This window comes from Chiroxiphia lanceolata, chromosome 3 (genome assembly GCF_009829145.1).
Source record: "Chiroxiphia lanceolata isolate bChiLan1 chromosome 3, bChiLan1.pri, whole genome shotgun sequence".
NCBI lineage: Eukaryota > Metazoa > Chordata > Aves > Passeriformes > Pipridae > Chiroxiphia > Chiroxiphia lanceolata.
In genome coordinates, this window is record NC_045639.1 from 53,644,675 (window position 1) to 53,716,763 (window position 72,089).

General features: G+C 39.5%; 1 long non-coding RNA gene across 1 annotated transcript; it reads right to left on the minus strand.

Annotated features, from left to right (window-relative positions):
- Positions 1 to 14,257: 14,257 nt before the first annotated feature.
- LOC116784976 lies at positions 14,258 to 54,869 on the minus strand. The gene is made up of 3 exons (XR_004356330.1): positions 54,836 to 54,869; positions 47,542 to 47,701; positions 14,258 to 14,421 (listed from the first exon to the last, which is right to left on the minus strand). It is a non-coding gene; the product is annotated as an uncharacterized LOC116784976 (long non-coding RNA).
- Between the last annotated feature and the right edge of the window lie 17,220 nt (positions 54,870 to 72,089).

Sequence of the window (72,089 nt, forward strand, 5' to 3'; positions counted from 1 at the left end):
GGATAGCACACGCCTCCAAAACAGTATTTCTGACTCAGTCTCAACTCTGTTGCAAACACTTCAGGAGTATTACTCTTTTATTTACATGCTCCTAATCTCAGAAGGTTCATGCTTCCTAAGGTTTAAACTTCTTCATCAGGTTGCTATTCCTAAATCAGCTGTGGGCTTTTAAAGAAATCTCAGCTCTCCTACTTTGCTGTATTGAACACCTTTTGCTCACCGTTCTCTTCCACCTGCTATCATGAATTAGATTTATCTTTTTTTTATCATTTCATTTTTGAGAGCATAAGCTGTTTTGGAGTTCTTAGTTTCATATTAGCCTTTTGCTACTTTGTCTCCTCTTACTTCTTCTGCTTTTCCTTCTCCTTCTGCTCCTCTTTTTCCTCCTTCCATTTTTTTCTTCCAAATTCTCTTCTGAGATGATGATAAATAAGGGACTCCAGGAGAGAACTTATACCAGCCATTCATATGGTAGGTGAACAGCCATTATACAGAAGGGCCTGAAAATGAAAAAGAGAGAGCTCTGCATTTTTCTTTGGCTGCTAATCAATGAACAACAGATGTGACATTTCAGCCTTTCATGCAGAAGCAACTTCAGTGTTTACTCTTTTAACGAAATAGTTGCCTGGAGATTCTTTTGCACTGCTCTGAATTTCTGAGAAGACACGGCTAGCTGCAGCATATTTTATCTTCTGCTTATGAGTTTGCATTGTCTGAGTTTTGGAGAGGAACTGGCAAAAAAAAGTTTCTCTCCTTTATTCCAAGACAATGATACATGTACGTAATAACCTAATGAAAAATAATTTTAATATTGAAATAGATAATGAAGCTTTTAACTGCAATATAACTCCAGGAGATAAAAAATAATTATTTGTTGAGTCAAGGAACATCCCTATAAATAAATGGTGCTCTTTTTCTGGGTTATGACCTTTTTTGATTGCCGCTCTATAGTGAAACATGACCTTATTGATCTGAATTTGTAAAACACCTCTGTAACTACCATGACTCACTGGAGACCATGAAATCACTCTGTGACCTTCCAAGTCTCTCACAAGTATGAGGAACAATAATTTCAAAATAGGCAGTGCAATAATTTTAAAGTACCATTTTGCAGCATTCAGAATGAAAAACTGTGGGTGAAAACAGATACAAAAGGCTTCGGAAGATACAAAACTACGCAGCAAATCTGTCAGCTTTTGTTGCTGGATGATGAATTATTCTTCAACCTGTATCTGTCAGTTCCTTCTGGGTTTTGTTCCATGCCTCTACTCTACCTGCTGCAGGTTGCTTTTACTTTTCATTTGAAGTATATGTTACTGGGCAGTAAACAATGAACTGTAAGTCCATATATTTAGCTTTTTATTTTGAAACTTCAGCTGGTCAAAAATGTTGGCTGAAAAATAATTTTCTCTAAAGAATGAGGTTTTGTCAGAAAATGCTTTTTCATGGGAAAATAGAACTTAATCACCTTTTTCTTTCATTTTTCAGTGGCAAGGTCTGTGAGGAAAGTAAGTAAAGTTCCAATTTCTGTTTCTTGTTTTGCTTCAAATTCAAACTGTGTTTGTTTACTTTTAAATGTCATGCAAAATAGTTCGTATAAAATTTCTCAACCAGTTTTATCTAAAAGGTAGGAGGTGCTGTGAGGATGACAGTGGCCCAGCATTTTTAATTCCGTTCAAACTCTCTCCAGTTGGATGATTTCTTTAGCTCCATTGAATGGTGGCTTTAAATGAGAACCCCTGAGATAGGGTAGGGGACTGCTGTATGCCCAGGAGAAGGCATTGGCTCTTAGAGAAAGGCAGACAGCAACCCTCAGGTACACAAAATCTCTGTGACAATAGCAGTTCTGTAAGCTGTGTTCATGGTACAGAGCTGCCATGGGTGCTCTCCAGCACAGACAGGCCAGCACCAAAGGCAGCACTGCTGGTACCATGGGACCACAGAAGGTCTGCTGAGACATCATGTGGCTGAAGTTGCTCTGGTTGGCTAAGTTGGTATACTTAATGCAGACAAAAGAACAAATACTGTGAAACTGGATAATAGTCACTATTAAAAATTTACATTCATCCCTGCTTCTTCAAAGTAAAGCTGACATTCAAGTCTCCTTGTCTGTCCTGTTCCTACAACATGAGGTGACTAATTTACCAATACACAGCATCCTTCCTCTGATCAGAGTGCCTTTCCTTCTTTCTCCCATCTTACTAGAATCCTCAAGCCCAGTCAATCTTATGTATTTTACTGCTCAAGTGTCTTAAAAGCAGTGAGAAGGTTCTTCTACTGCTGGACACACATTTACAGTCTCCATTTGGCCACCACCTTCTCCTCTCCCCCTAAAAGGCATAGCTCTCATTCGTGTTAATGTGAGACACACTTCAATGCTAATTAAAGAGAGCATTAACCAGTGTCTATATTTGACAGTACTAATCACATCCATCATGTACAGACGTGACAGTGCTATCAGTATCAGGAATCAGATCCTCTCTTTAGTATATCTTTTATATCTTTTTAGTAAAATAAGGGTTCTTTTCACTGACAGCTTCCAGCTCTGATAGCGTACTCTCTTAGGTCCTAGAAGAGGAGTAATCTCTTCTATTCCAACTTTTAGAACTCACAATTTTGGCTTTAATAAGCATGTTGTATTTCTAACTATAGAAACTCAACTGCAATGCAATGAAGTCATTGCTCTGCTTGTTCTACAACTTGCTAGCCCTTTAAACAACTTTTTTTTATTTAGCAGAGACCAACAACAGTTACTGGATAGATATATTTGGGCCAATGTTTAATCTCAGTTAAAATACAAACAGGCATTCACCAAGCAGAGAAAACAAGACTCTATTTGGTGGCCTTATAATTTATTTTATTTTATAAATTTTCCACAGATTTTTGCCATATGGAAACACATGATTTGGCCATTTCAGCACAAAATATCAGAAAGAATGATTAGGAGGAAAAACACAAATTTTTGGACACCTCAGGTATATAGCACTAAGTCCTCTGTGACTTCATCAGGATTTCTGGATCCTGGCAAAACACCAGTAAGACCTACTAAATACCAATAGGAGAAATAAGTAATGCTCTTATGCAGCCCAAAGTCTTAGGCAACCCAGAGCAACAGAGGTTTAAACCCTCAGGCTGTCTGGCTGCCTATCTGTCCACCTTTCTGTGAGAAACAGAAACAGGACCTGTGTGATTCCAGCCAAAACCGACAAAAAGGCTACAACAAATGCCTTGGGGAAACAGGCATTTTTCCCCAAAACAACTTGGGGAAATTCAGAAGCTGGGGAAAGATAAAAGGTCTTTTCCACCCTTCTGCTGATGGAGAGTGAGCAGAGCTTCTCTATTATTTGTCTTGTTTGGCAGCCAGTTTGTCCACTTGTGCCCTGCAGGCAATCCCTGTGCATCCCGCTGTAGCCCAACTAGAGGACCTGTCAAATCCTGCACTGTCCTGAGGGGGTGGGAGTAAATATGGGATAGAAGTGCGACAATGTGGAAAGACTGGGTGGGAGAGATTGCTTAAGTCCATGGGTGGGAGGAAAGAGGACAAAGGACATTTAGAATATTCTGGGAGGACCTAAAGCACTGATTGCAGTTAATAGTGGCAGAAGGGGCATGGGAAGGACAACCATGGTTGTTGAAAAGAGAAAGTGAGCATGAGTTGTTGAGAACAAATCCACAAGGACCCTCATCTTGATTAGCACCACAATCACAGAGTCACTTGTTTTAATGTGATAAGGAAAGGAGGTGAGATAGGCAGCTACATGCTCTGAAAGGATGGCTCAGTGAGAGTCCCTTTATTAAGCAAATGTTCAGAAGAGTACAACTATCTTCATTCGGCCTCAGTCAAAGGGAAATCATAAACCTGTCCTGCTAGAACCAAGAGTATTAGGACTCAAAGTCCTCCTCCATGCTACAGGCAGGTATTCAAACTTGTAAGCAAGAATATGTGAAGGAATTCAGAAAACCTTCCATGGCAAGGAAAAGGCAGTAGGTTAGCCAGATGTGAAATACAAGTACAAGAAAACTCTGGAACTTCAGCATCCTCCAAATCCATGCCATACCAGTGCTCTCTGAAGTACTGGTACCCAGTACCTATGAGATGGGTTTTCATTAAAGATTTGACTTTGTGTAGGAATAAAAGTCACCTTCAAAAATCTGTACTCGTAGGATGATCATTTCGATTTTCTTCCAGAGGCACAAGAAGTTCCTAGGAAAATCAGAATATACAGTGCACCAAGTGGCATTTCCTCTGTGCAGCAGGCTGACACAGACAATAAGACAACAAATAAACTACTACCAGAACTGAATTTAGAGCTCAAGGCTGCCCCATTGGCCTGACAACTCTGATTCACCTGTGAGGATACCTAATCCTGCTACTGCACTGTATCTTCTGCCTTCACCCATCTGCCCTGCCTCTGTCTTCAGTATTTTTGCTGCCATAGCATAGGTGACTCCTGTGCTCATGAAGCAGTATCTGAAGAGGAGCAGCACAGCTGGCGTCTGATTTGGTTTTTCTCTAAATACTGTGTTTTAATGTTCAGCTGATCCTGCTGGAGCACCTGAGACATCCTTGCAAGAAGAATGGGGTAGAATGAAAGCAGCTATGTTGCACTGGGGTGAATAATTTCACGCATCTTTTGTGACAGTTTTAAATCAAACTGTCATAACTTATATGACACTTTACCAAACTTGATCAACCTTTATTTACATCATCTCCAAATTTTCTCTCTGATACAGAGGCCTGAATTCCCATTAAGAAGTAGTTGCTTTAACATTGTTTTCCAGTGGTTTCGTAAAATGGAAGGGAAGCACCAGAGATCAGCACAGCAGAATTTCTGCAGGCAAAGTCCATCATATTTATTTACACTGCAACCTTCTAGGCATTTATCCAGAAAGAAACTCTACAGAAGAAGGCATGACTTAAAGACTCAGTAAAGATGTTTCCTTCCATATTGACTCATCAGCTGACATATTCCATATGCTCTGTTTTGCTTATTATTAATGTAACTAACAATAGAAAGTGTATTTAATGAATTATGATCCTGTGAAAACAAATTAGCTAGACTAGTATGTAGAAAGGTCTCTCTTTAAACTTTAATTAGTTTAACAATGATGTGCCTGCTGCCTGTGTTTGTGTTTCAAGAAAACATGCAGCAGCTTAGAAGCGTGATGCTTTGTATTTAACATTGAAAGTGTCTCTCAGTCCAGGCTTATTTATAAAGCAATTTTCTAATAATGATCTAGATTCAGTGGAGTTCAATCAGGGATGGAGTTACCCTGGCATACATAAAATGAATATATTAAACCACCTATCAAGCACCTGACTGCACATATAAACATAAAGAAAGGGGGGGGGGGGGAAGGGAGAAGAAGAGAGGTGACTCTTGAATTAGATCTCTTTTTCCTGAAAACCCTCTCCTCTCCCTGCCCCTTACCCAAAGCTGGAGAAGATGTTAGGCTGCACCACTACAACACATGCTCATACGGCCTTCCCTTGAGCACCCTGTGGGTTGTATGCTTTGCTGCTTCCACAGGTCTGAGTGCAAGAGGTACTGCTCATCATGCATCATGCAACAAGTTCTCTGATGGTCTCCCAGCCCTCCCTCCGCCTCAGGGATTCCCAACACCTCCTCCTCCTGCCTCCTCTCTCAGCCCTGTATCTCTGTGTAGTACCCCATCCTGTAGCACATGCATGCCTTCCCCTCATAGCATACTCCCTCCCTTGAGGACAAGGGGAGAAGGATGCACCACTCCCCTGTCCTACTCTCCCTTTCCACATGGCAGTTTCCCCCTATTTGACATTGGCTCTTGAGACCCTTTTTCTCTCATTTTCCCATGCCATTCATCTCTGTTTCCCAGCTCACGTCCTTGTACCCCTCATGCTTCCTCTCTCCATCTTCCACCCTTGTCCCAGGAGGACATGACCCAGGTCTGTCCCTAGGAAAACAGGGCATTGTTGTGAGAGTCCAGGACAAGCCAAAGCACCCTCCCTTTCTGGGCAAGTCCCTCTGCCACAAGCAGGAGGTACCTGGGCACTACTGCGGAACAGCTGCTGTTTCTGGTGATACAAACTATGGCCTCTCTCCCCACCGTGCCCTTTTATACAGCTTTCAAACATGCATCTCTTTCTCCTACTAATGCATGAGAAAACTTGTGCCGAATAATTTTTGCAGAAGTTCAGCAGCTCTGGTTTGTCCATGGCCTAAGAAGAGCTTTGTTGTCCCAACAAACACAGGCTGGACATTCAGTGCTTGCAGTGACCTAAATCCAAGGCATTAAATGTTTTATATGTTTTTATGTTTAAATGTTTTTATATGTTTAAATGGTTTATATGGCTGAAAAGGTGATTGGAAGGAAACTCTGAAAGTCAAGTCCAACCTCCTCTGAAATCAGGACCATTGCCAACATTAGATGAAGGATCTTCAGATTTCTACTGCTATTTCAAAAGAAGAGGTTTGAAAAATTTATGAAAGACGCACACGAGGTAAAAGGTGAATCTGTTATCTGTTGAAAGACCAGCCTGTGTTCTCTGTAGCTGGTGGCCACTGCTTACGCTTCACGTGACCTCATAACAAAGACAGAAGTTTAGTTCTTGTTCACTGTAAAATATCATAAGCAATTTTTCTTTAGTTTAAGTTCTCTGATTACAGCCTAACATTTCAGAGTCATCAAAGCTTCCTTTTTATTAATCCTCCAAAACAGCAAAGAGTACCAGCTGCTGTTTAATTAACCACACACCAAATTAATAATTTTCTTACCATGATTTAAAAAGTCTCACACATTTTTCAGGTCTTGTTCAAGGGTGTGATTCATCTGACTGAAATAGCTGCACAGTACTGTTTCAGAAGTTTTATCTACTCCTTTCTTGTCTCACAGAACTTCAAAAGCTTGAGAGGCATCTTTGCTCAGCAGGCAACTGCACTTGAATGACCAGATCCAGAAAGACATCTATATTGTCCCTCATGTTACTGTATGGGAAAGACTAGTTATCTAGGTACTTTTGTGATTTCTTTCTTGTCATTATTTCCATTTTCACCATCTCCATGGCAGGATCATGACTGCAGTAGCTGGGCACCTTCAGGAAAGAAAACACTACCCCCAGCACACTTTTCCAATGTCTAACTGCTAGGTAACAGCAGAAGGAAGGAGGGATAGCTTCAAGTCAAATCAGTTTAGTGTGGCAATGGAATAAATTAGATGAGCACTGCAGGGAGATAGAGGTAGGGCTCAGGAGGTATAATTAGGGACAGTGTGCACAATGGGTACTTGAGATCAATAGAATAGACTATTTCAATTGGAAGTGACCTATAACAATCACCTAGTCCAACTGCCAGACCGCTTCAAGGCTGATCAAAAATGAAAGCATGTTATTAAGGGCATTGTCCAAACCCCTCTTAAACACTGAGAAAGCCTTGGGGCATCGGCCATCTCTCTAAGAAGCCTGTTCCAGTGTTTGACCACCCTCTCGGTAAAAAAATGCTTTCTAAGGTTCAGTCTAAACCTCCCCTGGCACAGCTTTGAACCAGTCCCACTCATCACTGAATCCCAGAAAGGAATGCTCAGCACCTCCCTCTCCATTTCCCCTTCTCAGGAACCTGAAGAGAGCAATACTCATACTCCTCTCCAAACCAGACAAGCCCAAAGTCCTCAGCTGCTCCTCATCAGACATTCCTTCCAGGCCTTTCACCAGTTTCATTGCCCTCTTCTAGATGCATTCAAGGACCTTCACATTCTTCTAAATTGTGGGGTCCAGAACTGCACACAGTGCTCAAGGTGAGATTGCACCAGTGCTGAATACAGTGGGATAATCACCAGCTGATTGATACTGAGTTTGCAGCACCCCAGAAGAGTTAACACATAGTACAGGCATGGGAACAGGAAAGTACAGTGAAGAAATGGAATGAAAGAAGATAAATGCAGGTTAGGAAAATTTGGGAACAGAAACATTCATCTCTATATTTGCTGTCTCCATACTTTGGAGAAAGGAGTAGGAAGGCACTACCTAGACACCACACCACATTCCAAGACTAGCAGTCCACAGTTCAGGTCTCTCCCTCACCAGTGAAGCAATCAGGGCAAAATTTAGCCCCCATGTCAAAACTTGGGATAGCGTCTAGGACAGGAACATCCTTCCACATGCTACCACTGTCACCATGATCTAGGTATGTGTGAGGATCTTGACACCTGGGAAGAACCAGTATAGTGCTTACCCTGAAGAAGTTCATCAGAATCACTGGAAAATAAAAAGAACAATTCATACACTTTACCTTTGGCCTGGGGTCCAGAATTGAACTATGCATAGTTTCTGCTTGAAAGCTCATTTCCCCAAATTAATAACACCTTCTTTAATACTAGTCTTAAAGCTGTGCAAAAACAACAAAGCAAAACATGGCCCATGAATGTCACAGGTAAAGGCTCCAATTTGTGGACCACAGTCCCATTTTGTGGACATAAAATCTAGAAAAAGTCCTATGCTCCAAGTGCGGCAGAGAGCACGAGCAAATTAAAAAGGAGCTTACTGCTTAACACAGCAGATAGAGGAGAGGCACCTCAGAAAGGTGAATGAGAGGCCAGACTCTGGCATTTTTGGGCCATTTTAGGTGCACTGTATCTCACCTAACCACTTGCCCAACCACTTGCAGTAGCAGGTTTCTCCCAGGGAAGGCACCAGGGACCCTGAGAGAGAAGTGGAAGTGCAGGCACCTGCTCGAGGATAGTAACTAATCTAATTTTGTCCTGAATGAATCTCACCCAAAATAACTAGATGAATTCCCTAAGCCCTGGCAACCTAAAAATGCTACAGTAAGATATTGTATAAGTGCTTAGTGGCCCCTAAAAGCATGAGAAAGGACTGTTTTGCTTGGTTTAGGTGGCTGGGAGTTTATATGAAGGCTGGGAGCTCAGTTTAAATGCTAATTGGCTCATAAACAAGCCTGAGTTAAATAAAAGAATCAACTAGCATCAGCTAAGCTAGATCAATTTAAAAATGCAGGCTTTTGTTAATCAGAGGGAATTTGTACTGGGATAGGCTAGGCATTGCTCCAAAAGCAGCATCAGATTAAACCTCCTACTCGAAAAACACTCATTAAAAAGCAACTTCCATTGAAAAAGATCCCACTTGTCGCTACCAACCATTGTTAGGCAGTGAAACAGTGACAGATATTTTTGAAGACTATTATGGGGAAATAAATATTTATTTAGCTGTCTAAAGTAATTAATCCCCGCTGTTTCCTTTTTATGTAAGCACATAGAAGGCAAGACTGTCTTTGTACTTGAATTTTAGGAGACAAGTCTGTGTAGAGGCTCCCATGGTTTTTGAAGGCAGTAACAAATTCATGCCTAATACTTTCTATGCAACTCGAGAATGCCAGCCATCAAGCAGCAATAATAGACTTTTCCTATCCTCATTTAGTGGCAGCAGGAAGGAGATATACTAAAGGGGAAGAACAGAGAGAAGAAAGGTGAGAAAATAGAGTGACATGGAAGGCTGCAAGAAGCTGGCACACTGCTGGTGTGGGATCTGATAAAGGAAATCACTTTCACAGAGTATCAATTTGAGAATCAGGAAAAAAAAAGGAGGGGAAATGAAGGAAGATTAAGCTGTAAAAGCACAAGAAAAAGGATCAATAACCATCTTGGATGTATTTTCTGGGAAGCTGGAGTGGATAGCACAAAGACGTTTCTTAGAGAATATGTTGGCACCCCTCCCATTTACAAGTTATACAGCCAAAGTGCAATTAGCACATTCAGAGGAACAATAATTGAACAATACCAAACAGGCAGTCCATAGGCTGATTAAAGCATACAGTAAAAATAGAGGTATAGACCCCAGTTCAGTTCTTGTACAAGGGCCTCTCTGTCCTAAGAATCACTTGAACAAAGTATACCTACACTGTGGCATATGAGCTACAGATGATAACTACATATGAGCTTGATAACATGCAGATTGTTTTTGCTTTTTAAATTTAAGCAGGTAAATGTCATTGCTACACATTTAAAATCAGAAGCAATTTTTTAAAAAGTAGCTCAAGTGCTAAGTTCCATATTTCTTTTTCCCCAGAAGTATTTTATTGCAGAGTAAAATGACAGATGCAATTAGATAATGAGCAGATTATAGTTTGAGAATGTTATGCTGTGTTACATATTCAGGAGTGAACAATAGCAAGGGGAAAAAAAGAAAGATGGATATCTTAGTACCTATTTTTAAAGTTGGACTAATAAATGTGTCTTTTCTAGGTAGGAAAATATTACTGGGTTCTATGAATTCAGTTGTGTTATCTCTTCTCAGCTACGTGAGGAAGCTCTTCTGATGCAGTTTATCTTTAGAAATCACTCTGGTATTACTAGAAAAATTTCAAAATGACCAAGAGCTGGATTTGTGGCCACGTGACCATTGGGTTCAGACTCACTGAGCATGTTTTCTATTGAAACAAAGTTTGCCTGCAAGCCTATGCACTTTACTTTGTTGACCTCTGTCTCAACTTACCTATCAATAGGAAAGATATATTCCTTAGACTGTGGACCTGTCAACAAAAAGTACAGGATATAAAAGATTATTCCATTAAACTGAGCCCTTCTGGATATCTCTACCTTCCATAATAATGAAACAGGGCAAGAACTGATCCTTATTCCTGGTCTATAATTCATCTAACTTTTATTTTTAGAAAATAGTTATCTAAATATGAGTCACTCTAATCTATATACCAATGGCAAGAAGGACTCAGCTTCACAGGGTGATTGGTTTTGCCCATTTTAGGCAACCTGTAAAGATAATATGCTTCATCTAAAAGAGAAAAGCAGCCTCTAATTTCTTTCCATTGACTATAAAAGGAGCTCAGGATAACTTTCAGATCTGAGTAGACCACTTTGAGATACCTAAGAGAGGTGTAATAAGTCTGATTCTGTGGGAAGAGCACAGAGAAAGCACATTATGCCTTTGCTTCTCGCTTGTACCCACACAAGAGCCAGGCACAATCAGACTCCTTTAAAAATTATTTTAGCCGGACGTGCAGTTTTACCCATTTTTAGCCTGTAGTCTGAAGGATCATACAAAGATAAAGGATCCCTCTCCATCCTTTACAAAGGAGAGTGTGGGCTCCCCTGAAGCTCATCTTTTCCAGGCTCACACAGACACCCTGCGTGATTAGGCAGAATGAGCAGCCCGTTGCTTTCACCACCCCTAAGAAAACTATAATTTCCCTTGCAAAGCATCCACTGTGACATCACTTTGTGCTAGAACTGCCCTGGCAAGTTGGAGTGAGATATTTGTGTTGATGGACATACCCGAGAGCAGACCAGAGAACCAGCTCCGTTGGAGATGGTTTTAATTTCACTCACAGTGAAAGTGCTAATTACAGTCAGAACACAAGGTCTGCATCTCTACCAGCAATGTACAACTAGTCACAAGGCCATGATACTCACCTATCCAAGAAACAAATGGAATGGGCTTTACCAACTAAATATGGCAGCACTCTATCCCTTCCTTGCACCAAAGAATCGCTTTGCTCAGAGACTCAGAAACCCAGGTTCTGAGTCACTGAACAAAAACAGGAATACATTTCAACAATTTCCGTACCTTTATGTTCACTCTTTTATTCCCAAAATAATATACATTTTAAGTAGCCTGTTCCCCACATTTACTGCTGTCCCATTTCATTTTGCCTGTAAACCCATGTTATTTCCATTAGCTGACCAGTCACTCACTCTGCCACCTGAATTAACATGGCAGCCATTCAAATCTGTCACGTTCTATGGAGTCATTTGATGTTGCCCTTGGATCAGTAAACAACCCTTATCAATATTCCATAACAGGTAGAGTGTGCAAGGCATTTCATTTAGAACAAAGAATGATTCAAATAAATCTTACAGAAATTTTAAGGAATGCTGTGAATATGCCCAATCTTGATTTCATTTCAGTGTGGGAATTGAATACTTTGAATAAGTCTAAAGAAAAATTACCTTCTATATTTACAGTAGATTTTATTCCTTATGTAATAGAATTTAACTTTAAAATTATGACCAAAAAGAATTTCATTGCCATCACAGATTTTACATAAACACTTTATAAGCTCCACTCCACTCAGAATCTGTAAGGATGAACTTAGCCTTCAAGAAGAAAATTCGGTTCTCTTTCAGTCTTTACAGCAAACCTGTGGCAAGTCCCTTTCTCCTCTTTAAATTTCAGTGTCCCCAGCTGCAAAATGCTTACAACATTACTTGCTTATTGTTTAATTTCATCCTCTAATTAATTTGATTAAGCCCCTCAAAATAAGTAAAATTTTTTCAGAATAACACAGCCTTTATTTTGATCAGTTTTGATCTCTTTCAGCAGGTAATCCTTGATAATGTAATCACTGGGTATAGGAGGTTTCATTTAATAATGAAAGACAAAAATTTTAAAAGAGAGAGACAGGAGGAAGCTACTGGAAGACTGGAGTGATAATAAAAGATGACTACAACCCAAAGTTACATTACTTAGAGATTATTATTGATATTGCAAGAACTACCATATGCTTTGCAAGCTGTGACAGTCACCCTAGTAGTCACATGGATGAAATGATCAACTGCTTTTTGCATTCAAAGTGATAGGAACAAACTTGATCCAAGTAAGAGAAGCTGCTGCGTAACAAACAGCACAGGGGCATTGTGTGACTTAATTACTGTTTGTGGGGGAAAGGTCCCTTGCTTTGGTTGGGATCCTCAGTTGAAGGTTCATGCAGTAAGTACAACATCAATTTACTAATGTATAGCAGAGGAAAAAGCTAAATGAGCTCAGGAAGTTACCATTTAATTATTTCATGCAATCAAGCTTATGCATCACATCATTTTTGACACCATTAATGCCAGTTATGCACTGTCATGCCCCTAGGACAAAATTTATGAACCTGGTCTGAGTGGCAGACAGAACTAAAGTAAATTGCCCAGGCTTTCTCAGAGATATTTAAGATAGAGACTGGATGCTTATATAAATGTCTCTGTGTTTTTATAGCCTGATACAACCTTTGTGCTGCATCCTCTGCACCCTGTATAATTTTGGGGATGAGGTGGCAAGACTGCTTCCATATGGGATATTTAATACCATCACAGTGGTCCTTCCTTGGCAATAGCATAACTATTTCAGGAAGCACCAGAGTGCATCAAACCTTGGCACACCTGAATGCACCCTCGACAGACCTTGAAGCATGGATCGAAGGGTACGCCTCAGAAATCTCCCACTGACCTCATTTTGGATTCAGACCTGACAGGATTTTAATCCTCCCTGCAATCACAATGGCTGTGTTCTCAGCAGAAGTAATACGCTCTCATTACTGGTGGACCTTCAGCTTCACAGACCATAACAGCATCAATCCTATCACTGCACAGGCAAAATGTGCATGCTGGGGAATCTCTGCATAGACAGTAACTCGTGTTCAGTGGCAGTCCCGGGAAAACATGATGTAAATATTGTTTGCTATAGGACTTCTGATCCAGTTTCTCCTCCCTAAAAGGAAGAATTATTTTGGGTTGGGCACAGGGAAAAGAAATTGAAAGTGGGTATATGCACATCCCCATAGTCTGACCCCATATGTAATGGCATGTGCAGCAAACATGCTTCTCCGAGAGCAGATGAAGTGCTGGGCATCAGTCATTCCTTCCTCACCTACTGGACCTTGTCATAACTGAAAACAATGGCAGTTCAGAGCGACTCCTCCTTTCATCTGTACCACAAAGCATGGGGGCTCAGGTAACTGGATATTTCTCCACTAAATCTGATTTCATACTTGCAATAGGAATGGGTCAGTACCATTCAAAAGAACACATCATATCTATTTTGGAAACATAAAACACGTAAAGACTTTAACAGTGCAACACATAGAGGCTTGTCTTCTATTTACTCCTTTTTATATTTATTTACTTCAATAAGGTCATTGAAGCTAGCAAGAACTTCACAAATACTTTCATATCTCTCCATTTCTTATTAATCATTAAATAACAGCTGGAACTTCACATAAATAGACCTACATATCAACTGGAGTTGAAATGGGATTACATCAACACAGGAAAAGTAGGGAAACATGTTTTAGCTTCCATCAATTCAGTCAGAGAAAGCAGCATTAAGAGTTTAATTTTGTTTATACAAAATTTTCCTATGTGATTCCCATGCACCGTCACTATTTTGCAGCACAGAAAAGCATTTTAAGGTTTTTTTATTTTTATTACAAAAAAGAAAAACTTTCACTAAATTTAGGGGTTTTTTTTCTTAGATGTTTGGTCGACTCTTGAATGTAATCTGAACTGGAGGACAAACCGGACCTGACAAAGTGCCTTTACATCACCTGCGTCTTGAAAGAACCTACCAAAAAGCAGTCCAACTCTTTTTCTCAAAGTATAGATGTTCTTTTTTGTCAAGCTTGGTCCCGTGTGGAAGCTTCATTTAAATGTGACCTGCAAAGCAAAAATGAAAAGTGAGCACAAATTTCTACACTGAATATCACCAGGCTGTGCGGTGCAAGAAAACCCAGTACAGAAATAGCTGTAGTATTTTAGGGCATGGGCTTTTAGGGGAGATTCCTGACAGAAAGCTTCTCAACACACTGCAGAGATCCAAGAATTCATCCTACGTTGTTTCCAGCTTGACTGTGTTGGTTAAAATAAGAATTTGTGGCGTCATTTTCTGAATGTCCACAGTGTCACATGCTGGGACTTTTTCAGTAATCTATGCACAAAAGGAAATTTCACCAAGAAAAAGGAATTCAAAGTTATTTAAAAACATCTGTGATTAATGTCTTTTCCACTTTGTCTAACACATGGTCTGAGAAGCCCTGGGAGACCATGGACTATATGTGTGTGAGGGAAAAGTAAGTAAAGCAAAACTACTGTCAGTATATTCAAATCCAGTGTCCAAAGTCTGCACCTCAACCAGGGAATGTATAGAAGCTGCTCGGTAGAAAAAGATCATAAAAGTGCAGATGCCAGCACACATTCAATGATGTTGAAGATGGAGCAGAACTTTTCATATCTGAGGGGAGCAACTTTTCCAGTTCCCAGTGAAAAAAAAAAAATTGAGTAGCAGATGCTGTAGATAAAAGAAGAGAAATCCGTAGAAGTTGACTGGTATTGTCAGTTTTAAAGAAGGTGAGCATACTGATAAGAAGCAGAAAAAAATCCTGCTCATTTATGGCTTTGAGGCAGTGTTTTAAAACATTTGGGGCAAAACTGACAAAAAAATTAATGATAATTTAGCTATTTAAATTTCTTTAAACAAATAATTTAGCTATTCCCCCTGTAGTCAACACTGGTGATGCTGCAGATAGAGTACTGCATCCAGTTCTGGGCCCCTCAGTTCAAGAAAGGAACTGAAATGCTGCAGTGAATCCAGAGAAGGGCAACAAAGCTGGTGAATGGTCTAGAGGGTAAGTCCCATGAGGAGCAGCTGAGGGAGCTGGGGTTATTTAGCCTGAAGAACAGGAGGCTCAAGGGTGACCTTATCACTCTCTACAACAACCTGAATGGTGGTTGTAGCAAGGTGGGCATTGGCTTCTTCTCAAAGGCAATTAGAGGTAAGACGAGAGGATATAGCCTCAAGCTGAGCTGAGGAGGTTTGTGCTGGACATCAGGAGGAATTTCTTCATGGAAAGGGCTGTCAAACATTGGAACAAACCGCCCAGGGAGGTGGTAGAGTCATGATCCCTGGAGGCGTTCAAGAAATGACTGGATGCGACACCGTGCTATGGTCTACTTGACGTAGTGATGATCGGTTAAAGGTTGGACTCGATGATCTTTGAGGTATTTTCCAATCTATGTGATTCTGTGATTCTGTGATTTGGTTATTAAATGGATTGACACTCTGTGTAAATGCACCCTACTCTGTCATTCAGTGCTTTCCAGGAGACCACTTGCACAAGTATGATGTGGGAAAGGGAATTAACATCCGTGTCCTTGCAAGCATTTATATGAAGAGTAGTCCCTCCTTTTTTTCCCCACTGAAACTTGGCTCTCCCCTCCCCCATCTCAAAATCAGCATCTGCAATGTACCTCCACTGAACACACCTGTAGTATTCCCATCCGTGTGTCATTTGCTGACACTAATTGAAAACAGAGACCTTGACAAAATGGTCTACATTGGGAGAAAGAAAACATTAGTGTCATTGTGATGCTAATAGAGGATGCTATAGTTAGACTGGTAGGAAAGCGGGGGGAGAGGTTACGTGTATGCACCTCTTTCGATTTGTCCATGGCACTTCCATACCTTTTTCATTTATGGGAAAGAAAAATGGTCTTTTTTTTTCAAATTACCTTGATAATGCCAAAAAAGAAGAATCAGGTAAATGTTTCAGGCTTTCCACAGTTAAAAGAAAGCTGAATTTAAACTAAGGAAAAGTACAGGTTTTCTTATTTCAGCCTGTCCTTGAATCATTCTTTTAAAACACCAGCTCATTATAGTCAAAAGTCCTAATTTTAAGAATGTCTCCATGGGGGATTCATCATCTCTTTGCTATTCATTTCATGAATGGTCTGGACCTTTTTTTTGATCAGCCAGGGTCTTCTGGGAATGAACCTTGAGGTGAAGGTGGATATACATTGTTTTTCTGCTATCGAGTTAGATTCCAAGCTGTCATAGTACATAAGAAGAAATTCCTGGAACAATCTGCCTCAGATATCCATAGGGAATACACATATGTGATTAACCCAACTGGCCACTGGGTGTGACCATTGCACCACACAAAAGCATCTGAGACTTTTCCAAAGACAGGTCTGGAAGTATTGGAGCCAGAAAAAAACATAACCTCTCGAGGTATGAGTAGACAACAGCAATGTCAAATAACTTGCTGTGCTCAGTTTTCATATGCTTTGTTGCATAATGTGGAGCCTCTCTCAAAAGTCAGACATATAGCATTTAAAATAACAGTGTAAAAAAATTCAGTGAAAATCACATTAGTGACGTTACCAGAGTCCCTTTTTCTTCTCCAAAGGAAAACTAATAAGTCTCTTAAAGATGCAGGTGTTTGACTCTGCTCACTGTAGCCCCATTAATCGAATAAGCACATTCACAGGCAGAATGGCTTAACTAGACAATATCCAAAATATTAGTTCTCAATTACCTAGTTTGCAGCCAAAAAGGTAATATCCACTAAGAAGAACAGGAAAAATAAAATCTGCAATAAATTATTGATAATTATTTTTCGTCAAATCTGAGTTCCATAAATATGAGACAAAAGAATTTTATCCAGAGGAACGCAGCCAGATCTGTAGTTTGTGTCCGTTCCTTTCAAAGTGTTTCCCAATTTTATGTGCTATTTTATAGCATTTCTACTATTGAAAATTCCTCAAGTTTATCTATTAGATCATATATACTCTTTTATATTCTCAGTACAGATATAGTTAGATATACACACCAATTTGCAAGATCTGTTTTCCTGACCATACTCAGATTCAGTAGTGAAACGTTTGCATATTCCCTTGAGTTAGGCTGAAGTTCAGCAGTATCAGACCCTGATCAAAGAGTCAATGGTAGAATAACATCACCTTGATCTCTGAAAAACCTGTCAGTCCTGAGATTGCTCAAGCTTAGATTGGTTACAACTGCCTCTACAGGCAATAACTGAACAAAAAAAAAAATCACCAAGAATATGACTGTGCTTTGTCTTTCTTTCATCCTTGGGTTAATACCCAGTGTGATGGTGAGTGGGTATCAACCATGATGAATGTTACAGGGTCATTTTTACCAACACATGGGTTTTCCCATGCAGGAGGAATCTGAAGCTATACTTGTGCAAAATATACAGAGCAAGGGTCTGAATTCAGTTCTGCCTTTCACATCATATATGAATGGGAATGCCACTTCCCAGAAGCACAAAGTACATCACTGACTTCTGAAGGGATCTAACAATCACTGTGTGTTGGTTTTAAAGGGGAAAATGCCAGTAGAGGAAGATAACCTCAGTTTCGGGCTTCTCTCTGTACCTTTATTTCTGATTTTTAAAGGTATGCTTTAATAAAAAAAAATAAATCATAACCAACTGATAGTACTACTAGTAGTAATAATAATAATAATATCAATAATACCAACAATATCATCTCAGTACCTAACAACTCATGCCGGAAATTATCCATACTTCTCAGACTGACTGTTTTTACACTAAGTGAGACATCTGGCATCTTATTGAATTTGTGATGAGCTGCCAATGTTTTAACAACGGGCATTCAGCAAATACCACTTTGTCTATACATTTGCGCTAAACCTTAAACTAGGATTCTATGAGTTCAGGGCTACAGAAACTATTTATTTGTCTCCCCATTTAAACAAAAATGTTTTCTCATAACCCTAGGCTAGGAAGGGGCAATTCTACTTGAAAAATAAACAAAATGTTCTTGATGGAAAGCTATACTTTCTACCTGAAAGCAAATCTGCAATGGCTATATTGCTAGCATAAAGCACAGTTCAGCCGCTGCGTAATTTGAATGTAAAAAGAGAGAAGGTCTTTAGAAAATTCCTCATCCTTGTTGAAATGTACTACGTTAAAAAGGAGGGGGGGAAAGCACTCTCTTCTGAAGTATCTTTATAGTCTCAAGGGAGAATGTTCTTTATAAGACAGGAAGATTTAGCAGGATTCAGGAAGGAGAGCAAGCACCCTCAGAAGCAGAGAAAACATCTTCCCATCTTTCAGCTTGGCTGTAAGGGACTCCTGACAACCCCACAGCTGCTTCCTCAAGCACATGCTTACTGAATAGCGTGTGTGTGTGTGTGTGTGTGTGTGTGTGTGTGTGTGTAAAATAAATTCAAGATTTTTTTTTTTTTTGTCACCACAGCAAACAAGCAACGGAACCTGTCAACCTGTAGCATTTTATACATTTTATATACTGGGCTGAGACTCAGGTTGGGGACGAGCTGCTCTCTTCACGAGTGGCAGCACTGCACAGTGTGACCACAGGCCAGGGAGGATCTCACCTACACAAGGGCATTCCTCCTGCAGCACACAGCCACCCAGCTACAACTGCAGCTTCACAAAATATAGTAAGAGGGAAGTATGGACAGGATAAAATAACCGCTACCGTATATTTTATGTGACTGAGAGAGAAAACTGGAACCCAGAGAGTGGCATCTGAGGTGCAACCTTGTCTGGTTTCTCCATCACCCTCTCCTTGACCATGCCATCACAAGGCTCTTTATGGACAGGGTGCAGACGGCTTCTCTGCTCATCCAGAGGCTAGTTTAGTAGTTTTCAAGGAAATTACATGCATGAATCCCATTTAATGGATTTTGTACCTTCCATATACCACTACTTATTTAGTAGCTTATAAGAAAACTTCTACAATAGGCTGAATTTCAACAGAAAATAAAAGATTGTGTGCCTGACTGCCAGCCCTCAGGAGGTGCTCAGACTCCAGATTTTCTTTACCTGTATGTTTCAACCATTTCAACTAGCTCATAGGATACCAGAGTCAAAAGCTTGTAAAAAGGGTGCAAAAAGTTGTGCTCACTGCATTTTCTCTCATCAGTTTCCATGGTACAGTATATAACTGACATTGGCAGGATTAATGTGCTAGTGATAAAGCAGTAGCCTAGAGACACAGTGATTCTGTAGTTGTGCCATATAAAATCAGAGTGTATAAAAAGATATCATCTACCAGAGACCTATTTTTGAGAACTGTTCAATATTAGAATGGCTCGTGCACAAGAAGTTCTTCTATCTTTGTGTTCAATAGACTGATTTTATCTTGCCAAATATATGCCTAAAATGGAAGGTAAAAAAAATCCCAAACAAACTAAAACCACCCAAAAACAATCAAACAAACAACACACAAACACATACAAAAATCCAAACAAATCTTTAAAACCAAAACACCCAAAACCCACACAAATCCCAAACAAACAAAAATCCTGACCTCTTACATCCTGGTTCTTCCCATTCTTTTCATGTCTGTTCTATTTTGAATTGAGCTATCTTAATTTACACCCTTCACCAGGATGTGATGGTTTTGAACATTTTAAGGGTGAGTGTTGGGAGAGAGAACAATAATTCCAAAATAAACCTTTCAAAAAATTTTACTCTCTAAATGATCATTCCAAATAAATTTTGAATAGCTGCTTGGTAGAATCTATTCTGATTCTAATTTTGGGTATATTCACAATCTATTCATAATCTATTCACGTCCTAATTTTGGGGAGATAAGATTTCGTGTCACTAGAAAGGCATCCTTCAAATACAGAACCTTCATATTTCATGTTGAAAATTCTGAAATATTTCCAGGTGCACTGCTATGTCAGGTCCTTATAGCAAGAGTCTGTAATTTCAGGCAGGAACAAAGGTGGCAGAAAATTCTACACATCAACTCTATTTCATACTAGTACATAGTATTACCCATGAATTAATATTTCAGTGCTTCAAAAGTTATTGTCTCGCCTATAAAATGTTGTAGATATTAAGGTTAGTATGTTAGCCATGAGATGAATAAACACACAAACCATTACAGTTAACTTCCATACAGAAAGAAAATTAGCTACCTAATGCAACGCTAAATTGCACATAAAAATCCTATAGCCCTTTACCTTCAATTAAAAAAAGGGGCAAACACCAAGCTGATGAATTCACTGATTTGGAGTTAGGTTTTCTGCTAGTATAGATCCCATATAATTCTGTGAAGTTCTGTCATTAGAGAATTTCACATTGATGGAAAAGTTTTATTCAACAGAAAGAATTTATTCCCATTTCAGTCATCTGCAAGCACATAACTACAATCAGTTGAAGTGGAATCAAGTCCAAGGATAAGTGGAGAGAAACAAAATTTCATGATCCTCTATTGCCATAGGAAGATATTTCATCCCCTAATTTTTCTGACATCTGCACAGAAGGGATGAGGGATAGTGGGAGGCTTTTGGAAAATGTTCTTCATTGGGTTTCCATCAGTTTGAAGGGGAAAGAGTATATCTTGCTATGGTTGTGCCCAACCTCCAGCAGCTGAACGCTACAGTGTTTCAAGAGAACCGTCTCCTGTAAAACACATAGGGGAAAAGAGCAAGATAATTATATTTGCAGTAGAGGCCCTTTATTATATGTCCTCTTGGTTTTGTTTTGTAAAGAAAAAACACAGGCTTCATCAATACCTGAGGACTGGTAGCAGTCCTCACGCTCACACTTGACAAAGCATTTAGCCATTCAGAAACCCCAGTTTGCTACCAGTGCCATTGTCAGCTGGCTGATCAGCCATTTGGTTTCTTTTAACACGTGCTTCATTCCAAAAGTATCCTCGTAAGGTGTAGTTTCAAAGATTGCGTTCCTTCTAAAACCTTTTTGTATTTTCATCTTTTCTGTTAGTTTGTTAATGTGTTATAAATTTCCTTTGCCTATATTCCATGTGTCTCAGCTGCTTCTGTTATCTTTCTTACATGGAATGACAATAAACGAATGTAATAGCCTAGCTGAGAACATGCCATTGATATATACAATAGTTTTACATTTCTCTGTATTGCTCTAATGTTTTACCTGCATTTCCAGCTATCACATCACACTAAGCACATATTTTACTAGGCTGTCTACAATGATTCCCCACTCTTTCATCCGAGTGATGCTCATGAATGCAGCACTTCTATAAGCATTTTGAATGTGTACTATCTTGCATTTATCAATCCTGAAATTCAGCTGTTTCTCTTCTGATTACCTGCATATTTGTAAGGTCTCTGAATCATTCTCCTTTAATACAAACAGACATTAATATCTGCAGTATCTCTCAATTTGATCACCTCACCATTGTTTCAGGTCAATTGCTTCAAATAAGTCTCTAAGAAAAGAAAAATACCTGAAAATTGTGTGTGCAACTATTTTTTTTTATCCTCTCCACTAGTTCTTTTTTCTTTCACCTTTACTTTTTTTTCACCTTTGCCCATTTAGGTTTAAAAAAGTTTTCTCAAATGTTTCACTGCTCCCTTCAAAAGAGTCAAGGAAGAGATGATTCAAGATGACAGAATAAGAAACACTTGTCTCTGTAGCACATTTCAACAATTTAAAATTTTTTCCTCTTTCAGCTTATATGTCTGAGGTATTTGTGAAGTTCAGAGCTATGAGTCCTGAAGGTGCTGAGTACTTTAAATATGATTTTTTTAAATAAAAAACTAATAATATGGTTAAATTTACATAAAAGGATGTTCGGTTACTTTGCATTTCCTACTCATCTATAACTGGGAAAACTACTGAAGACTATGAGCAAAATCTTTCTCTTGTTTGGGTTGAAAACAAGTTATATAGTAAGTTTCAGAACAGAATAAACAAAAGTCTTGTAATCTACTTTATGTTGTACACAATGAAGCAAAACATCTCAAAAAAGTAAGTCTTGAGGTATATGATATTTGGAAATATTGTTCACTGAACTTGCCAAATGTATTGAAATTAATTGTATTTGCACTGTCACCAATTTTGGAGAAACTTAGGGGCCTTACGAAAAGAACAAGAAAACAATTGCCTCCAGAAGACCAGACACTTACTCCCAGACTCTGAACAACTTAGACTTTATCTCAAAGTGCACAGACCAGACCACATAATACTCAATTCATCTACAGCCCCACTGCCCTACTTGTTCAAATGCCATTATATTTTACTCCAAATGAAAATAGGGTTTGATTTAGAATCATAAAAATGACCATTTATACAGCATTTTTCAACTAAGGATGGCAGAACACAGGACAAACTCAAAACTATTTATAGAGGAATTGCTTTACCAGTATGTAATCCCATCAAAATGAAAGGTGATAGCCTTCAAACAACAGCTGGACAAATATTATCCAACATATACATTTTCTTAATTAATTTTTACCTTTTTTCTCAACTAATTTATTAGAGTAATTTTTCTTTTTGTAGCAATCAGCCAGCTGCACAGCTCTGCAAATACTGCTCATGGAGTAAATCACTTGATGGATAATGATGATTTTCATAAAAACATTTACTTGGCAAATATTTTTTCAGATAATTGAGAAGCTCAGCTTTAAAAATCATGCAATAACATTGCATAGTCATTTTAGACAGGCATAAAAAAAAGTTTAAGTGAAATTATAGGAAGAATTTTACACAGCAGGAAGTAATTAGCCAAATGGAAATATGGCTAAAATGGTGAGATTAAGACTTTTAACTGGTGAAAAGTTGTTCACGTTCTTTAATTGTTAAATATGCTCTAAGATCTTACCTTATATCTCATCAAAAGAATCTTTAACCAGGTCTATCTGTACTTCTGAAGAAATTCTCTTTTGAAAAGTCTTGGCTTGCACAAGACTTTAGCTGAACAAATCCCATTAACAGCAACGAGAGTCACTCTGCTAAATCCCCCATGCCCCGAACAGAAACAACTCTATAAGTAATGTGCAAGTTTATACTCCTCTGAAAATGGATAGATGTGAGATAGAAGGGAAACAGCTTCTTTTGTCACAGATACCTGATAATTTTTAAGTGTAATGCACCCTCCTGGAGGAGCGGGAAGGGAAGGGAAAGGAAGGCAAGGCAAGACAAGGAAAGGAAAGAGAAGGCAATGCAAGGGAAGGGAAGGGAAAACTAAAAAGAGAAGGGAAGAAGGGCAAGAAAAAGGGACAAAACAGGGAAGCTGGATAAACAGGAAAATAAAGTTATAACAAAACAAAGGTCACCGCCAATACCTTCCTTCAAATACACCTGCATTTTGTTTTCCAAAGGAATTCTCCAGGCTGCCTAGCCTCATCTTATTTCTTTTGAAGTTCCTTCTGGAATTGACTCTTATCTAAGCCATTCACGCATCTCTATTGAAATACTCAGAAACGGAGCAAGGTGTGAAGAGGAACAGAAGATTAAGCAAGGCTGCAGAAAATACTCACTTATTCATCTTTCAAAGGTGATAGAAAGGGAGTCGAGCACATCTTTATTCTTCTGTGAGAGGATGCTATTGTTCATCTTGTTCTAATTATGAAATTTGAACTTAAAAGGAAGAAAGAGAACACCCCTGTGACAGTGCACAGTACATATTCCTGGAAATAATTCTTATAGAGGTATATGTCAACCCTATGTATCCAAGAATGACCCAACAGTCACAAAGCAACACACAGAAATATTTGATACAATCTACAAAGCTGCACTTCTTGATCTATTTTTGTTCCAAACAGATTAGAGAACTGCATGGCAGAAGAAGAAAGCATAGCTAATCTTTCATGACTGCTAGACAGTGCTGCAGAAATGTAATTGCAGAACCAGAAAATTCATGAAAAGAATGCCATGCTATTTACCACAATTCAAAATTAATCTAATTATTCCTTAATCATACAAAAGAGAATGGTCCGCAAGCACAAATAAAAAGAAAATATAAGCATCGGATCCCCACTAAAAATCCATGCAATTTGTAGAGTGGATCTTTTCTTAAAAAATAAAATATGATAAGAAGTCACTGAGATTTTTCCACTCTGATAATCCATCGGTCTGCTAATATTGTCATCTCCTCCTTCCATCCCTATCCAAAAAAACCCCCACTTTTAGAAAATGTGAACATTCCTATAGGTCTAAAGCCTAAAGGACGGAGAAAGAAAGGCCAATGTTGTATGAACATCTTGAGTAAGTCTGAGTTCATTGCTTTCCAAAGCACTATTCTGCAAATCTTTGATTCAGATATAAGTGGCACTTTCATCACTAGGTGAAGTGCTTGAAATGAGGAGAAATACAAAGCGGATGAGGATGTTAGCTCAGAATAAGGTACTTCTCTTCTGTCTAGTAACTGAGTGTGACATTGACAGTTTTGCTGTAGATGTTTGAATTGCAAACAACAACATCTGTATATTTTAAAAGCCATGAAATAAAGTTTTCATTAGCTATTGCACATCCAGCAATATCTCAGGACAACATGCTTGTCTGGTCAGGCATTTCCAAAGTTTCCACAGACGCTAGATAGGTGGGAGTTTTTTCCTTTCTCTTTCTCTTCCCGCCTTTGCACCCAACCAGACTGGACTAAAAACTCTGACGCCGACGGGGATACATAAGGAGGTCACAGATGTTATCATTTGCAGTTGAATGAAAATTAGTTTCTTATTTCTGTTCACTGATTTCTAGAAGATTCTCAGATGCATAGTGCTGTCCAGGATTAGATCTGCCTTGTTTCTCCACTGGGCTGCAACCCTTTCTATTTGCTCCTTCATTCAGAGATGTTACGTCATGCCCATGAAGTGTGAGATGCACAGAGGTATATCCTGCTTCAGTCTGGGGCCGTGTACCTTGCACTTGTGAGCATTGTACCCTCTTTTCCACAAGCATTCAGTTTGCATTAACAGGGAAGAATACAACCCTGGCTTTTAGTTTCCTACAGTCAAAACATCTGTAGAGGAAGAGTCTTCTTCAATGACTCTTCACCTGAAGGTTAGTAACATTCATTACCTTCTATTGATCATGTATGTCACAAGAGGAACAGTGGATAATAAACACCTCAGTTCTTCTCTGTCTCTGATTCTGAATATCCTCCTCCAGAAAACCTGACCTGCAAGCTTGTTCCATCAGTCTTAGTTCAGAATCAATTTGTCTTTTACTGGATTCATGTGATCCATATATTCTTCCATAATCATCTTCTGCAGCCCCATTGAATTAGGACTTTGCCTATCAACTGACTGGAGAATACATTTTTACTCCCACAGAATAAGTTGAGATAAATTAATCTGTTTTTCAAAAATGTGAGGCTTTATTATACCAGTTTTAGACAAAAGGTGCCTGGTAGAGTTGGAGTCATTTTAGAGTAGGAACAATTTAAATTTTATTGTTTAAATAAAGAAAACAACAGCACTACAAAACTGAAAAAGAGGTTCTAATTCACTCAGTAGAATCCAAATGTGGAAGATTTTATCTACCTACAGGCAGACAATGGTGTAACATAACTGGCTCCCTTTTATGATATGTGGGTGAAAAATTTTGCATTTTAATTGCTGCACAGCCCTTCTCACCTGTGTTTGTGCAGGACTGTAACCCTCTTCATAGCAGCCAATCCTAGTTTTCCAAGTGACTGCCTTGCTTGGGATGTGTTGCAATATTGCGGTATGTTCAGGCTTTCAGGTCTCAGAAGAACTACTAACACAAAAAGCACCTTAACCAAGTTACAGAGTATTTGGTGTATCACCATTGTGACTGTTCAGGGAGAGTACTTGATCCCTACTGTTCTATGAAAACAACCACAAGCCGCTGATGTTAGGTAGCTTTTGTACCTGCTAATAAAGACTCTTTTTGGCCTTACACATTTGCCCCACACTAGCAGGACCATGGTCCTTTCTGAAGTTCAGATTCCATTTTACTCTGGAGTAGAGAAGCTTTTTATAGGAAGATGGTTTGTTGACAGACAGTGCATCTGTAATAGGTATCACTGGAGTTTCAGTTACATCCCTGCCCATGCAGCATAGTTGACCTTGTATCAAAATCTCATACTTTAAAATGAAAGTTCCCTATTTACTTTACAAATCACTGTTTCTTTTAGATGCTCATAAGAAGCTAATATAAAACATCTTAATGAGCTTTGTGTCACAACATAACCCCCTGTCTTCTGAAGGAATAATATCAAGTGTACTTATAAGCAATTATTATCCCACACAGCCTGAATTCAAAACAAAATTCTTGAACACAAATTTTATTGGAAACAATTTAAAAAAACATGAGCTATGTTTAATTATCTAGAATATCATCATGCTCAGAGGCCCTAGCTGAAATAGGCATCTTGTTGTGATATACTATATAGAATGACATGGCAGGAGATAGTTGCCTCAGATTAGAGTCTAGCTGAACAGGGTGGCAGAAACTGAAAACGTGAACAGACTAAATGATTTGACCCTGTTCAACAGCTCTGCAGTAAACAGGACCCAGCTCCCTTGATTCCTCTGTCAGCTGCTACTATTTGGCTCCCATTGCCTTTGCACTCCAAGAAGAAGCTGACTGTCAGTATGGGTACATCCACAAGCGTGTATACATGACCAAATTAGCCATGTATGTTATGTGAGTGAATCTGTATACACTTACAGTTCTGAAACATGCACATACAATCTCAAAAATATTTGCTTGGACTACAGAAGAATTCAACATTTCTTTTACTGTGGTAGTCTATTCAAATATCTTAAAAAGTGAAGGCTAATCAGGTTAGAAATAAATTGAAGAAAATATTATCAAAATCATATATAAACACAGAACATCTGGGGGAGCTTTCAAGCCCAAGGTCTTAAAGAGAATGTGACATCAACATAGAAAATGAACTTTTCCACATTTCATCACTAGGTTCTTAGCCAAGGAATCCTATCCTATTCCATTTCTAGACAGCTAAACCTTTCCATTCTCAAACATGTGATTAGCCCAAATTCTAAAAGCAAGCATGCCTCAGAATGATATAAATAAAGCAATACAACAGTTACTGGCCCACATAGCAGCTGGACCAGATGGCATCTCTATACATTTTTAAACAATGCAGTGTAATGCTGTATTAACACATCTACTTGCATAAGTATATGTAGATATACAAGACAATAACAATACTTGACACTAATCCTGCATACATCAGCATGGAAAATAACTAGCCTTCTAGAGGCTAGCAAGAGCACTCAACAGTGATGGTAAAATATTATTATATATATATGATAAAAAATTTCTACCTCTTTGGCTGACATTATTCTCATTGACTTGCTAAGTATTGCTTACCAGTATGTCACCAACATCAATATTAAGGTGTTGTTAAATATTCTACATTATTTATAGTATGAAACTAGGAATAGCTTTTCAGTCTTGAATCCACTAAGGTCTACAGAGTCTACTCGAAGCATTTACATTACACTTCAGGAGAGATAATACTTTGGTTTGGAGGCTGAACTCAGCTTTTTTTCCCAGTAGTTCAGAACTCCAGCCTCTAGCTTGCTACCTCCTCACATCTGATTTACTGGAGAAAGATGTCCAACATCTCTACTCTTCATGACATTGCCTTTGGAGCCAACTTCACAGGTCCTGCCTCCAGCAGATCATCCTAAGTGATGTTTTTTGGACATTTCTTCACTATTCTTCAGAAGAGACAACTGACAGGAATCTTCCTTGCACCAAGGGCATGCAGTTGTCTCTTGAACATGCAACATTTTTTGACAAATTAAGTAAACACAGTGAGGGAATTAGGAAAGAGAGCTACACAATTTGCTTGCCTTTAGAAAGCCATAGAAGGAGAAAAGTACCTTTCATTATGCTACGGTAGCCCAGTCAAATCAACCACCCATAGTACTTTTTTCCAAATATATGTCAATATCCAGCTGAACTCTGTCTTGTCTAATGAAGATTTCTGACATGCCAAACTTGGCAACTGGCTCAAAATATCTCACAAGATGATCAAATCCTATAGATTTATAATTTTAAATTATTTACAGCAGTTCCTCCACAAGCTTTCCTGCCCTCCCTCCAAGAGCCAACTTCTCTCTAATGCCATAAAACCCTCTCCTGCCTTTGTCATATACCTCCTACCCTGCCTCTGAAGAACAGGACTTACAGAACTTAGCAGTGGCCATAATTCAGTTGAAAGCTTGAACTTGTAAATAAAATTTTTTAAGACAGTAAATAAAAAGAATAGAAATAAGTCAAAAACCCGAATCATCAAAATCTCATCTGGTTTGCAGATTTAAGGTGTCAGGCCCTTCCTTCATCACATGTTTCAGGAGAACCCGGGGAACACCACTCACGCTCAGTCTAATAAAAAGCTGGAAACATAAACAAAATTAATTTCCCCAAATCCCCAAACACTTTAGTTCTCAGTTCAAAGGTTTGTTTTCTTGCTTGTTTAAATTGTGAGAAAATCTGAGTAAAAAGTGTTGGGTTTGAGAGGTTTGGAATTTTTTTTCAGCATTCTCTGTTGAAAATAATTTCTTTTTTTCCAACCAATTCTGCCTACCAACTAGGTGTACCATCAATTCAATGGTAAATTTGTGACAGACCATCTTGTTGAAATCTTGGCAGCACACTGCTACATGTGAGCATTCACAGAACACCAGCGTTTTCTAGGCTCCCTGCCAAATGAATGCTTTGGAGAATGTATGTATGTACTGTATTCCTACAGTCTTCAAAGGATTAGCTTTGAATTACGTGAATTGTTTTGAGTTTGAGACATCATTAGGTTATATTAAATTACAAAATATGTAAAAATAAGAGCCTGTGCTTGCTTGAACTAGCAACTCTGTCACTTTTACCTTTGTGACTTTATCTGTGATGACATTTGCTTTTTTTGTGCTCTTCTATTTAACAGTTCTTCCAGGAGTTGCTTTTCTTTTTTCTCAGACTTGATTTTCAGCTCCACTGGTTTGCATTTTGCTTGGCTATATAAAAGGTGCATACATCCCTTACACTCTTTGTGAATGGGATTTTTCCCAAACATTATTTATATTAAATCTTCACAGCACTTTTTTAAGGCTTCTTTATCTTCCTTCTTTTTTAATCCAATCTATTTGCTCCCACCCAAGGATGTCACCTCAGCCTCCTGCTCCTCTCCTTTCCCTTTTTAGCCCTTTCCACCTATTCCCTCCATTTTCCCATTTGTATTATCACCACCCTTCTCTAACACCAGCTTCTTGGAGTATCACATCAACTTTACCTCCAGGAATCTGAACTAAAACTACCAATAAATCGGTTAAATTTTCTTGAATAGAGGTTGAGCCTACACAAGTATTTTGAAATGTTATCAAGCTGAAAACAGCATCAGAGTGGTTTCTGTTGCCACAGAATCCAAACTGAAACTGAATTAAAGATGCACTGGTTTAATTGCCTGCCCACAGACCCATTCATAGTGCTTGCCTACCCTCACTCCCCACTCTCGCATGCCATCACTACTACTATTTTTTGGAATTCTGTCATCTCTCAACTCATATCTGTTGCTCTTCTCTCTCATCACCCCCAGCCACTGCTGTTCCTGGAGTGCATCTCCTCTTTATTCTCCAAATTTCAGTTCCTCTAATCATGACTCTCACACAGATAGGGATGTCTTTAAGTCTAATGCTTCTTTGCCAACAGCCTCTCCTACTTCAATCCTTGTGGGGATCCTATCTGTTTCCATTTCTAGTTGTCCCATTTTTCCCACTCTTCCTCCTTTGAATGGGGCTGCCAATGAGTTATTTTTGCTTCTGTTCCTCTTTGTTTCTATCATCTACATCAATTTTCCCTCTCTGCCCAAGATTCCCCAAGCTCTGGTCTTGTTCTCTATCATTTCCAGGTCTCTTTCAACATCATCCACCAGTCCCTCAGAAATGCACCACTTTTTCCAGGACTTCCAATTCTTTTTCAGCCATTGAGAAAAACCGTCAGCTGTGAGCTCTGAGCTCTTCCTCTCTTTTACTCAGATAGTACATTAACTCTGGCTGGGTTGTACCCAGCAATCATCTTACCTGTTTTTGCTTTTCATTAAAAAAACAGAACAGGTTTGTGATCAGAACTAGCTGTGTCACAAGAAACACTGGGCTGCTTGGATGATACCACCTGTCAGTCCACAAAGCAGTTCTCCATGTTTTTTGACCAATAAGTCCTATGACACCTTCCCTTTCTTTCCCTTTTCTTTTAGTATTTCCAAAAAGTACATCTTCTTTTTCTTTAGGCCTCACACATAACATTTTCTTCCCTCATATCTATCCAGACTGATGCTTTAAAGGTCATAACTTTCATTTTTATAGGAATATTCTTCATGAATTATCGCCAGGTCTTCTACCATCTCTTCTTACCCCAGACCAAGATTAAGCCTCTTAAAAGGTTCCCATCCATAAACTCTTACACTAGGCAGCTTGAAAGGTTCTCAGAATAAATTTTCAAACACATTCATGCTTTGCTTTCCACTCTCCCAGATGCTCAGGAGCCACTCTCTATAAATTTCTACAAAACGATTCATTATTTCCCTTTCACATTCTCTTTAAAGCCCTCCATTTCTGGGCTGCTTACAAAAGACTTGACAACATTTAGACTTCTGGTATGCTGAGGTCACTGCCTATGATGCTGACTAATATTTTCTGTGTTTCCTGGTGTTCCTCCATCTGCCTATCTCCATCTGTTGTTTCCTTGCTCATCCTGGTAAGCTGCTCGGAGGCAGGACTGACTTGCTGTTCCCCACAGGTGCAGCTGCTGCAGCCTGCAGTCCCTGGCCAAGGCTTGTGCCCATAGGAGCTCTGCTCCCATAGACCACATGGATAACCAGGCCCATGACTCACTGAGGATCTGCCTGCCTGGTGGACTGGGAGCTTTGACCAGGCTGCTCTCAGGCTGACTGCTGGCTTAGGTGATCTTTTACCTCTGGTGCCTTTTGTTCAAACATTACTTACCGTCACCAGTGGAAGTTATTTCATTGACCTCACTTAGACAATATCACAAAACACCAAACAATTTTGCAGAGCAAGGTTCCCTCTGTGGGACAGCTTCCCCACAGCATGTGTCTGTCTCAGGGTCAGCTTTGCTAGTCCATCCATTTAATTCACTCAGAAAATCACATTGAGACGGTAGGACATAAAGAGACCCATTTGCCCATTGCACTAATCTAAGCCTTTTTATTTGCTGCAGTATAAGTAGGGACCAGTGAAGAAAGATGATTTAGTATTAAAACCTGCCCAGCATGCTGATATGAGAACTATGAATAGATCAGTGTTAGAGGCACAGGACAGGTCATGATAGTGTAATGGCTGTCAGAGAGGAGGCTGCAAATGCCTCAGCTGAACTAAATGAATTCTCCCTAGGTCTCTCTCTGAACAGTTAAAGACACAAATTAGAATTCTAGCAATAAATACAAAATTTGACCAGCTCACTCCAGAGTGGATGGTGCAGGAGGATGGTAACATGGATGCAAGTGGGAAAAGCGCTAGGGTGCACTGGTGAAAGAGGGCAGAAACACACAGCTGGTGCTCTTTCTTCAGGATGGCAAAGGCTAATTAAGTTTTGACATCCTAAGTTGAATTATCAGAAATCCAAACATGAGCATATTGTATTAGTCTCCTAGCTTCTTCTGCTTTCAATGAAGGGGGAAAAGTTATTTAATTTTTTTGACCATTGGACTCCAGAAAACCTTATAAAGAAGTAGTGGTTTGAACCAGGTTTTCCCCCTGAAGCTAAGAAAGTGGTAACCCCCAGGGGGTGGTGACTCTTGAGATTTGAACCAATCTGCGCTCCTGGGAAATATGAACATACCACAAGCAGACCGGAAGAGAAAAGTTGTTGTAGTTGAGATTGTAGAAGTAGTAGCCATGTTGTGAAAGACACGAGCAGAAAAGGACAAGAGCCCCTGCAGAGACTCAAAACAGTGTTAGACTGGGCTAAGTGTCTGTAGTTGAGCTGGGAGATGTTTTCTCCACTGTGAGCAGCAACAAGAGATCTTGAAAGCAGCGGCAGCCAGCACTGACCGGAGAAAAAGCAGCGGCACAGAGCCAAAAGATAAGAGAGCAGCAACGAAGGCATGCAGCACCGCAGAGAGAACTCCTGGAAGGAGAGCCGAGAGAAAGCCAGCAGAGAGCGGAGCTAAGTTTTACAGAGAGAAGGTTTGGGGGTAAGAACTGCAAAACTCCCCTAAACTTTCTTTGAGATCCCTCCAAGATGGAGGGGGTGGACTCTTACTGATTAGAAGTCCTAAATGGAGTAAAGGAGCTAAGAAGTTCGGTTGTCCTGAGAGCTCAGCCAGGACGGTGCGTAGGAGGTTGACCTTGGGGCCCTCCCTTGCTGCAAGCTACAAAGAAGCTCGCAGCCATCTTGAGACAGAACACGGAGCTCTGCAAAGGGGAATTTGAATCCCCTGAGGAAAGGGACTGCCACGAAGACCCCTGAGCTTCGTGGTATGACGTGGTGACGCGAGCTTGTCCCTGCTACGCAGCCCACGGAAGAGAAGACCCTCGCTTGGAAGACGAGTGGCCGAGGGGCTTGGATATCCCCTCGTGTGTGCTGGCAGAGATCCAGCAACAGCTGCATGCATGAGAGAGAGATAGACTGCTACTCTGAAGAAGCTGCTGCCCTGAGAGTTGGAAGGGATCTTTCCTTCTTCCCTTCTGGACTTTTATTTGGAGGGAGAAGAGATTTGATCCATTGTAAATACTTATGTCATGATAGAGATAATTAATATTGTATACAGTGTATTGTAGTATTTATTTGTACAGTTGTTGTAATATATTCCCTTTCCCCCCATTCTGAGTCTTGTGTGATTGTCTGGAAAAAAACCCATCTCTCATTGAGTTGAGATGTGGGAGGGGGGCTTGGACTAGGGAATTGGATTTTGGGGATCTCAAACCATGACAAAAGACAAGCACTATTCTGTTCTCATTCAAATCCTCCTTATGAATTCACTCCTTTGAGGCTTACATATTTAACAGGTGAAAAATTACAAGAAAGAGAAAACAAAAGGTCTCATGAAACTCCTTTCTCTGAGTTTCTCATGGCATGTCAGAGAATACCAGAAAATAAGATTCCAAAGGTCCTTGAGGGGACAGCAAATCCTTTGGCCCAATTCAGCTGCATATTAAACTTCCTTCTTAAAATTTCCTCTTTGCAGTGCTTAGCTCTCAAGATACCAGAAAAAAATGTTCTGTCTTCTTGTTGCAGTGTTAGGGCTTTTTTTCATTTTTATAGAGGGCAGAGTATAATTTCAGCCCATGAAAATAGAGCTATCATCAGTAGATTCTCTAAGTATCCGTACTTCCCAAGTGCTTCCTTTCCATTAGACTTCTTTCCATTTCATCATGATTTTTCTTCAACATTAACTAATGCTTAGGTAGATACTAACACATTTATCCCTTGAATTTGTTAAGACAGGGTTTTAGTCCTTCATCCATATTATTTTCAACCAGTATACAAAAGTTTTCCAAATTTGGAAACATTTGGAAATACAATTAATGCTGTTTGTCCTTACTTCTAAATAGAGAAGACAAATGCTAAATAAGACCTAGATAAAACAGAATCCTTAATTCTCAGTTATTCTGTAGGTAATTCATAAATTTCTTAAAGCTACAGTTCAAGAATTTTGAAATATTGAGGGGCTTAAAATATTTCTATTCTAAAGTTTCCCATTGCATAAATTTTACAAGAGTACAGAGCTTATCTATAAAATCGAGACTCTTCTAAATGTTTCAGGTTAGATGCCCCAAAATGGGGACAGTGGAACAGGATCCCCAGGGAAGTGGTCACAGCACCAAACCTGTTGGAGTTCAAGAAGCATTTGGACAATGCTCTCAGGCACATGGTGTGATTCTTGGGGTGTCCTGTGCAGGACCAGGGGTTGTAGTCAATGATCTTGATGGGTCCCTTCCAACTCAGCGTGTTCTACGATTCTATGAAGTGACTACTTGTCACCACTGCTATATTTTTAGGACCTTATGCCTTTAAATTATGTTAATATAGTTTTATTTAGACTTCATCAAAAGCTTCTGCTAAGGGATAGCAGTTCTATCAATTTAGGACAGAAGGTTTTTAAGGCATTCTGCAAGGAACCATTCAGGTGCTAAGACTAGGAGAAAACAAATAAAAGAATGAGAAAAAATGTCCAGTTGAACTCCTTCCTCTGGGTATCTTGTGGCATCTTGTACAGTTGAAGAAAATAATACCATGTATGGTCTTGGGAGGAAAGTTGGTCTAATGTCCCCCTAGGAACTGCAGGACACAGGAAAGTTGATCTGTTATATTGTTGAAGTACAATCAGGATCAGGATGCAAAACTAAATTCTTGATCTTTGCAGAGTTTGGTGTGGGATTTTTGTGTCTCTTCATCACACTGATTTTACATTATTTTACAATGTACATTGCTTCAACATTAGCCCACACTCTTTGGTAATATTCACAATCCCAGCAGTTCCCTTCCTGGATTCTTGGTTTTCTCTTCCTTTTTACCTTCTACCTCTTTCTTGGTGGCCAGAGAGACCTGAGCTCTTTTCCCCAGTGAAACTGGGGAGATGTCTGTGCTCCTAGAGCTCAGAGAATACCCATTCAAACACATGGTCTCAGTTCCTCTTCCAGTTTTTCCAAGGAGGTTGGTGATTTAAGCATCACTTCTGGCATTAGGAAAAGGGAATTTTAAGTGGCCTGAAAGGAAAGAAGGCAGCACTTCAGTGAGACCAGTGAGCAAACACGTGCTCCCTGGAAGGCCTCCAGCCACCACTTACCCCAGAGCTGTTTCAAGAAGAGTGATGTCAGAACTCAGATCCAGAGTTCAAACTGTGTCTAATTATAATCAAGCAACATTATTGTGGAAAGCTTCTTCCAACTACATTTGGAAGACTTGTGAGGTAGACAATGCCTCCCTGAAAGTCTTCAGAGAATTTTGGCTCAACAAGGGGGTCAAAAACCAAAACATTGTATAACAACTCACCATCTGTTCTGCACTTTTAAATTCTGCCTCAGCAGAGAGAGGGAAGTGACATAAAGAGATGAAGATTTGAACTCAGTCTCAGAGTACACTATCATTTTTTTCTTGTTTGATTGTGTACTAAAACTGCCTGTAAAGTCAATAACTTCCTATGGCTTCACAGCAAAGCTGAAAGATTAAAAAAGAGCCATGGTCCTTTGAAGATGTAGAAGGCAGTAAGTGAGCAGGCTGAATCCTCTTTGGATTTGAAAGTCTATGCAGTGCTAACAGTTCTGCTTTAAGGTGTCAAAATTGCCTTAAATCTTTACTTTTGTTATATCCTGCTGCTACAGACATGTAGTAGAATTGGCCTGACTATTCCAAGCCATTAAGACAGCATCATTTTTCTTCCTGCATTTTTCTGAAACACAGCTGATTAGCACCTTTTTTTTTTTTAAATTTTTTTGGTTGTTCAATGCACAAACACTTTTAATTACTTTAACTAGAACAGCATGGCGATGTAATGTACATCATGTAACCCCACTAGATTTTACTGTGGTTAGTAACAACTCACAAACATGAAGTTCCAAACCAAATACTTAGACATCCCTTTGTTAGGCTATGAACTTCCCACTAAACTCAGTGCAAAGTCAGGAGTCTAAGAAAGACTTAGGAGCAGGAATGTTTTGCTGCTCTCTGTTTGGAAAACCATGTTAGTGTATTTTAAAGGAATGAGGGAAAAACAGGAGGGAGGAGGAGGCATGGCATGGGGTGAGATATGTCCCATGGCAGTGACCTGGCCAAGGTTTGCACACTAACTCAGTTACCACCACACTGAAACTCCTTGTCTGGGAGTTGGTGTTCTGTCCCCACTGTTGCAGCTCTTGGAGCTCCCAGGAACACAGGGCAAAGCTGAAGCCCTGATGCAGCATAAGCGAAAGGCCCAGGGCAGTCTGAGAGTTGAGCAGAAAGCACCTTCTGAAATAGTTCCTCCCCTTCACCAGTCTGGCTGTAAAGTCCAGTGGCTTAGTTAGACCATAATGAAGGACCTAAAACAGCCTTTTAGATATCAGTCTCAATAACAGGGAGTGTGAGATGGTAACTGATAGCTGAGGATAGCTTAAGGAGCCATTCCATACTGCCTACTTGCTGAGGAGGTGACTGCGCTTCAGCTTGGACCAGAGTCCAAAGAAGCAGTTAGTCAAGGCAGTTTCTGGGCTCAGTACCAAGCCAAACACGCACTATAGGCATCATAGGCTTTTGTTCCCTTGAGCATAAATTCTGCAGTGACAGCATCATCACCTTTTTCTCCTCCCCATCTACTTCGTTAGAGTTTTTCACAGAGCCAGTGAGCAAGTTTTTAAACTACAGTAAGATAGTTGCTCTTAACATTAATAAGAATGATTACTACATGCTCATTTATTACTCTCCAACAACAAAATGCATGGCCCCTTTCACTAAACCAGTCTCTTCCCATCACAGACATCCCTGACCTAGTGCTATGAATTTTTCAGCCTCCTACTGTGGCACCATAAAGAGCTATTCTGGGCTGCACAGACAGACATATTTTTAGCATCAGGTATCTTCCTCAAGAAACCTCTGCTGTCTCATGGGGATTGTTGAATTAGTTTGAGGTATAGCTTGAGTGTTGCCCCTGAGAAGACTCTAGTAGGTTTCTATCACAGATTAAACTGTGCTTTAAGCTCTAGGCAGCTAACTTAATGGAGGGCAGGGTATGGTAGATTGAAGCTCAAGTGTAGGTGACCTTCCAGCTCGTAAAACACTGAAGACTTGACTACCCCGTGCTAATACAAACACTCCTGTTGGCAGCACACGATCAGAGCTTCTGGCATACAGCTGCAGAGGCAGGGGGTGACTTGGTTTGGGGTGCTGACAGGGTCCCTGTTCCTGGCTGACCCTCCCAGTCACACTGCACAGACATCTGAGCTGCACAGCCATCAGTTCCTGGGCCACCATGGGTAAAGATGCCCTTTCTGGGCTAAATCATCATCAGTTTTAATTTGTCTTAAAACATGAAGTTATTAGTTATTTATATTAAGCCTTTCTTATTTGTTGGGCTAAAATGTCCTGAAATGGTAGGGCTTTAGTTTGGCTACTTGAGTTATCACTGCAATGAAAATGTTTTGCACAGATACAGAGAATGTAACAGCTGTCATATAAATGTAACAGTTACCATATAAATTTTTCTTTCTAACTTTTTTTAAGAGTTTTTTAAAGAAATATGACTTACACAACTCACTGTATCTCTTCATCCTCCTGTCTGTCTGTCAGTCTGTTTCCCTTCCTCAGTAACCTCTAGACATACTGAGTAACTTCGAACAAATCTGAAAATTGCTTCAGCGTCCTTGGTATTCTTCAGACAAGTTAAGAGAGACCTTCTTGAAGTTCTAACTGAGGACGAGACTGAAATAAGAGTTCCATTTTAAATAAAAATCAGTAGAATCATGTGCAAATATCAGTAGGAATTCAAACTTCGTAACTTCTGCTTTTTATGAAATTACTTGCTAGCATTACAAGTGACACGCACTGGGATATGTAAGGAATGATAAAAAAGAGTTAAGCATCCACTTAAGCATATGGAGCTTGACAAAGCAGTGATCAGGGGCAGGATGTGATAACCATATGCAAGTATCTAAAGCATTCAAATAACAGTGCAGGAGAGAAATCACAGAAGTAAAGAATGATTTGGATTGGAAAGGATCTTAAAGATCATCTAATTACAACTCCCCTACCATGAGCAGGGATACCTCCCACTAGGCCAGGTTGCTTAAAACCCCATCCAAATTGCCCTTAAACATTTCCAGGGATAGGGCACCCACAGCTTCTCTGGGCAACCTCTTCCAGTGCCTCACCACTTCAATTGTGAAAATTTCTTCCTAACATCTAATCTAAACCTACTCTCTTTCAGTTTAAAGCCATCAGCCCTTGTCCTATCACTATATTCACTTGCAAAAAGTTCCTCTTTATCTTTCTTGTAGGTACTGGAAGGTGCTATGAGGTATCCCTGGAGACTTCTCTTCTCCAGACTGAACAACCCCAACTCTCTCTGCCTGTCTTTGAAACCAATGTGGCTTCAGAGCTGACCAAGTTTGAACTCTTAATGGCAATCTACATAAACTTCTGCACCCCTCTGTGAAGCTGTTGGTCTCAGTAGGGAAGCACACTCATTTCACACAAGCAGGAGAGGAGCCCAGCATAACAGCTAATGCCGGTGCTAAAATTCACATCTGAAAGGGATCAGAATGACCGGAAACTGCACATTCTGGTCTAAAATCTGCTCACTCAGTAAGACATCTCTCCTTCACCCTAAAAACCTCACTTACAAAACAAAATTAATTTGACTCCTGAGACTGCTAGGAAAACCCAAGTAGTCAAATGCCACACACAAATGTGGTATAAAACCTTGAAAACATATAAAGTGATGGCTTTGACCTTCCTAGTGCGTGGTGCCAACTTCCCTGAGCTTTGTGACTTACTCCTGAGATGTAAAGTCAAGCCTCTCAGTCCCTTCCTGAGCACTAGTTTTGATTCATAATACAAATTCAATCCCAAAAACCAACATATTGCACATACAGCAACTTCCCCTCCTCACCAGATTTATTCTCTTCGAATAGTTCTGCCTAAATTCCACTTCAGGCTTCTGCACACTGGTTCTGTTTTGTCTGCCTGAGGTTAACTTTCTTAGTACTCTCTAGTATTCCTTCAGTCCAGGAGTATAATCCCCAAGGATTTAAAGATCTCTTTGCTATAGTGGTATTTCCAGTTTCTGACTGTGGAAGAAATATTGATGTGAGTTCCTTGAAACCCTTTCCCTATGAAGTGTCAATAATTACCATCTTGGCATACAGAAAGGAGACTTTGGCAGGTTGCCCAGTAACATCAAACAGGTCTGGAACAGTTACAAGAGCTCGGCTTTCTGTAACAGTACCTGACATGATTGTAAGAAATCACACAATTGACTTCTAGGAATTTGAAGAAAAGATATATTCCTTGATTAATTTTGATCAGCAACATAAGACCTATCCTTTTGATACTGGGTTAACAGAACTCAAACATAAACTAGGACTTCTTTCACTATGTATTTAAATTGCTTCTTCAGCTACAAAAGTGTGTTTTTCCTATTGGTTATGTTCACTAAAAAATGTCCTGACCAGAGCAGTCTTGATTTAATTTGGTAGTTCTGTGTGCTATGAGGTTTTAACTAAAGCTGTACAAAACTTTTCTTCAGCTCAAATTTTTTTTCTGAATTATTTTTTTGGTATTATGAGATTAAAAAAAAAAAAGGCAAGAATTACAAATTTAGGGGAAAAAAAAGAAACAAAGAAAAAGAAAGATGTAACTACCAGAATTAAATATGATTATAAACCACAGGAATCATTAGATCCAAGCCATGGTGTAGGTCAGTGTATACCATTTGGCCCAAAGGTCCTTTGAGAAGCACAAAAATTTGAGTTAACCTGACTCTGTTAGAAGGGCCAAACAGATTTACATTCAGCAAACCTCACTTTTTATCTATGCACCCACTGAGGTCTGAATTGCATCCTTATTAGAAGTTCTTTAAACACCACCATATTCACCATCCCAAGGGAAAGCAGTTTATCCCACTTATTTCAGCACCAATTCAGAGTAATCAGGTAAAAAAAAAATCCTCTGTTCAATCAATCCATGTTCAAATCAAACTTATAAATATACTCCAGGAACTATATTCCTCAGTGTCAAAATGTCTTTGCTTTTCCTTTTGGTTTTTCCTTTACTTTCCCAATACATTTTTTCATTTCTATTTCAACATTCCCAGTATATCTCTTTCTAAGACCATAACATAATCACTGAATTCCTAAAAATTATTTGAAACTCCAATACATGTCTGCAGCTTCATCAATGTGTTAGAAAGGAGACCATATAACATGCCAGTAACACATACAGACAGGAGATGAAGTAAGAGGAGTCAACAAGAAATAGCTAACAATAAACATAATTATGTATGGTACTGAAATACTCAATGAGAAAGAAGTCTGGCCATAACCCACTGGTCAGCTGGAAGGACTTTTTTTCCACCTTAAGGCCTTCCTAAAAGCAGCTAGAGAAACTGATGGGAAAAAAAAATCATATTTTATTTAGATAGATAGATAGATAGATATAGATATAGATATAGATATAGATATCTCCATATATATCCATGAGCTGTTCTGACTAGATTATTTCTTATATTTCTTCTTTATGGTCATTTCAGTAATTCTTAACAAAATCCCAAAATTCATTCAAACTCCCCAAGCACACAAAAATTCCTGTTACTAGTACTTAGTCAGCCCTAAAATAGACATTATACACCTACAGCTCAACTAGAGAAATCAGCAAGGAGGTAAAGAACTGCAAGAGAAAATTCTGTGAGAAAATGCAAGCAGAGCCGAAAACTGCTCTGTGACCCCCTGTGATGCCCCCTCCCATGGCCCTTATCAAGACTTCTCTACTTCTTTTCCCAGTTTACACATCCTCCCGTGTTCAGTAAACACAAAAAAGCCAAATATGTAAATGCAGAACTGAAAACAAAGGGCTACCAGGAAGTAAGAAATCACCATCTGGCACAAGTCACCATCGCTTGGCGGAAGTCACTTTGCGCTGGTGGATGAGCCAACTCTATGTTTCTGCTCTGGCAGTCAAGCGACCCTAGGATCCCACAACGTTCTTTCTTATTTCTACTCATTTCATTGCTGTCATATCTTTGTCAAATCCTTAAAAAAATCTGTTATTGTAAAACACTATTTAAAAACAGTATTTAAATAAAAATACCATACCAAAAGGACATTCAGGATATTCACTTTGTCACCAATTCCTTTGTATGGAGTGGTAGGATGGATACACACTCATCATGCTGACTGCCACCTTTATCGGCCCGTCATGAATGCTGTGCTACATGGCTCATACAGACTCATTAGTTAAATGGTTGTCAGTGAATCCTAGAGATCAAAACAGAATATGCAAGAAATCTGTTTATATAAATAAACTAGAGATCAGACACACAGGACACTACAAGAAAACTGGTTTCCATCTAGTAGAGATGGATTTGAATTTGTTTGTGTTACAGAAGAGTTACAGAGATCTAAGAAAAGTATTACAGTACGTACGACAACCAGCAAACAACTCTTCTCTTCAAAATATTTTTTAGAGTGCTACAATCTTGCTCACCCTCCTGTATGCCCTCTCAGTTTCTACAATACTCTATCCCAGCCAATAGGGAAATGTTTTGAATTAGTGATTAGATATTTTCCCTTAAAGCAGTGAGAGTTAGCACAATTGATTGTTCATATATCAGAATTGCTCAGCAGGAAGCTAAACTCTAAAAGCTTTTTGGTCAGAAGAAAGTCTTAGGCTTTGATCTTTGTATTTCCCAGTCTATCTGAGACAACTCATATAATACGAAGCAAAAGGAATGTGCCAAACACCGGTTACTGTAATGAAGAATCAGAGACAAATCAAACAGCTATGCCAGGGCATATGGAGCCTGTGCATTTCTCCAGTTCTTATCTGGAGCTGGGACAAAACTTGCAGAGTGTGGTACAGCTGATTCCCATCCTTTCTGGGCAGTAGTTCCTAGTCTCATTCCTAGAGACTTTTGTTTTCAGACTCCAGAGTCATTATTTCCATCTTTAAAGTACATTTTTAGTGATGTTCTGGGCTGAAAGGGGGCTGGAAACTCAGAGGGATGAAGTTTGTGTGATTTGTGACATGGAATTACCATCTCTCAGGGTAAAGAAATCTTTCTGAACGGGCTCATTTCTGTCTCTCTCTCTCTGAGGAGAGAATCTGCAAGGGAGGCAATGTAAGAGGCCTATTCACAAGCCCAGAAGCATCCTTTCAAACATTCACATTCAGAGAAAGGCTTATTAATTAATTAATTGCAGATTTGGCATTAGAAATGGAGGCACTCTGCAGGATTTGGGTGCACTGTGGAACAATACAAAGTTATAGCATGGCAGAAATACATGCACGTGTAGTCTAAATGGACCACATCAACTCCAACTGGGAGGTCTCAAAATGAGAACATTTCTGGAGATAGACCCTGCCATCAAACAGTTGTCTGCCAAAAAGTAAGCTCCACCAAGACTCCCCAGCCAATTTCTACCCAAGTCACCTACATCAGGCCTCATTTTATCTGTCCAGCCATCACCCATTAGCAACGTTCCCATCTCTCCTCAGAGCTGTCCCTGCATTCTGTCTCTCTCTCTGACATGGTCCAGAAGCTCACGAGCATTTCAGTGTTGACTTCCAGTTTCATCTGTCATTTTTGTCATGAAGTGACTTCTGTTCTTAGGACTGATCTATTCACATGAGCTATGTCTAAACTTTTATTTCTGTATCAGTTCATTTTTTATAGTTTATTTCTACAGAGTCCAACAACCTAGTCTTCATAAAATTCTACCAGGATAAAAAGTGCTTATGTGGATTTTAGCTTATTCACATATCTTTATCTGCAGCTCTATTGTTATGCAAAACATGAATGGATGAATCCTTACTGCTGCAGGTATATTTTCTCCCACAATATGGTCCTTTTTTAAAAAATTTCTTTCATTCATTTCTTAAAAAAAAACCCTTCTTGATATTAACTTCAGGGCACATCTGTTAATCCCGTGTCAACTCCATTATTGTCAATTACCTTACAAAAACTAGATTTTAAGATGAAAAATAGAAATATTCATCATGTCATTTTATAACTCACCATGTGCTTATTCAGACCAAAGCACTGATTTCAAAATCACAGCAAGCAACTAAGACATAATTAAACTTTTATCCCTGCAGATCTTGAGAGATATATATTTCCTGTTAAAAAAAAAATAAAAGGAAACAAAATAATTTTCTATAGTGGGAAGTTTTAGTTCTATTTGATGTAAGAGCAGGAAGAAATATTTTCTTACAAGTATGAGACATGACAAAGAAGAAATTTAAGAAGGCAAGCAAGTTTTGGTTCAGGATTTTCACAATCAATACTTTATTTTGCAAAACGCTTTGAGATTTTCCCATACTTTGCTTCATTTTTCCACTAACTTGTATGTTAGAATAAGAATACAACTGATCTGCTTCAGTGTTAAAGAAAAGTTTTCCATCTGGGACAAACTTAGCTAAATACATCTACCCTTTTTCCAGCACAGTGGTCAGCTGCATAAATACCATATTTTTATTCCTGAGCCACCTGTGACCCTTTCCATGCTGCAAACAACACCAGCTGGTGAAATAAGCACCTTGGATAATCATTTGAGACAATCCTTTTGCCCACATTTATAAGTGGACTTTTCTTGTTAAGATCCCTTAGCCTAGATCTCATGGAAAATGGGAACAGAAGCCAGGTACCAAGAAACTGTTTCAAGGCTGTCTATAAGGAGTATATTACTAACTACATCAGTCAAAGGCTTCCAAAGCCAGTACTTCCATTCTGCCCATCGCAGCTTCAACTCCACTGATAATCTGCCCTGGGTCATCTCCCAGACAAAAATGCATGTGATTTTTTTTTTTTGATGCTGAGGCCTTGATACCTTACTGCAGCCTTTAAATGCCAACAAGATCAGTGGTGGACTCTGCAAGTCCAAGCACCACTTATGGGAGGACAAACAGGATCTTTAAGTATAAACTAAATATTACTATTCAACAGAAACTAATCATACTCAAACAGTGCTTATCCAGGATTCTACCTATATAAAGTGCTTTCAGCTCATGTGTACCAACATGTGAAATCTCACAACTCAGAATCAGTGCTTGACTCCTCACTCTGTAGGAATCCCAGGAGAGAGCACAAGACCAGTGTCCTAGCACCCTGGCACTGCATATTCTGCTTCTGCAGGAGCTAAAGAGCCAGGTCTTCTCAAGTCCAAAGCAGATAAAGCTTTTTTCATGTGAAAGTCGTACCTATACTTTGCTGCAGTTGTTCTCCCCATAGGCAAGGAACTAACTCATTCACATGAAAAGTAAGTGTCCCTCTGACTGAGCCACTGACCATCCTTGCAATTACCAACTGGTTGCAAACAGCATAGTTTAACTCAGCCCACTCCAAGCTCTTCAGACCTGTGTGTGTATATTGTCTCACCTACTTTTAAAAGACCATGGAGAAGACTCCTCTGGAACCAACTGCAGAGATGGACCATAAAGGAAAATAATTAGGTCAAGACAAGGCTATTAACTACTGTGAGGACAGGCTGAACACACAGCAAAATATAAGGCTTGGAGGAAACCTTATGCACTTCATTCCAGGGTGCAAGCTCCATCCTTTATAGCAGACACTGCCACTGAGAAGTGAATCAAATCAAAACCAGTCTGTATTTATCCTCTTTCTTCCTAAGTCTTTATGTACTGTTGTGTCTCATCACTTCCCTCCTTCACTACCTAGCATGTCCTATTGTTCTTATTTGTCAAGCTACCTAATTAGTTTGGGGCCAGATCAACAGATTACTCATGATAGGAGGCTAAGCAAATCACCCATGAATAAGTGTTTACTGGATCAATCCCTTAGACTGTCAGCTCTTCTGAGCAAAGACTGTGCTTTGTTATTCACATGCAGAGTAGTCTGTACACCAAGTGTGTTATATACATAATTCATTTAAAAATAATAATGGTCCACTAAGAACGAATAACATGCCAGCAGGAAAGTTCACTGACTTTACTACCATCAGGAAGTCAGAACTGTTCACACACAGCTGAGGCTCAGAAAACCAAATGGATGATAAGGCAAAGTTTTAAGGCAAAGGACCAAGAGGAAGAAGAGCTGCAGTGCTACTCCCAGCACTGCCATAAAAAAAATTGTCAGAACAAATCTTCAGAACTCTTTGTGCCCCAAATTCTGAATAAATAATAATAATACCAAAGGGGTAAGTATTCTCCTACTCTTACTTGATATACTCAAGGGTAAGCAAGAACTTGGAAATAGGAGGACAACATAATGTATATTAAATATATGTAATATGTAGTTGCATAATAGCACACTTTTCAATGTAAGACACCATATTGGGTTTATTATTTATAGATGATATCTCAAAATCTACAACATAGCCTATACTTAAAGGAAATAGACACTTCTGCGTACCAGTGCATGCAATGTGTGTAACTGTCATGTGAGCTACACGTTGACACAGACAATTTACATTTACAGAACACAGACAGTACACTAGAAGAGAAAATGTTTTATGTTAAAGTATAAATCTATGACATTGACCTTTCTGGTTCACCATTTAATCCGGCCCTGACCCTGCAGCAAATATTCATGACTAGCATGACCTCCAGGCTTTTCTCTCGCACCCAGTTGTACCTAAGAGTCAGAGAATTAACCCTTTCACAAACCAATGTTTTGAGGGAGCTGTCTCCTCCTCTAACTATTATGCCAGTGTCTTTTTGTTTTTCACTTTGCCATCTACAATAGCCTGGCTATTCTTCTTCCATATTTAAAAACCTTTATGCAAATCAAGCTGGTAGCACAGCAACCTAAAGTTCTTGCATTAATGCAGAGTATTATTCACATATAAAAATTCCATTTAAATCCCATTAAGGTTATGACATAAATCCAAACAAACTAGAAAATGCACAGTTAAGGTGGAAAACTGACATATGTCTTCCAGTCTCTTAGCAGAAGAAAGCAGAATAAGAAACCTATTAGTGTGTCACCCAGTTGGAGCAAGGCAGAGAAGCACATATGTTACCTCCCTGCCTTTTAACTGTTCATTCTATTGCATCTGGGATTTCTTTGTTTTATTTTTGCTTAATGGCCATGTCCCAATGTCAGGAGTCCTGGAAGACAGTTTTTGTCTGTAAATACTTCTGGACAATATTCATTCTGAAGGACAAGAGAGGCAGCCTACTATAAAACAGCTGTAAGCTGGGGAAAATCAGATTAGCATTTTATATTTTTCTAGGGGTGTTTCTGGCAGATAGTAAAAACCAATGACACATATGACCCTGTTTTGCAAGTGTCCCAATTAGCAGCACTACTGCTGCAATCTGTAGGCACCTGCTTTTGTTCTCACATGTACCTCTCTTTGAATTCCTGACACTTCATAGTAATGAACTACACCGCAAGGTCTTGAAAAAGACCAGAATTAAAACACTCTCAGTTTGGCTGAGCTGAAGGAATGGATGTAGGCACCACTGTCTTTTGGATAATCCACTACATCTGCTGAGGATCTGGATTACAGCAGTAGCTCGTGCTGTGTATACCTGCATAAGAACATGGATCTCTCTACCTATTATGCATAAATAAAGTTTGACCCTGTAGCCCTGTAAGAAGGATAAGGGGAAAGGGGAAAGGTTGATTGGGATTTTAGCTGCATTAGTTGAGCTACAGATGCTGTAGTTAGTTGTGAATTTTCAATCAGAATCAAGTCCAGAGTATGTGCTACTCCATATGTTTGTCATACAGGCAAGTACTGCATAGTGGAAAGTGTGGGGTTTATTCTTTTTTTTTTAGGGTTGAATGAAACTTGATTGCAGTTTATCTTCTTTTTGGTAGTGATAAGTGTACAGAAACAAGCTGGCTCAGTCAGTGAAGCTGTTGTCTTGACTAGAATCCCAAGTTTGATTTGAATTAGCCATTCGTAAGACCGACATACATATGTACACACACAGGCACACACACAAAGCTTTGAAGAGGTTCCATCTGTTTTTGTGTAAGACTGGGTGATAATTAGGAAAAGTGGAAATATCTCATGTTCTGTGTTTGTGACCTGACATGTCTTCCTTCATGTTGTCATTGAACACTTCCATACTAAACAAAACTGGTATTAATTGGGGATTTAGTAGAATTGAGGATTAAGTTTTAGAGAGAGGGTGAATTTTTTTCAATTTAGAGTAGATTTTCTTTCTTCTCTGCCTTGAAGAAGTTATTTTTCCCTTCCTCTGTTCTAAGCAAACATTCTACAAATTATACCTTGAATAAGACACATCACAGACTTCCATGGAAACAGCAGTCAGCATGAGGAAAGAGTGGAAAGTGCTCAAGGTGACAAGAATACCTTCTGCAGCACCATCATAAGATACAAGCTGAACCCTAGCAAGTACAGAAGAAGTTGACATAACAGTACAAAGCTCAACAAGATCACAACAATTGGAAGAGAAGAAACATATGTGCCCAAAGCCATCTTTTCCTGCCAATTATTGAATCCTTGACAAATGACAAATATTCAGGGTCTATTTTGGATGAACCTTCAGGGAAGATTGAGAGAACAGTTTAAATTGCCAGCGTCTTCTTGGACACTTTACATTTCAGATTAATAAATAAATGTAATTAGACAAATACCTGTGAAGAATGAGAGGTGCCTACAGGCACGTATTGTACTAAAGTTCACAGGAGATGCTTTTAGCCTTTGTCCTCAGAGGCCTCTTTCAAATCGTGTTGAACTGCTGTAGAAGTCAGGTCTTCACCGGGTTGTGAAGAAAAATGGCTTACATGGCCAACACTGAAAAACAGAGAGATGAAATATATAAGTAACTATCAACTTTGTGGACAGTTATATTCTCAAGAAGACTTTTCTAGAGAAGCAAGATTTGTTTTTACTATTATAGTATTCTTACTCTCTTCAACATCCAAGTGCTCATTCCTATTCCATCTTTCCTTTTCCCATTTCTAAATATTTATGCATTCTCACCCAGAGATTTCTACAGAGTTCTGACACTACAACATACTCTTCCACCTAGGATTCCTAGCAGTACTTTTCCTCAGTTTCACCTTATTCACAGCTCAGCTCCTGCTCCATGGTTCATGTCTTCCCATTGTATATGTTCCTTCCTCATCAAATATAAGATTGTCGTTCACAATTGTCATTTCCACTGCTGCTCCTTCTAGGTGAGCATTTGCTGCTGAAACCAAATACTTATTGCATTTGCTCCTGATGTTTACAATCCTTCCTTCTGCACCCACAACTCTGCTCCTCTCCTTTACCCAACTATCCTCTTTTCTTGAAATCTTTTTTTAAAAACAACATAGTGACAGTGGTAACAGCCCAGTTTTGACCTTTCATCTGGAAGAGTCAGTGTGTTTCAATTACACATCTCTCAAATTTTTAAGGGTATCAGTCTGCAGTGACAAGAACCAGTATCGTCTAGTTTTCAATGCCAAGCCTGCAGCTCAAAGTCCAGAAATAGAAGGATTGAGGCAGTATGTCTTAATAGATCTCTCTAGGTATAGGTAGGATGACGTCAAAGGTTTGCAGCTCACTCTGCTCCAACCTTGCTGACATCCGTGCCATCTAATCAAATTTGTCACCCAGTCAGATGTGCTACTTGAACTCATCTTGTGCTTTCTCACAAATCTGAATCAACTCAAAGAAACCAGGTAGCTTAAATACTGGGGTCCAGAGATGGAGGGACTTTTAGGATGACTCATTTTGATATAAATGGAAGAAGAAGCTCTTACCCAAGGAGCTCAGTCAGAAGATAAAGCAGAATAGGCTCCTTAGGAAGGGGATGTTGTTTGCATGGCCCAAGGTTTCAGTTCTACACACCTCCTCTGCATGTGTGAGTGGTTCTATTGAATTATCAAGCATTCAAGTGCAGGACTGATTTATTTTTTTAAGCAAGTAAAAGGCTAAGTGATTTGATCAAGGCCACAAATCAGCATGCCAGAGACAGGACTATTATAACATGCTAGTAAGCCAGTCAGATTGAAAGCTTAAACTCTGGAAACAGGAGTCACCTTTTGTATATTTGAAATGTACCCAGCATGACAGAACTCAGTCAGTCCTCACTGATGTTTCTGAGTAGCAGCTTAATGCAGGCAGTAAATGTCATGTAGACTAGTGAGCATGGGACCATCTACAGTTTTTTTAAAAACTCTTGGGATCATAAAAACATCAAAGTTTGAACAGAATAAGGTGGGTATTCTCCTAAATGTCTCAAGCTACTTTCCTGGATCAATCAAGTAAAAAACATACCCTGCTAAGAAAGCTTTTCCATATCAAAATATTTCTTTCAGATTGTTCCCTTTACAACTGTCAGTGACACCATAGAATTTGAAGCATAAAGAGGAAGTTATGCAGAGTAGCTATTGTGAGAGGAAATAAAGGTGGACAGAAGAAGTTTATCATGAATAAACTTAAGAGGTGTATGAAATCTCTTCATCTGTAAGGACCCCAGAATTGTGCTAATTATGAGGATTAACATGCTTCCTGAACATAACAATAGGTTATGTCAGCTGCTGGAGAGATATGGTGCACCCACTCAGACATTAAAGTGCAGCCTGCAGATTGCTTACACATGGAGTCTTGAAATAAATGCAGGTGTCTTAACTGGCACAGTGAAAACACTAGTCTATCAGGAGGGAAGAGGCATGAGGCAATATCTCATGTCCAAGATTGTATCTAAAACCAAACATATATACTCTCGGTAAGCTGTAAGAAGAGCTTCATTTCTGTCACATCTGATCATCTTCAAAAATAGCATCAGTTAACCTTATTAGTTTCTGGATCAGTTGTTCCCATCCTCTCTACCACTTACTTAAAAGATATAATAATTTTGTGGAAAAATTGTGGGGGTTCAGTTCCTCCCGGGCTACCTTCTGCTTTGTTTACCTCAGTGAAGGATTGGTTGAATGATAAAAAGGGTCACATAAATATGCATACATTTCCTGGCAGAAAAAAAAGCTTCACAAATAGGTGGGCAAACCCTGTACAGCCTTATCCTGTTGCCAGCTGTCCAAACACCACTTCACTTCTGAAGGACTAAGTTTCTGTATTGTTTGCTGAAACTTAGGCCCAAACATATCAGAAAAGAGTCTCAGGAAATGAAATTCAGTGCACATTCTCCTGTTCTGATATTCTTTTAAGTAACACTGCCTCAGGATACATTAGTTTCATTATCTCTGTGTCTATAATAAGATCCTAGTGCATGACAGCCAAAGATTGCCATTTATCCTTCCTCAATGACATGTTTCATTTTGGTTGGTGGAAAGGGTATGTTATGTGAGCCACAGCCCTGTAATTCCTACTCAGCATCATATCATGGACGTGACATTTGGCCCTGAATCCTTCCCATGAGAGGAGGGCTATTGTACTGATTCAGAATAAATATTGCTGACTCCTTCAACAAATAGAAAGTTTCACTTTTAGCTGAACTGCTCTACACAGTACATTTCTTAGGGGGAAAAAAGCTTAAAGAATTATTTTGGAGAAAACTACATTTTTTAGTTTTCACTTTTGAGAAGTGTATTTCCATACAGATCAGGAATTCTTCTTGGATCTAAAACATACATTTTGCAATAAGAACAAATAACTAAGTATCAGCTTATTGCTGTGCACCAGTTCTGGCTTGTTTGAAACTTTAATCTTTATGATGAAGGCTTAAAAAACTAGACTCAGTTTCTCCGTTATTGGTTTCCACAACATTTATGAAGAGTATTAAATGAAAAAGAGCAAGAACCAGAGTGCCTACTCAAGATGTTTGCATTAAACATTACAGCACCTTACCCTCAGCTTTAATTAATCCCAAATTAGCATCTCCACACAGTCAACGAAGAGATATGGCCATCTCCAAAGAGACACTCAGAAGCCTAGTGCTGTGTGGAGGGCTCAGTAAAGTGGTCAGTAAGAAATAGTGAGGAGTATCTGTTGTTTGGTTGAGGACATTTGATATATGATTTAAGGCTGCTTCAATTATGTGCTTCCAGCTAGAATGTACCCAGACCTGAAAACTCCTCTAAGCACTCAGCAGTGGTGAAATTTAGGGATCACGAGCTAGAAGTGGGAAATCTTCTGAGTAACTGCACTTGCTGATAACTCTCTACAGGCACCTGCACCATTTGTGTGCCAAAAAAAAAAAAAAAAGGCAGAAGATCATACTTTTAAGATGGAGCTGGTTCTTTCTATAATGGAAAGATTATAGTAGGTGTTTTTCTGAGATTTCAGAGGACTTCACTCAGTGATGCAGCAGACCACTTCCTATTTACTGGGGGCTTGTGCTTTCTGAGACACACTTAATATCAACACCACATCACAGACAAATTTTAGTGTTTTAAAGTCTTTCCACCTTCTTATTCTAGAGCATCACACATATATGGGCTATCTAGCTCAGCTTCACTGTTGAAGGGTTTGTCTCAGCTGTCTGTGCAGAGGCAGCTGCAGAAAAGATGGTGAGAACACAGTGAGATCCATATAAATTGCAGTTATCACTGAAGTTTTTCAGTGTACAGGACTGCTAGGGCCTTTGAATATCTACTCTGGTAGGTAGTCTGTGCTGAATTTCTTTCTGAAAGTGATGTCAGTGAGTTACCGTGTCTGTGGGAGGGGCAGGGCAGCCACTTTGGAATGGCACTATCAATCCCATTGACAGCACTGTCCCACCCCGCAGTGCCTGATCTTGCACATGGATTCATAGGAGACACTGTGATAATGATCTTCCACTCTTCTTTCTACATATCCCCTTAGTCTGTCTGGTGTAGTGTCAAAATGAAAAACCAATGGTGTGCAACTGAGGAAAAATGTTTTAATTGGTATCAAACATGTGGAAGAAAATTATGTAGAGGAGTATCCCATGCACATTCCTCTCAAACGGATTTTTAAACACTCTGTGGAAGAATGCAGCATAACTTGCATATTTTTTGCCAGTCACCTGAGGCTGGTAGAACTTATAAAAAATAATAGAATCATTTACAGGTTGGAAAGGCCTGTAAAATCATCAAGTCCAACAGTTAACCTCACACTGCCATGTTCTCCACTAAACCGTATCCACAGGTATCATATCTATATGTTTTTTGAATACTTCCAGGGATGGTGATTCCACCACTTCCCTAGGCAGCTTGTGTAGCTGACCAGAAAGCAATCTCCTGTGAGTTTATTTCAAAAATTTGAGTACCTTCATGCAGAACATACTGTGATGCAGTAGTTGATGCAAGATACAATGAATAAAATGTTAACATCAGTGGTGAGGGAGAGAGAAATATTCTTTTGATTAAACATCCCCGTAAATGTAGTCACTTTTGCTGAACCTTATATTCATTGATGAGAATAATAATTATGAGGTCACAAATCATCTTATCCTACAGATGACACCTAAAACCAGTAAAAATAATCTCTCCCTAAAAATGTCTTTTTCTCTCTGTAGAGGATAAAGACATTCTATGGTGACTATAATCCCTAAATGATTATCATATCAATGTTTAAAGCTAGGTGGAGAGAAGCTCACCCTCTCTTTTAGCTCAGGTCAGCTAACCAGAATTTCAAGTAGCACTTTGACTCCCCTGTATGACTTCGTACAATTCTGTTCTCTTTCCACCAGTTCTTTGAGTGTCTGCAGAAATTTCCTTTAGTCAAGTCAAAAAACAGCCTCTCTACAGCCCTTGATGATTACATCTTTATAATGTTCATCATGAAGCAACATAAAGTATCCTACCATATTTGCTTGACCATTCATGAAATTGTGAAAGGACACAGCTGTGCTGGTATGTTACTATTATATTACTCTCCAGGAGCAGGATCAGTAGGGCTACCTTATACACAGTCCCTTCTGTCTATACTACTTCCAGTCACACGTAGTCTTTTCACAGTCAGACTGTTTCTTCTTAATGATTTACATTTCATATCAGCTTGTTAACATACTACTGCAAAGCATTTGGTAAGAATCTATATAATAACAAATGCTTTGTTTCAGACACCTTGATTAAAATTTGTAAGATGATATTGATTACATTCCTAGTAAAAACTGACAGCATGGTTGAATTACATACAACATGTTGTGTCAGGTTGCCTGTGCATTGCAAATAAGAGAAAAAAAATCTGGACAACTTGCATTTTTCCCTATGTATTTTCTTAAATTTTGTTTGATACTCTTTAGAAGTATTTTGCCTAATCAGAACATTATACCCATCAATCCTGAAATAAACATTGCTGGCTGATCTGTGTTTTCTCTCTTTTACAAATGCAGGAGGATGAAGTGTACAAGCAGCGATCTAACAGTCTCCAGGCAGCTATTCTGCCCCCAGGAGAATAGCAGCAGCATCTGTCCCTTGGAGGACTGACACTCCCACGCTCAGCTCTGCTATGGCCCTCACCAAGGCCACTAGCTGTGAGCTAAGCTCTGGGCCACATGCAGGCATAAGGGTTGTATTATCCAGCTCCCCTCCCCAGTATCACAGCTATCCCCGCTCATATCCTTTTCTTATATTACCTCTGTATTTCCCATAATTTGCCAGACTGTTTCATGGCTATATGCAGGTCCATTTCCCTTTCCCACCTTCCAGCAACTCACTGCTTTCTAGGTCCAGGCTTCCTCAGCCTCTTTGTCACCCTCAGCCCAGTGGTAGTCTCTGTCTACGCCTCCTCTCCTTCTTGATGTTTTTGTCCAGCCAGAAGAAATCATGTCAGTTTACTCATCCAGCAATAAGTAATTCTGCTTGTCCTGGACAAGAAGATTTTTCCCATCTTTCTCTCCTCTCCTCATATAGTAAATATTTGCATAATATGTTAAGTATGTGGGGAAACCTTGAGATTTGGTTCAATGCCTTTTGGATAAACACCTGAAAAGCTCAACTGTTTGTGCAAACCTTAATCCAAACAATCTGATTCCTGAGTTAATGGGCTGGAAATCTTGTGAGAACAGGTTGTCTCACAGTACAAGATTTCTCGTAAATTTTGCTTCTGTTATTGAATGGTAGTAGAGTGAAAATAACTTCTTGCACTATTTCAACACTTCTTTTTAGGGATTCAGGACAAGGGGGGAAGAAAGTTACCCAGACTTTTCTAAAACTTACAGAAGTATCAGTCATCTTAAACTGATGTTTCAGATGAGAACTCAGAATGGGAGATTACAACATCCAAGCCAATTCAGCTGTTCTTTTATAGCAGTGTTCACCCACTTTATTGATATGCATCAGGTATTGGTAAAATAATACACTACATACTCTGACTGACTGCCTAATAGGAATCTGTCAAACTATGAATGCTATAACAGTCACATAATAATAACACAGCACTACTGAAGGTAATAAATTACATACTTGCCACCATCCCTCATGTATTCTATACGGATCATGGAGTTATGGTTATTGGTTGCAGTGTGTATTACCAGGTCCCAGGGTCACCAGAACAGAGTTAAATGATGTAAGGGAGTAAGTGAAATGATGATCTATGTTCAAAACCAGCACTAGCCTTGGTACCTATTTACCTCATGCAATATGTTTATATACTAAGTGTGAATAATCAGGTTCCCTGAAAAGGAAGAGAAAATTGACAATGCCAGGGGCAGAATAGCACTTTCCATTTATCGATAATTTTGGATCGAAAACCTTATTTATTTTTGTAGGTGCTGCAGGTTGTGGAGGATCACTTAGATTTGGCAAAGTTTCTCACACAAATCTGTAAGACTTCCTATCCAGTAGGATATTTATTTTCCTCACCAAAGTTCATCTGTGATCACCATGTGGAAAGAAAGTATTCCGGTAGCTCCGTGTGCCACTCTCAGGTAACAGCTGAGCCCCAGACCAAAGGCCATAATAATCTTAGCTTTTTGTTACTGCTATTGCTCCTACTTGAGCAAAAGGAGTTATTTCTTTTGATTTAGACAATGTAGCATTTGTGCTTTAGTTTGAAGTATCATCCACTTACATTTTATTCATAAATCCTTTCAACTTCATTCCATCTCCACACTTCAGCATACTGCATATCCACAGATTTGGTAAACCTCAAAGATAATGCTGAGATATCATAACTTATGCTCCAGGGGAGACTGAGAATGGAATACACAGTGGCTCTGTACAATCAGGGACTGTTTCCAGATTCACCAGGGAAGATTGTTCTGGATAGGGAAAAACAAACATAAAATTGTATTGTTACATAAAATTGTATTGTAAAAATTCCCAATTACATAAATGAATGATATTTTAGACTGTACATGGATTTATAGACTATTTAGGATTGACTGATACAACTATCAGCCACATACTGTCAGCAAGTTATGTATCTCTTGGTGTCAGCAAAAAAAAAAAAAAAAAAAAAAAAAGAGGGTGTTACTTTTACATCTGAGATGAAATTGTGTTGTATTTTCAAAGCAGATGTCATCTCAGGAAAAATTATGCTTAGGCAGAAGTTTTCATGTGAATAATTTTCTGCTGGGCAACCTATCGTTTGGATTTCTTTTAAGTATTTATATAAACCTGAGGATTTCTAAGACCAGCTATAATGCTGGGGGAAAAACCAGGAAAATAGAAACAGCCTAGAGCCCAAGTACCCCACCTTAAAGGATCCCTAACTCCAGATCTCATTTGTTCTTTTACCTGTTTAGGTAACAGGTAAACACATTAAACAAGTTATGTTCTCTGTCCCCTCTGCCCCCAACATATACATTGTGTACAATCACACCTCTGGAAAGCATCAGCAAGGCTTCGTGAGAACAACTGGACAAACTGGGCAATAATATCACTTCTCTTTTTAGGCATTCAATTTGTCTCATATTTATTGTAGTGTGTGCCTTTAATGCTTTCTGTTTCTGCCCTGCTGTGTGTAAGGCCAGACACATCTCTGTACCAAATGCTGACCCATGTCATTTGTGCCCTCCATCTGAAAACAATGAGGTGCTCAGGTGTAATTGTACGGAATTTGAACAATAATCCTGGCTTTCTCCTGAAAATGAACAGTAGTGCATGAAAGGTAATATACCCCTATTCTGCTGAGTGCAGAGCTCTGAAAGGTCACACTGGGATAGAGACTGTGAATTGTTTGGAAAATAGCCAATTTGATTACAATGGGCAATTCTGAGCTTACAGTTTGCTTGTGTCTATCCTGCCTAAAGTGGTATCATTTGTAATAAAAACTGTATTGTAGAAGTACTGTGGAAGAGACTGCAATCTCAATTGCTATTCTACTGAAGAATCAGAATGGGGACTTAAATATCAAAACCGAGACACAACCTGTTCAACATTGTCTACAGCAGGGACATTCAGAGCAAGTTCAGAAGCATTACATAGATATTAACACATACCTGCTAAACAGTCGCAATTAAAGCAGTTTGGGGATGAAATGAACATTAAAAGCTACTGTCAAATTTCTAAGTATCATTTTCATTTTTACAAATACAAAATTCAAAACAGACAGAATCCAAGGCATTTCTTTGCTCTCACTGTCTAGGTGTAGGACCCGTCACTCTCCTGGGACTTACCATGTGCTTTCCTGTTAACGCAGTGGCTAACATGAACAATTCAAATTCACACACAACAACAGTACCTCGGGCGATTCAAGTCCTCCTTTCCTCATTGCAAGAAATGGTGGGATTCAAAAATCTCACCTTCTCATGGTTAGACCCAGCTATTTGGTCAGTCTTGTATGTAGACTGAAATTCCATGTCTTTTTATGACAATACTACTGGTTTTTCCTGTAATTCCCCAATGTGAGGCATTGTTGTTAGGGCCACTATAAATAAATGAGTTTTCCCAGATATACTCTGTTTGTTCTGGACGTGTTTCAAGATTATGCTATATTTGCCTAGGGTTTGCAGTCATTTGGTAAGTCTAACACACATCCACTGGGGTGCACATGCTCAGCAGGTCTGACACCTTTAGAAATATGGCAGCCCTAATTATAGGTTCTTGCAGATGGTTGCTTACAGATTGAAGCTCCCTCTCAATTCCTTGCATATTTATAAGTGTCTGATTAATGAATAACCATAGGTAGTGGACTGCAATTGGAACTGCAAAGGATTTGCAAATGACCCTAGTAATTTTAGAGGAGGCCACATCAACCTGTTCTGAGTCCCCTCGATTAATTTACTCATACTGGTAAGCTACAGTGTGATCAGAGCTGCTCCCCACAATGGCCTGGTGTGATGGCTGCATAATGCACTAATAAAGTATTAGCATGTGATTCCCTAATGGAAATCAAATTTTTCTGGCTAAATAACAGGGTTGAATGTACCAACTTAATAGCAAGGGAAAAAAAAAACAAAACAAAACAAACAAAAAATCCCCCCTGTAGTGGTTTGGACTTTGTTTTCCCCCAGAGGATAAGAAAAGTGGTAGACCCCAAGGGGTGGAAACCCTTGGAAGTTTTGAAATTCTGTCCAATGAGCGCTCCTACAAAAATGTAAACATACCACAACCAAACGGAAGAGAAGAGTTGTAGTTTTGGGGGTTAGAAGAAGGTAGCCATGTTGTGAGCCACGAGAGGAAGGGGCTCTGAGCTCCTCGGGGCCTCTGCCTCCCCCCCCAGCCCCAGCTGGGGGCTACAGAGACTTGGAACAGTGTTAAGCTGGACTATGTGTCTGTAGCTGTGAGCTGGAGGATGTTTTCCATCGTGAGTGAGCAGAGACAGAGCAGAAGCGGCGGCAGCGTCCAGAGGTTATGGCTAAAAGCCAACTGATAAGGCCTGAACCAGGGAAGCAGCAGAAACAGCATGCAGCTAAGGAAGACTCAGAGCTGCTCAAGGCAAGGTAGAGAACCGGCAGCAGAGAACAGAACTAAGTTTCTACAGAGAGAAATCTTGGGAGTAAGGACTGCAAAACTCCCCTAAACCTCGTTGGAGATCCCTCCAAAAATGGAGGGAGATGGACTCTTACTGATTAGAAGTCCTAAATGCGTAAAGGAGCTAAGGAGCTCAGTCGTCCTGAGAGCTCAGCCAGGACGGTGTGTGGAGGTTGACCTTGAGGCCCTCCCTTGCTGCAAGCTACAAAGAAGCTCGCAGCCTGAGACAGGGCACAGAGGCCCTGCAAGGAGCCTGAATCTCCTGGAGATACCAGACCGTCACGAAGACCCTCTGCATCTTCGTGATATGACGTGGTGATACGACCTTTGTCTGGGGTGAACGCAGCCCACGGAAGACCCCTTTGCCTGCGTCAAGGGGCTGAGAGGAGCTTGGAGGCCTCCCTTGTGAGTGCTGGCAGAAATCCAGCCATCAGCTGCTGCATGAGAAAAGGACAGATGACTGCTGCTCTGAAGAAGCTGCTGCCCTGAGAGACTGGAAGGGATCTGTCCTTCTTTCCCTCCTGGACTTTTATTTGGAGGGGAGAAGAGATCTGATTCATTGTAAATACTATATGTCATGGTAGAGATAGTTGTAGTCGTGTGTATAATGTATTGTAGTGTTTATTTGTACAGTCACTGTAATATATTCCCTTTCCCCCATTCTGAATCTGGTTGTGTTTTGTCTGGAAAAACCCATCTCACATTGGGTTGAGATGTGGGAGGGGGATGGAGCTAGGGAATTGGATTTTTGGGCTATCTCAAACCATGACATCCCCTCCCCCCAGTTATTTACTATCTCTAGAAATTTCTTTAGGTTTCTACTCCCTGAGGAGCTTTCTTCAAGTTTTTGAGATGGTGATCAACCAGAAGTTCATTCAATTTCAACTAGAAATAACCAAAATCTCTTCACACAGCTTGGATACATGTGAAGGACTAATGGGAGACAAAAAAACCTACTGTTACAGTCTGTTCCTTCAGAAAAAAAATAAAAATCTCAGTACCTGATTTACATTGGAAGTCTCACCCAAACCCCAGACTTTGATGAAGATCATTCATCATTACAGCTTTCTAGTACTCAAGTATCTTTTCTTAATTTTGTTTTCTTCTACTATGTCTCTTTGATGCTTTTCATGAAAGATTCTTCAACTTAATTTCCAAAGACATTAAGACAATAAAAAGTAATGTTAAGAATTTTCACCCAATATTAAGGATTAATGGCATTGTTTTCAATTTTCAGCTCATTAAGAACTCCCCCCAAAATGAGCCATTTTGTGATGGTCTGGAGGCTTTGGTCTAGTAAAAGGCAAGGGATTTAAAGAAGACTTTTCATGTAACAATTTAAAAACTGTCATAAATAGACAAAAAGAAAAAATAATATACAACATAGTCACAAATGGAAAGCAGATTGGGCCACAGGTTTTCAGACTCTTTTTCAACTACCATGGAGAGTTTTAATGCATATTTCCAGCATTTATTCTTTCTTTTTTTTTTTGCTACTGAAAACTCTAAGTTAAACATCATGCCACAGTTCTTTACAAAGGAACCCAGGGGCGGGGAAAGTCCAACGAACAAATTATAAATCCTTAGTAAGTTACCAAATTTCTCTCCATCACAAAGAAATGCAGAGAAATTTGCTTATTTGTAAGCTTTCTGAGACAGATACCAAGACATTATTAGAAAGAATGACTAGGCAGCAAATAATTTTCATATGCATAAAGATTTAATATTTAAATTATTTTTCCAGCCCCGAAAATAAAGTCTCATGGAATCAGAGAATAGTGTAAATGGCAAAGGATCTTTTTCTGCAAAAAGAAATAGCAAAAAAAAATCATGTTCAATTGAAATGTTTCATTTGACCTAGTCTATCATCCCTACACAAAAGAAAAAGTTTTTTCTGACTGAAAAAATCAGTGCTTATAATTTTTGCAAATGGTAAAGCAGATATTTCTTATTGTACCTGTGATTTTTAACAAATAATTCCCTTAAATGAAACAGCTCATTTTCTGAAATTCTTACAGCAAATCAGCATTTTTCTTTTAAAGAGATAATGAAGAATTTCCATCCAACTATACTGAAGAATGTTCCTCTGCAGATGAGTTTTATCACCCACAATTTATCTTCAGGCATGGCTTGAGAAGCATTGCCTTTTTACCTTTCTATTGAGGCTTATGGATCTCTCTCTCGACTTTATTTCAAATAGTTAGAATCATCCAAACACATCAGGAGAGTATTATTTCTCACAAATAACCTTTTTGAAATATTACAAGAAACAATGGGGAATCTCCTAATCACAGGAGTGCCATCTTATCCTCTATATGTATGAACTGAAGTTGTACAAAAACAAGAACTCCAAATTCCACCATCCCCTAACTAAAGCCATTATCCTTGCTGGATTGTTCCCGTATAAGTGTCAAGTGGTATCACAGTTCATCTGTTCTCTCGGTCACCCTCAGTACACAGTATTTCTAATGCCAAAAGTTTTCTGTTTTCTATATTAAATAAAGAAAAGAAGGGTAGAAGAAAAGAAACAGCTTCTTTTTGTCCTTTCTTTGTGAGTAACCTTGAATGACAAGTTTGCAGTTTACATCTGTGTATCTCATCAAGAATATATGTCATTTCTTTAAATAGGCATCATATATCTCAATGGTAGGGTCAGTTACCCACCCCTAGCCCCTCACACTAGCTGATCTATCAAGTTAAATCACAGGCTTTTTGATTTAAGCATCAATGTAGATCTGACATTATAAAAATAACTCACAGTGGGGCAGAAAAACAGTAAACAATGCAGAAAAAAAAATTTAACTCCTTAAGCTCTCAAGTTAGTAAAATCCGGAGAGGCTGGTGCACGCTTTATGCTCTAGTGCAGAGTATATTTTAATTCAACTATTTTGAATGCATAGACAGTTTTTCATGAACTTACCTTTCTTTTCTTTTTCAGACCACTTGAACTACATGTTACCTTTCTTTTCTTGTTCTTCTGTGAGAATTGTACTGCTTCAGCTTCCAGATAACCTCTTCCTCTATGACAGACACCATTCCCTGCCGTAGTCATCTTTTTCTCCAAATTAAAGTTCAAAATTGTTCCCAGAGGCATTTAAAGACCCCATATCTGCTAAAATAGAGAAGGCTTGTAGAATTAACAAGACCTAAACCAATATTTGACTTGATCAGAAGTTTTTCTGGTAGAATTTTTTTCTACATATTCAATGTTACAATTTTTAATGGGAACAAATATCCAAGTTTCAAGTAGCACAAGATGTTTAGTCAAAGCAAGATAATAGGAGAGCAAGGCTTCTTCCTCAGAAGAGCCACCAGCCACCATCAAGGGGATTCATTCAAGCAGTGGCTCCAGCCCTGCTCCAGTGACTCAGGACCCATTCAGAATGCAAGAGTTCCTGCAGAAAAAGCTGAGACTCAGTATGAGATGCAGTGGGGCACAGCCAACACCATGACTTATTGGGTGCTTCCCCGGGACTTCTCCAGCCCTGAGGAGGCAAGAGAAGTAGCACAGCATGATTGGTTCCCACTGGTCTCTATCCTCTTGTTCCCTCTCCCTGGGTTTTACATAGCCTCATCTGTATGCCTATGGATACAGATCTTCACCAGTTCCATCCTCCAAACCTCGTCTAGGTGTAACTTAAGAGCAGTAGTTGACACAGGCCTAAAGAGGGCTGGGAGCACATTCATAATCCACCAGTGTGGGCAACTCAGCCAGCTGAGTGGCCAGCTCAGACCTTGGCCTCTCTGTCAGCCAATGAGTCTGAGGCCCTTTGTCTGATGCAGGCATCCTGGTCCTTACATGCTGCATGGTCGGTCACCCCAAACAGGAAGGATACATCTTTCTTAAGTGCTTTCTATTGGAGCATCTCAAAAACCAGATGCTATTTCCAAAGACTGTGTCTATGTGTAGCACCCCAATTTTTGTTTCAAAATCCCAATACAAAAGAAGGAGGGGGAGAAGTACATACTCTCTAAAACTTCGAAGATATATTTTCTTGGTCATATTTAGTAAGGTATCCCCACACAAATACTCTTGTGCATTTAAGCCCCAGTCTGGCTTACTTCAAAGTCATCACCTTGCTCCTGACAGCAACTACAGAAGACTGCTGGACTCAAAGCTGTGCCAAGCATCAGTCCTGCTTCAATATGTGGCATATAAAATGCTACTGGCTTGGCAACAGAGATGACAACATGCACTTTGTCTCTCAGTTACAGGATATCTCCCTACTCAGGAAGATGACAACAGATGTGTGTTTTGTTCTATTCAACGTACTTTAATAGAACAAAAGCAAGATTATTATTTATTTCAGCTTAAAAAGACCTAGTCTATAAAAATGACATTTTCCTCTAAAACAACGTTGAGTTTGCAGCTGTCACAGTGAAACCTCTGTACCATGAGCTCTAGTGTTGCTCTGCTTACTTTATTTACCAGTTTGTAAGGGAAGTGGGATGTGATGGACAGTACAGCCACAAAGAGTACTGTCATAGGGGAACATGGAAAGAAAGGACCCTGAGAACAACTACAGTAAAGGGGCACATGTTAGGCCTCCTTGACCTGTTCCTTTGGTTTACCAATAAGTGTTTTACTATTCTCAACACTACTTATGTCCCAAGCATTAACTATCTCCCTACAAATAACACAGCAGTAAGTCATGCTGTACACAGAGACTTATGAGAGGAAATGCATTAGCTTTAGATGCCAGACCTTTAATGGATGGTGGAGTTTCCAGCTCTGACCCCATATTTCAGTGGTCTGCAAGGATGGCTCCGGAGAATACCTTCTGATCTTACTGTCCTGCTCATTCTCCCTGGAGGATCCTCCATTTCAGGAAGATGCTCTTTGAGAAGCATTCACAGCATGCTTGTTTCCAATTTATTAATTAGAACCAAATAATTGGGCAAAAGTGCAATATGCATATAAGCAAACACAATTAGAATGAAGTGTGGAAGTAGTAAATTCGTCTAATGATCAGGTTGATTAAATTACTTCACATAAACCAACAATTCCTTATAAGCACTGTGTCATGGTTTAGGAAGGCTACAGTCTTGTTTAGCTCTCAGCCTGGAAAATAACAGGGCTTTTATTGACTCTCAGTGCCAAGTGACATATTCAAGTTCCAGCCAAATAGCTGGTACAGGAAGTGTCAATCGCTCCCAGGCTGAAACTAGTGTTGAGACTGCAGCTCCGCTGCCAGCTCCAAGAGTTTGCCCAGATTATTGGTTATCTAACAGCAGCCAACCTTTTCTCTCACTGTCGTGTCCCCCTCAAAACTCCCAGCAATGGATTACTGTGGATTACATTGGAGATATTTCAATATTTCAACATGACACAGCTTTTTAAATTTAATATTCAGAAGATAAATTCAATGAAATTGTATGATCTATCATGATTCAGCTGTAGCTAGTTATAGCAAAATCATTCTTTACTCACTGTGCTCTGGGAATTCTTGCTCTCCATGTATGCTAGTCAAGAGCTTGAATTTAAAAAATGCAAGAATATTGAAGTAGAGTTGTTCCTTAACTTACAAAGGCGGGAAAATAAGCAGGTGCAAAAGTAGACACAAAAAATCTGAGAGAAAGGTTATGCCAGAAAAAAAAATTGCAACCTTTTTTACTTAAAAAATGCATTTTGGGAACTCCCTTTTTTACCTGCAGGAATACCTGTCTCATGAAAGAAATCGCCATGGGATATTTGTTTTGTGTTTGGGTTCTTTGGCCGTTAGCTTCTTTTTAGATTAGTAACACTTCATTATTATTCTTCCCCTACTGAAACTTAGATTTCAGCCGCTGTGCAAGGTGCAATTTCTGAAAGCATAAACCACACAGAAGAGTCGGCACAGCCATGCACTAGAGAGCAGGATCCAGTGCTATCCTCCAGATACTCCTGAAAACTGTGTTTTAGTTCCATTAAACTCTCCAGTAGCTGAAAGATGAGTTTATATGAAAAAATTAATGATAACCCTTTTAACATGAACCTAGGAATCCCAAAGACTGTTGCGGAATCTTGGCAAATCACACTATAGTAATGTATTTGAATCAGTGCCTAAAATGTTCAGATCAATGGCTTTGGGTTTTTGGTCGGCAGCTTTTTCCCCTTCAAATTGACAGAGGCCACAGTACATGCAGTTCATCATTTCAAGGCATAAGAATTAGGCTTTGACTAATTGGAAAATTTGCCTGTTATTTAAATGAAAGTTGTTTGCAGTTTCATCATCCGTGTGGAATCCAGAAAAGCATCAGACTACCCCATCAATTTAGTTAGCAAAGAATAAATGAATAAATAGGCTGACAATTTTCTCCCTTGAGACTTACACTGTCACTACATTGTTTCTCCATTATTAATTGCCTATGTAAAAATAATTCACTGTACAGCAGTATATACTCTGTGCTGTAAATTACTGGATCAGGTGCCTTTCTGCTTGTCTTTCTCTCTGTATTCAGTTCTCTCCGTGTCAGCAAGTGATGCTTGACAGTGCATGCACTGAGGGAAGAAAAGGAAAATCAAGTTGCAGACATCAAAGGGTTACAGCCTACATTTTTTGGATGTGTACAGTAATAGGGTTAGTTCTTTTCTATTTTGTATGAAAGACTCATTTACAGCTGCTGCTCTGCTTCAAAGGTTTGGATTCAGACTGTCTCGCAAGCAGCTTGTGCGCAAGGCTGAGATGTAATATACTAGCAGATGTCACTGACAGGTCAAGGAGTCCTTCAAATGCTGGAAGCCCACAGAGCCCCTAATGAAAAGGGGCAGAAGAGAAGCCAAACACATTTCTTTGAGTGAGAGACTTTTTACAAATATTTACAAGTGTTTGCTTTGCATAAAATATTCTTGACACACTTTAGTGGAGTAAAAAGTTAAGAATTCGTTTATTTTCAGTAAGCCAATACTCTGCAGATTTATTTCACTTGACTAGTAGGAGAGAGAGGGAAGGAAAAGGGTAGATGGAGAAACTCAGGATTTTCCTGTTATTAAAGTTCAGATTTTCATCCACCCTTCGCCTGAGTGCCAGATGAACAGGTAAATTCAACTGCATCCATTGCACAACCAGGTCTATCCCCAATAAATATTTTTCTTGGACATCATCTGAGTAACTTTTTTAGAGTCATTCAAATAATGCCAAGTTTCATTTGTGTCTTACAGACTTTGTCATGTGCCTTTTATCTCCTCTGCTACAATACTATTAATCCTTTCAAACTTGCAAGAACTAAGTCAAAGCAGAAATTCAGTCTTCTCAGTCCTACATCCCTGAGGAGTCCCGTAATTTCAGCTCAGTCCTGTGTAATTTCAAAGTTACTTCACTGACTCTTCCAGGAAACAATTCCTTCACAGTTGAAATTTTCAAAAGGATTCAGTCATCCAGCCTCTCCAAAAGTGCTACCAATAATCCAGGAGAAACACTCTGAGTATTCTCATGAGGATGAGATAGGTTATTTTTTCTTATAGCCCTCCCTTGTATTCTGTAGAAGAATGGTGCTGTCTTTAAAGCACTCTTCAGACAAAGATGTGGCTTTGGGGAACACAGCAGTAAAAAATTGTGTTCCCATTGGGCTTTTTGTATAGCAGAGTGCACTTTTCAGCATCTTGTATATTATCTGCTCCTTGCATAAAGGAATTCTAAACTAAATTCCTTGCGGGACCTCCCTCCACATAATGCAAAACTTTAATTTGTGCCCTCTGCTTCTTGCATTTGACACAAATTCAAATTGTCTTGCATCAGCCGTTCTCCCTATTCCCTCAAGAACTTCATGGAGGAAAATGATCTCACCTCTCAGTCTTCTCTTTCAACAGAGTACAGCCCTAATTTCTTTGGTTTATTTGGGACAACTGTTTTCCCCCAATCCCTGCATTATTCTGCTTTCTCTTGATATATCTTTGTCTATAACTATAATAAGACTTTAAAATCAGGTGATCAGAAATGAGGATGATAGTACAAGTACAGCCTGTGCAGTACTAAGGGGAGTAGTTTCTAGAAATTTAACTCCACTATGTAATATTTGCAAAGATCTCTGTAAATTTCTACACATTTACACACCACTTTTAATCTTTCTGCTCCAAATTTCTTCTGCTACCCATGAACTAAATTTTCCTGAACTGTATTTCTGCATAGTATGATCTTTCATAGCCTAGTCCTCTGTTTTGTCCAGCTCCTCATTACTTTATTTTTATCTAGGTCATTCATCCTCCCGTACACACATGTAGCCTCTTTGAACTGGCAGCACTCCCTATTTCTGCATTGTCTGCAAATATTTTTGCTTTATAGTATTTTCATCTTCCTCAAGCCTCAGATAAATAGTATGAATAAGAGGAACAAGTATAGTCCAGTTCTCATCCATTTAATTCTCTGCTCCTCCATTCAGGTCACACCAAAGTAGTATGATCTCTCTGTAGTCTATATTGAGACCACCCCTTAATCCACTCAAATACATCACTCCCTCTGCTTATTGCTGACCTCACACATTAGTCTTTTTGCATTTGTTGCTGTTGCAAATGCATCATGAAACCTGCATAAATTATATCTCCAGCTTCCTCTTGCCAGTTCTTTGCAATCTTGCCCTAAAATAAAAAGTTGATCAGTTTATTAAGACAGGATCGTCTCTCTGTTAATCTATGTGCATTCCAACTGATCAAATAATATCTCAGTAAGAGTCCCTTGATCCTGATTCTGATGAGTTTTAATAGTATTTTCTCCACCAGTGCCAGCCATATTGTCATCTGCTTCTTTCTGTCATCTCTGACATGTGAAAGCAGTGGCTCAGCACTAAGCAATCTATGGTACATGAATACCTCTTCTCAAAACAACACAGCATGAGGATTTCAGAAATATTCAGAACAATGGCTTGACGATAAGAGATCCAGGGTACACATTACATGAATACCACTTTTAAAAATGACACAGCAGGAGGATTTCAGAAACACTTAGCTCCTTCTGCTCCTTGAGGATCAGTACAACATACCCTGTTGATAGAGCAAATCAGCCAAGAAGAGCTTCGTTTAAAGGAACTCTGATTTTTTGACAGGTCTTTTTGCGCATCCACACCACAGAAACTTCCAGCCTACCAGAAAAATTTGCCACTCATAAATCCCTATTCATAATCCCTATAAGAAACCTCTTTCAAAGTTTGCTACTTTTTCTCTTCTCCATGCTGGGAGCATGATCTCAAAGCACCTCTTACATGAGGATACTTTGAAACGGTGAGGGATATGATACACATTCCCATACAGCACATGAAAAGTTTTATAGCATGCAAAACAGGACAAAACCCACAAACCTCCCATTTCCATTCCAGAGCAAAACTAGGGTGACAAAGAAAAGCTCTGGCAGTAATGCTGCTTGGTCTTATGATATTGCTCATCTACTATGTCAGCAGTCTGTCCCAAGAGAGCCCTTACAGTCCCAGGCAGAGTGGAGTTTGCTATAAATTGTAGCAGGGTGCATGGAAGCAGGCGTGGTTTATGCTGTGCCCTTCTGCCCCAGTTGCACAGGCAACCTGTGCACACTTCTGAATACATAGGGCTGCCATCTGTAAAGGTGAGGGATGATGACTCATTGTCAATCCTCCTGTAACTGTAGGGGCAGTAAATTCCACCTCTGAGATTAGCCTGTTTGCTTTAACCCCTGAGAAGAGGAGTTTGAGCCATCTGAAAAACACAAAAAGGCTTAGACTTGTTGGAAGAAACATTACTGACAGGGAGTTTCTACTCTCAGTTGCAACGTCCATGTTCTCTTTATATGACCAGTGTTTGGGAGCTGGTCCTCCAATCTGTTGAAAAATGTATGTGGTTTTCAGTAGCTTGTAGTCAGCTTGCTTCAAGCACGTTTCTTATTCAGCACAATATAGCTTTGATTGGCCTGCTCTTGCTTGGTATCTTCTCTTCTTTTGCTGTACTGTTCTCCAGGAGAGAGGAGTACCAAAAAAAAAAGCACACCTGGGTAAGGTGAGTTCCCCAGGCTAAATCTATTCAGTATGAGCCCCTGCACAATATGGTCTGACTAAAACTCCCCTTAGAATATTGTGTGAAGTGACTAATTTAGAGACTTTCACAATGTTTATGAGGCTGGAGCCCCATATCTGAAAAATACCCCTACTTTAATCTCTCATAGGGGCTTTTTGACTCTGACTATCGCTTTATCTGTGTAGGTTTTATATTTTCCTAGCACTAATGGCAGTAATGTCTGCACAGTTGTATTTAAAGTTGTATCAAAGGTATCCAATAATGAGAGCACACTTACAGGGAATTTCAAAGTCATCTGTAAAATATAATTTGGGGCTGAAACTCAGCAAGCAGAATCATCCCAGAAGCAAATTCTTTTGTAGCATTAACTTGATTGGGGGTGAAGGGGGAGAAGGAAGAGAGAAAATTGCTGTGAAGGTGAACAAAAAAGTGCTTTGTGGGGAAGTGAAGAGACTACCTTCAAAGAGCTTAGAATCCCAAATATCGAAGAGAATATGTGTGTAGACTTAAATCTGACAGACATTTTTCCCTTTGAAAGTCAGTTCCTGCTTAAGTTCACATTGAGTGTCAAGTGTTTGCCCTTCAAATGAGGTTGAGTACTTATTTTCGAAGGCCTGCTCTTCACCCCAAGCACTAACTTTTGTTCATAATTAGTTAATTGTGTGCAAACTCCATCTATTAAATAAAGCCATGAGTGAGCTCCAAGCAGAAAGTCATATCTTAGTTTTCTCACTTCCCACTCGTTTGTAGTACCCCTGCATAAGCCTAGAGTATCTGATTTATTAAGGGGTTCTGATCAAGAAGTCCATGCTGGACCAGTGCAGACAATTAAGAAATGTGAATCTCTTATCACTATATCAGTTCTGTGGGGAAAACAATTAAAAGCACTGCAATTCTTCTCCCTAGATTCTTTCTGATATTTCAAAGAAAGACTGATGACACAGTACTTGCACGCACCAAAATATGACCCTAACGAAACCATAGTGATTACCAGGAGCCTGTGAGTCCCTTCCCCTACTTTTAAAACTACAATTTGTTTGAGATAAAGAAACCAAAGCAAGTGTAAACAGAATAGCCATAAGCAGAAATGAAAATGTTGAGCAGAAGCACTCAGCAAAGCCAAGCCACATCAGGATAAAATCAACAGATCACTGCTGAGGACTTTTATAACTTTCTTGCCGGATTGTCTGAGAAAAGGGAAGGCAGAAAAGCTGGATCCGTCAACAACAGCAGCAGATGGCCAAATGGTGTTGGCCAAGAAGTCAACAAGACTACATTTCCCACATAGAGCGGTGTGTGGGAGCAGGCCTTCACCAGAAAGTACTCTCCTGGGAGAGGTGTAGGTAGCCGGAAGGCAGGCAGGTGTGCATAGAAATGTCCATGGCAGGAGCATAGCAGCAGCCTTACCTGTGTTGACCTGAGAGCAGCACTTGCTGTAATTTAGCGGAGCAGTGATTTCACTGCACTTTACTCCCTGGCAAAGTGCCAGACATATTGTCATAGCTGTTCCACACACAGAAGCAAAACAGGGAAATGGTTGTTTTCCCAAAGAGGACCATTTTCTCCCAAAGAGGACCATTTTTCCCCATCCAAAAAAAAAACTTTCATCTATATTGGCAGAGAGCAAACTCTTGGTTAGGACCATGCCAACCATCTCAAATGCACTTCCATTCACTTTCAGTTTAGGATTAGAACGAGGTACCATTTTTGTGACGGATGGCAGCACCTATGACTTATGACAGAGATTGGTCTGCAAGGAGATGAATCAGGCAGCAGGCAAGCCCTGCCCCTTCCCCACAGAGCTGCACTCCCTCACAGCTGCCAAGACCCTTTCCGCATGCAGGGAAGTAAGTTTCACAGACGCCTGTGAGTTCAGTATTGCATCTATTCTGAGAAATTGATTATATCCAGGCCAAGGAGAGCAAGGCAAAAACACGCCTGGAGATCTGCCCAAGGTCGCATCACTAATCTATTGGAGAGCTTGAAATGGAGGAGAAATAGATCTGCTGGCTCCTACTCCTTTGATTAATAACCAAACAGACATGTCCCCTCTTATGCCCTGGTCTAAGTCCAAGTTAATTAAACCAACTTCGGGTGTGAACATTATTAAATCAATTGAAACCTGGCTAATATCAGATTAACTTGCACCTGCAAATTAGAGCCACCAGTCAAACTGGCATAACCTGTTTTGAAACAGAAATACACAAATCTCAGCAGTAGTCCCACCAGCCCGTCTGGTTTAGTGATATATCACACCTCTGTAGATCAACACTTTTGCAGTACTGGGAAAAGCCATGCATGGTACAAGAAAGGGAAGAAAAGAAAAGTCAGGCTATGCGTAGCAATGTGGGACTAATACAGGGTGATGTAACTGCAGCTCTAAATTTTCAGTTGAAAGAGTTATCTCTCTAAAATATATAATATTGTAGCTGTAATTATTAGGAATTGGGATTATCTGTTCAAACAGTTGAGTAGCCTGGGGAAGTAAGCCATGGAGGGCCTCACAGAGTCTCTAATTAAACCAGCTGACCTAGTTGGGAAAATAAACTATGGCTCTCATCAGCCCTTCTTTGGATGAAAGCCACAGACTTTGAGCTAAGAGCAGGCTAGAAACAATTGCTATGAGCGTTCAACCTTCTGTAAAGCTACTCAGCAGAGTCCTGCCTCGCATGTGATGCAGAGTGTGTAAATACAGATACCTGAATCTTACTGTACCTCTATGTTTGCTTCATTTTACATTGCATAAAGAACAAAAAATGCAACAAAGCCCCTTCTTACTGGTGTAGAACATTGCCACCTCATGGTAGCTGCTTGGTCTTGACCATTACCACTTAATACCTTTTGGGTCAATATTACCCGGCCACACTGATAGGCTTTGTGGCTTAATTACAATGGAATCAGTGCTTAAAAGAGAAGTTTCTTTGAGGAATTCAGTGGTGATAGGAGTCTGGCTTACAGGAGCACTTGAAAGGAAATAACAGGTGCCAAGTGCTTTGGTCTGGAGGCTCTGTTTTCCTGGCTGTGGGCAAAACACAGGAGTGAAAACCAAGAGAAGAGTCACATCAGTCCTCATTCTTTGCTCACTCCTTTACACTGAAGATCCTTGTGGGTGGAAATTAGGTTCCCATCAGAGATAGATATTGCCAGAATTAGCAGCAAAAAAGTCTAGTCTTGCCATCAGAGGCTCATTAGCATACAAAACGTCTCTATAAGTGAGAATTGTGTCAATCGCTGATGCTGTGCTCCATTGTCTTCAGTGTTGCTGTGCACAGGCAGAACAGTTCACCCACCCTTACTCCGAGATAATTCGCACTCAGCTCATTGCAATGTTATGGAAAGAAAGACTGGAGAGTGAGGGGTTGTGTGGGAAGAAAGTGCTAAAACTTTATGCAAATTATACTTTACAAGCGTGAAAAACAACTAGATGAGAGCAAAAATCAAGATAAATAGGGGGAGGAGAATGGTTAATTACCTTGCACTTTGCAAGGACTGTGTTAGCCTCAGATAGGCTCTCCTCAGTGTGGGATTGATAATTCCCAACAATATCACCACAGTGCTCTCAGAAAGATAATGCTGAAAAGGGAAACCAATTTTAAGGAAAACAATGTTATTTAAAAAGACAGAGATTTCACTGTATGGTCATTTTGAAGTGGGCAAATTAACAATTAAAAAGACTCTCATGTGCCATAATCTCTGATTGTTTTATTTTAATAGCTATCTCAGTTCAGAAGATTCTCTTCAGTAACTTGAGATCTCATTTCTGTTAATTTTGCTCAACTCTAATGGAACCACTGATGTTCATTCGTAACTTGCCACACACAACCTCCCCCACCATTGCTTCTTTTAGGACCATGTCTCTTGAAAGCACAGTGATTATCAGCTATTTTCTCTAACTACAAGCTTTTGCAGTCCAAACCAAAACTGCTAACCAGTTAAAAAGGGACCAGGCAAATGCAAAACAAACACGACCCCTTCTCCCACCTATGCTCCACACCATTTCACCACCTGGAATCACTACAACAAAAATGTTTGCACAAAACTGCACCCAGACATCAACAATTAGGAGGATAAATTCCAGCTTCTCTGACTCTCCAACACAGCGTTATCTGAAGGCCTTGATGTATTTTAATAAAAATCCTTTATGTGCTTACACACTGCTTAGGCTAAAAGGAACCAAGAGATGAAGACAGACCTTTACAGGTGTTGGCTGCTTCAGTAGACTTGTGTGAGTATAGACCAAAGTGTTTACTCATGTTCACACATGAAATCTGTGGTAGAATGAGAAATGGAGCATCTCTTGCCTGCAGAGCACACTAAAAGGTTAACATTAAAACATCCTTCTTTTCTAATGGTGATACCAGTTACCACAAACCTCCTCCATCAGTGTTACAGCAGCAGAGAAACATTAGGAACAAGCCCTTGCTTTGCAGCAAAAGCAGCCTATCTAAAAAGA